Source organism: Pyrus communis, chromosome 5 (assembly GCF_963583255.1).
Source record: "Pyrus communis chromosome 5, drPyrComm1.1, whole genome shotgun sequence".
Taxonomy (NCBI): Eukaryota; Viridiplantae; Streptophyta; class Magnoliopsida; order Rosales; family Rosaceae; genus Pyrus; species Pyrus communis.
In genome coordinates this window covers 18,196,596-18,268,684 of record NC_084807.1, presented here as the reverse complement: position 1 = coordinate 18,268,684, position 72,089 = coordinate 18,196,596, and the positions used below count along the sequence as shown (strand labels likewise).

Below are 72,089 nucleotides of genomic sequence, written 5' to 3'. Positions count from 1 at the left end.
GTCCAATTGATCTAACAAAAGCCCAATAACTTAGAGTCGCATCAAATAATGGTGGCCCTAACCATAACCACCACGGGTTCTCCGATTTCAATTGTACGAATTGCAAGAAGTCTGATCCTTCACCCGCTATAATAATCCTCCTCACTCAGATAGGGTTTAAGAGATGAGAATCGAGAAGGAGATTGATTTTGATTAAGAATACGCTCCCGTATTTCATTGTATTTTTTAGTTTTGTTCTTTAATTTTTAATTACCAAATAAAAAAACTTCAGAGTTTAACTGTGGATTAAGTACTGGGACAAGTATCGAAAAATTAACAAGAAGACACAATGAAAACACAAAAATGAGGACAACAGACCCATGGTTGCTACGCAATTATTAAGTCATACTAAAGTTTTCATGTTATTCAACAGTTACATCTCACGTTGGTCGCTAGACATGAGCATGACAAACTTGTTTTCTTGTCTGCAACTAGTTAGACACGTGCTATGTTCATATCTATTCAATATTCCATAATATCACGTGATGAAAGAGATGGAGACGAGTATTTTAAAATGCGTCACAAATAAAAGCATACATTGACATTGCAGAGTCATCACATTTAACTGTTAAGTTTACATCACACACACACACGCATATAATTAGGGCTGGTTGTTCTGTTCTAAATCTCTCCACTCTTCAATGTACATCACCCTTCAGTGGCCATTCCAGCACATCTGAATTCTAGTCTTTTAACTCAAAGATTAAATCAGAAAAAAATAAGCCATTACTTCTTCCATGAGATAACTAACCACACTGTAAAAATTAGAGCCTCAGCTTTCACCGCAATTCCAAGCGGTTTAGCTGTTGCGTTCTCCGGCTAATTTTTAGCAGTAATTTTGGGCTTGTAATATGCCAAAACTACATAACTAAATAAACTGCACAAATTACCGGTCTATTGATCAGCCAGCGGCGACTGCATCTGCCCTTGGACTCGCGTCCAGGAGTTGGTGCAGCTTTGCCCCCTTGTTTTTCTCATACATGTCATTGTCGCCGTCTTTCTCAGCATCCCTAGCAACGGAACCTGCGTTATTAACTCTTGACAGTAGGTTCTCGGTACTGAAAGGCTGGACCCTCTTATCATCGATGTTCATGATGATATCTTCCATTCTTCCTGCGCGTGCATTTTTCAGTTTATCCTAGTATGTTGAGAAAAGAATGTAAGTTAGCACAAGAACAACGGCCGAATAAATTTTCATCAATCTCCAAGGAAAGAAATGATTCTGAAATAGCATGTGAACGAACCAATAATGTAGTGTTTTCTAGCTTGAGTGTAGCAGAATTCTCTGTTAATCGGTTTATTTCAGATTTAAGTGCCACATTCTTTGCAGATAAGGCGTCAACCTGTTGTGCAAGTTCTTCAGTCTCAGCCTGGACGGAATAAGCATTAGCATCATATCTTCATTATTATGAACACATTCTACAAATAGAATATTATTATATGGCTCTTTCACAATTTCCATACCTGCTTCCTCAACCTGGATCTTCTAGCAGATTCCCGATTTGATTGTTTCCTCCTTTCCCGTTTAATCTCCCGATCATTCTGCGAATCATAATCAAGCTACCATAAGTTACATTCGGTGGTGCAAAACTTGGATGAAGTATGAGAAACTAAAGCATATCTAACAACTACAAAGTGACATGCGCAAACCATACATCTATCCAGGTTTCAGGAGGCAAAACTGCACAGGATTGTGGAACACAGGTAGGACTCGTCTTTGAGTTCAAGATAGGTGGGTTATTGAGTTCCAACACCTTGGTCACACCAAGAAAAACAGCTGGTCCTACCACTTTTCCCGGGATATTAGCAGCAGCAATAGTTACACCCAACACTTTATCAGTAGCTGCATTTGCCTCCTTAGCAGAAACTGGACCAGGCTGCATATCAGTCTTCCTATCTCCAGCTGCTGGAACAAATATTGAGCAAAAATACGTGTCCAAAGCAGGTTAAAACAAACAACTTAAGATTTTGTGTACTGTAAAACACCAGTGAATCTATCACTGCATCAAAGCGGAGGATCCTGATTTTAAACCTCTAAAAATATTACCTATCAAAGTCTCAGTTAAGTGGTGGAGAGATGTTCGCATGTGAGGGAGTGTGTTTGGATGTAAAACAACAATTGACTCACATCTTATGATTTTAAGCTTTATGAAATAAGAGATATTTACTAAAAAAAGATACTGATTGCAGGCCAACTTTATTGTTCATCAAGATGTAACACTAGGTGAAGAACAAAGTAATACAAGTGGCTGGTGTTCCCTCACGACTTCTTTTTCTTCTGGTTTGATTTGCCTGGACATAAAACAGGCAGATAGTGCAATTTAACTTCACTATTAATCATCAATAAATATACATAGAATATTCAAATCAAGTGAAGAAAAGGGGACGGTATAGCAGAAACATGCTACAAGCAAATGAAGAAGTCCTCACCGCAGCAGTATTCCCATCACTTCCATCACTAGAACCTTCAGTTCTAGAACTGTTAACATGGTAACAAAGTCACAAAATTAGCCCATAAACAATATATTCACACGAAAAAGGCAGAGCCTAGTGAACTAATTTTCCGATACACGTGAGCAAAAGGAGAATTCCAGTCCACCAGAGAGTGGACCAGAGTGGTGCGCTAGAAGGGGCATATCTAAAAGGTGGACCAACAAAAGGAAGAAATAAGATAAAGTGGTTTACAAACCTCTGGGAGAGACTCTGTTCAGCTCCACCTTCAGCATTCGTAACATTACCACTGCCTATTGACATTGCAAGCCCATCAAATTCTTTCAACCTTTTCATTAACCCTCGTTCTGTATTACCAGATGACTTTGTAGGTGTTTCCATATTCAAAGGAGTCGCGGCCTGCATTATTGCACCACAATAGAGTTACATTCAAAGATAAAGATGAAACACTCTGTCTATGGCCATATGCAAATCAGAAGGTGAAACTTCACTTACAGCAGGTGAGGGTGGAACACCTTGACCATGGGATGCCTATATCAGGAAAAACAATTCGTTAATGCATAAGAAACTTCCAGTCTTGTAAATATTACAGTTATATCACACGGGAAAAAAGGGGGAGGGACGTGGAAGGCACTGGATTGTGCAACAACTTTTAACCAAATAGGGTGGACGGAGTTATAAATTATTGATTGGGAGCTATATCTAACTCTACATAAGGAAATGGCAATGCTTATTCATTTCCATTGGGGAAGCATGGGGAGATCAGTGGCAATTGGAATGTCCAGCAAGTACTAGTACAAATATGGTTACACAATAATAGTAAAGAATGTAGGGCAAATACAATCTAGCCTCCGCTTTCAAAAGGTATAGCACTAAAGTTGGGGAACTTTAAAAATCAATAAATCACTCTCCAAACTGCGAAGCAAACAGAAAGTCTGATGAAATGTAGGATCTTCAACGAAAATGATGAAAATTTAAACTTACAAGGGGAACTGCCGGATGTGCGTAAACACTTCCATGCGAGTATACTGCGTAAGGTGCACCATAGGGTGGCAACATATGCTGAAAGAATTAACAAGTCAACAACTTCTCATACAGTATATTCCAGCATGCATAGGCAATTGCTAACTTAAATTGAATGTTTGAACCACTTTGAAGAAAAAGAAAGTACCTGTGGTGGTCCCCACATATAGGGATGAGGAGGGTGCCCAGAAGCCATAGCTGAGTTATAATATGGAGGGAGAGCAACTCTGGGACCATAATAAGCCTGAAGGTACAAGGGTTTGGCCCGAATCAGTTCACATGAAACGGTAAAATATAATTCCACTGAAAGTTGTTCGGGCAAAAATGCAAAACAAAGGCGTAACCTGCATGGCTCCCCAATCAGGACAGACTTGCGTATTGGTCTGGTTTGTATGATTTGTCTGATCCTGTCAGTATAAAACGATCGTGAAATACTTAGAAACAAGCCCCTATAGTAAACCACTAAGGATATCACAAAAACAACAATGTATATGTGCATACTCCCGGCAGAGGCGAGGATGATTTTTCGGATTTAGCAGACTTTGCATCATCATCGTTTCCCATGGATAAAGACAATGGCTTATTCAATGATAACGTGAAGAAGTATCGCGATCTTCCTTGATTAGAGCATCACTCCTTTCATCTGTCCAGACTGCACACAGCATAAATTAGCACACCCACAGTGACCGAAAAGGCGAAAACAAAAACTAGCAAACCAATAGGCAAATGTATGACTCAAAGATGACAAATTTTGGTAAAGATTTTCTCATCTGAGATAAGAAATATGCTTATAAGTTTCCGCTACTTGCACACTTTTCAACAAACTATATTTTACCGATGCCTTGCATAGAAGAAGTTAGCGTACATCTATCAGCCAACCTTTCTTACGCTCTTTCAGAAATAAATTAAGACCCATGAATCGATTCGCCTCCATAAACAAACTCAATTAACGCTAAAGCAACGACAAGAAAACAACATGTTACTTGAGATTGCTTGATGCACATACGAAATGGAGTTCATATCTTCCAAATCAAAAACAAACCGGTCGAAACCAGAGGAATCGGATATCTGCGGAAAATTTGGAAAACCGATTGAAGACGGTGCTGAATACTTCACACTAGAACAACAATTGAGACTTCATTCATTTACCAAATTTTGTAGCAGCAATAGCATTAGCATTAGCTCTTTGGTGAGTGTTCATCAACTAAGTAAAACTATATTAATCGCTAATTTATCCTACTTCAAAGGAAAAAAGAAAAAAAAAAAAAAAAAGAGATTTCTTCCAGATCAATCAAACTATTCCACTCTAATCCTCTGTTTGGTTGCTAAGAAAATCTCAAGCTGACGGAAAAAAATATAAAGACGCATACTTTGAATTCCTTCATCTACCTACACCTTTTCTCACCGTAATTCCGTTCAAGTAACAAAGAAATTATGCCCTTTCCCCTTACTTTATCCATTTTCTCAGCAACCAAACAGAGCCTTAGCCACAATCCAAACGTAAAAAAATCAACCGGAACTCCAAATTCAACGTACCTTGAACTCTCAATTCCGAATCTTCCCCTCCCGACGTCCGAAATCAAAGCTAAAAAGAGCAAAAAAACTGCAGAATTTGCTTCAAATTTCTCAAAGCTTCAACTGTCTTCAATGGCGACCAGGCTTCACAACCCTTGCATTTTCCTTCTCTCTAAAAATTTGGAGAGAAAGAGCTCGTTTTATATCGCAAAGGAAAACAATAGAGAGAGGGAGTGATGGAGGAGAAGAACAAGAGGGAGGGGGAGGTGGAGGAAGAAGAAGAGCGCCAAGCCAACGGCCACGTCACGGAACACGTGTCGTATGGAGGGAGGGCGTATACGGTACACCGTATATACGAAGTCGTGTAGTGGTTGTTGAGCTGGCCCGTCGACATTCGCGCTGGCCTTTTTTATTTATTCCGGCGTCAGCTTGTCCGTACACGTGTCTAGCGGCCACTTGATCTATGCGTTCCGGGTTCTGGTCCAACTCGATCTTTGACGATAATCGAATTAAAATTTTTTACTTGCAAATGAAGAAGAATATTATTAGATCATAATACTTAGTAGTAGAAATTATCATCAAAAGAAAGGTTCCACTAAATGGGGTCTTTGAGCCACACGTTAACAAGATAGTGAGATGCTTAGATTAAGATTCTCTATGTAACAAGGATCTGATTTTTCTTTTAAAATGTGATTTGGCAGATATTTTACCTGGCGCCCGGCGGGACATGATTTTCAAAAGTCATGACGTGCGGATCCAAGCTATATGCCACATGCCATTGTTGCATAAATATGCTTTTGATTAATCTATAGATAGTTTTTCATAATTTAATTACTGATATTGTTATTAAATTTATAAACAAAATTTACAAGTTAAATATTGGATTATTAATATAAATAAGCATGTTTATTAACGCTTAAATAATACTTCAATCATCAACTTTATACCATGTAATTTATAAAGTTTTATGTATAAATTTAGTTTATTTAGCATTATCCTTTAGTTAAATTATTGCACAATTCCCCATATTTTGATTGCATTGTTGTTTCTCATTGGATAACGTTCTTTGAGATCATTCTTATTGGACAACATTGATCCTCCGATATAATTTTATGAAAAGAGTGAGGAAGATGCTGTTTTTATATCATATTTTGATAGTTAATCAGTAAAATATTATCTGAAAATATGGTTTCTTTAACATTTTTATTTTATAAAAACCAAAATCGATCTTTTATTGGTTATCCTTTTCGGCTTATTGGAAAATGCTGATGACGACAACCAATACAGGAAGTGAGTTCTTATTAGACTGAAATATTGTAAGAATTAATCACGCTTGAATATCATTTCTAGTCACACAAATGTTGCATAAAAACTTTGGTATAACTAACTAACAATAACATTTTTCACAGCAGGTTAAATTAACAAATACGACTTAAATACAAATGTATCATATTTTTTGTGAGAGATGTCTCCAATACCTGTGCAATGTAGATGATGTAAAAAAACGTTTGTTCTGACATGCAAAGCAAGCCACGCGGCGTCCACTCCTTGTTTGACGCATCCTGCCGTTTTGACTCGAATCTTACCCAATCGCCACCGCACTCCGCCCGCCTTCCACCACATCTCCATCTTCTACCTCACCATCGCGTCACGCCCAATGCCTCGCCTCAGTCGCCATCCCAGATACGTTAGAAAATGAAACTCATATATTCGGTCAAATGTCGCATGGGTCCCACCCTGACGCAAATACAATCGACGGTTTACATTGATCCCATCCGACGGCGAGGAGATCGACACGACACGTAAGAGATAGAGAGGGAGAAAGTATGGAACTGTGCAACTGCCAACGAGGCCTTTCCTTCCTTTAAACAAAAAGAGAATAAACAAATGGGCAACGCACCCATCTCAACACGTACTTCCTGCTGGGCCCTACCCGTTTCCGCACATGTCGGTGTCTGTGGTCCCGTCGGCTGACGTGTTCCACGTAGATTGACTCGGAAAGGATGTGGGGTGCAGGCGAGCACCGATTGCGTAGCCAGCTCAAATATCATGGAATGAGATTCTTGGGATCCCTTCCTTCTAAACCATCAAATTAAGGAATCTGTACTATTAAAATTTGATCAAAAAACTAAAGTTATTATAATTTTTAAAATGGATCCCTCTTTGTAGATATTCACATTTTAATGGCATAAATTTCCTGATTTGATGGATTAGGAGGAAGAGATCTAAAGAAGAACCCTTTTCAAATATCATGTTGTCGATACTTTCTAGAGATCTTGAAATGGCTAACGTGTCACCACTTACATCCACGTGGGTGCTACATTCTAGTGTACCCATCTTTGAATGAGAATTCTATTTGGATCTTCTTTGTGAAAATTCTTGGAAATCTTCAAATCGTGTTCGTTTCGTACCTCTGGTGCGGTCAGAAATTAAAAGACAGAAACTCCTTAAGAAGATATGGAAGTTAATGATACCTTCTAAGGTAAAACATTTTGTTTGGCTTCTTGTTCATGAAAGACTTCATACTAGGATGAAATTGAGTAAATTCATTCAGAATATTAACAAATTGTGTCCTATGAGTGGCAATGAGGACGAGACTCAAAATCACCTTTTTCTTAATTGCGAGCATGCTAAAGAAATGTGGAACCTTTCCTCGGTAAGTTCCTGGAAGAATAATTTGCCCCAATTTAATAATGTGTTAGATTTGATGGAATTAATTGACAATACTGAGTGCAATGATTTGAGTGATCTTAGTATAGCTCGTCTGAATTGTTGGCAAATGTGGAATGATAAAAATAATAAAGTTTTTAGAAGTATGAATCATAGTCCCGCTCGGAGTATCTCCATTACCGCAAAGTGTAGGCTTATCCTTTTTTAATGTTAATTGTAAGAAGATCTCTAGGGGTGATGATTGCCACCAACACCCCATTTGCTGGCGTCCTCCTCATCATGGTTATATGAAAATTAAACTTTGATGGGTCTGTTAGTTCGAATCATTCTGCAGCTGCTTTTGTTCTTAGAAATGAAGAGGGGCAACCTGTTGGTGCTGGAGCATTGAATCTTTATGGGGCCACCATTTCGGTTGCAGAGGTTGTTGCTTTAAAGGAAGGAGATTCTAAGCTTTTGTTCGCCAAATGCAAATGTGTGAAGAAGTTGATGATTGAAGGAGATTCTAAGCTTGTCATCCAGGTGGTGCAAGATATTGTTTGGATGCCCCCTTGGCATCTTAAACCTATCATAGAAGATATCAAATGGTTAGCTTCTGGGTTTCAACATATCAGTTGGAAGATATTTATTGGGAGACAAATTTCGTGACGGATGCATTAGCTTATACGGGCCTCATTGTTGCCAACTCTTATTTTTCGGATTATTGTCTTCCGATTTTGGCTACGGAGGTCTTTAATTTTGATTGTATTGGAAACGGTTGTATTAGAGGGTTTAAACTTTAATAAATTTCTTCTTCATAAAAAAAAAAAAAAGAAATCATTTTAAATACTTTTATTTAAAATTAAATATGAATAATACTTGACAAAAAATGACCGTACGATGTATGAAGAACATACATAATTTAAAAATCCTACAATCTTCACAAAAAGAATCCAAAGAGAACCCTCATTCCCCATCCCTACCTTCTCATTTTGCTACACACATTGGGGAATGGGTGCACCTCGTCAATTTTGGTAGCAAATCGGTCACAAAAGGCGTTAAAAATGGAAAAAACCAATTGATGTGGTGGACCAAAACTAGGGCATGCCTAATTATCAATTATTTTTAGGTTAATTGTTTGTCAATTGCATATGATACTACGTACGTTACGGTTCTACCATCGATTCTGTCGACTAATCTATTTTAAATTTAAACAATCTAAATGCTAAAAAGTTGAACACGCAAGAATAAAAAAGATAATGGGATAGAAGATAAGAAATAACAGAAATTAAATGAAAATAAAATATCGAAAGTAAAAGTAACTCAAAAGTAATTTTGTTGCTAGTGTTTAATTCATTATGTGCATTTTTGTCTCTGAGATGTCATATTTCTCACCTGAAATGTAAAGTTTGTAGAAGTAGATCTTAAGATTGTTCGCCGTCTATCATTATGATTCTTTTGTGAATTGGTGGTTACTTCAATTTAACTGAGATTTTCACAAAAAGACCAAAATGATTAACGGTGAACAATCTCAGGGATCACTTTTATTAATTTAAAATCACAGCGATCAAAGTAAGGAGTTATGTCAATCTCAAAGACCACTAGTACTACAGTCTAATGATATTTCTCTTCACTTGTAAGTGAGAGGTCTTAGGTTCGATTATTGCCAAACGTGAATTTGAACCATATTATTGTTAGCTCCTTGTGAGGCTAAGCCCACCTCTCCTTTTAATATAGATAATATCGTTTGTTAAAAAAATCACAAAAATAAAATAAAAAACAATATAATTATTAAATGAGGTTTTTTTTTTTTTTTTTTTTTTTTTTTTTTTTTTTTTTTGAAGCCAATTTATTAAATGAGTTAGTGCTAGCAGATTTTGTTTAGTTCGACTACAAAGTTTTTTTTTAATGTGTTCGACTACAAAGTTAAATCTCTCCCAAAAGGCTACCTTAACTTTGTATGTTAAGTTAATACTTTCGCTCCAAACAATTAATCGTAGATTGATATTTCCGTATATAATATTAGTAGATGAATATACGTACTATAATAAGAGTTGATTCATACAACACTTCTCAAAAATTACTCTTGCAATGGGAGTGCCCGCACCAGAGTGGCGCATGTGAGACCAAGTGGGGGTTGGTGTGGCCAAATAGTCAGAAGGAACACGTCATGCAAAACTGGGCCGTTGATCTGCTGCCCACATGAACGGCGATGCGTATATGGCGGTGGACTAGGAAAAGGACATTTCATTGGAGGTATCTGACGTGGTAGCCTCTTTTTTAGAAAGGAAAGAGTTCTTCTTCGAATCTCTTCCATTAAGGTTATCGAATTAAGTAATCAAAACTTTTGAATTTTCATCCATCGATTCACCTGTTTTAACTTCTTAAAAGTTATAATAAATTTTTATTATTAGATGAAATTTCAAATGCTTAAATCACTTGATCTGATGATCTTAATGGAAGAGATTCGAAAAGAATCTCTTTTCTTTTAAAAATTTAATGGCATGGTGAATAAGTCCAGGCAATAAAAAGCGGATTTGGATCCTCTCCTGAGCTAATGGAGAGGATCCTCATAACTAATCATCATGAATCGTTGAATTTTTATCTAACAACTACAAACAAGGGTCTCTATAATAATTGTAACCGTTGGATAAAAATCCAATCCAATGGCCCATGATGATTGGTCAGGAGGATCCTCTCCATTAGCTCAGGAGATGATCTAAATCCATAAAAAGCAACCTTACCTACAAGGTTCTTCAGACACGTGGATAGCAATGCCACGTTGGTGGGCCCCAGTTGACGTGGACCTTAAGACAAAAGATTTGAGATCCGATCTTTTTTTTTTTTTTTTTTTTTTGAATTGAAAAAAATAAATGCAAAAATATAATAAGAGTGCAAAAAAGTAAAAAAATAAGGTGTAAATAGCACTATCATTTTTTTCATATTCAAAGGCCCAATCACAAAAACAGTGAGAAAGAAAAGCAAACAAAACCATGCATGAGGAGAAATATTATCTTGTTACCAATTCACTATGTGGCAACCATTTATTGGACAAGTATTCTGTTTTTTTGAATGTGTGACGAGCTTCTAATGGACAAATGACGCTATTGGAACTATGTATTGGTTGCAAAGAAAGATTGTCTCATGCTTGAGACTTTCATCTCCAATCATGGTTCAAAGGGGTCTCAGTTCTCACGCACGTCCTGGTTTGATTTCTAGCATTGGTGAATTGCACGATGATGGTAAAAAAGAGGTTGAAATGTCTATATGAGTTACAACAGGATCACAATAATGCTACACTACTTAAAAAGGATAGCTGCAAGTAAGTACCAAGCATATCATAATATACATGAAGTAACTTCGCGCTCCCCCTTTTTATCCTCTTCCAATCCTCCCACTTTTTCTAGACGTACAATTAAGTAAATAAAAGAAAAGCAATAAATAGAAACAAACAAAATAATTAATAATAAGAAAACGACAGTCTAAAAATCACTATCTAAAAACATACGTTTCTCGTATCTATAAGAATCCAACCTTAAACCTTTTCTAAACAAGAAAAAACGACTACCATTGTAAGTCGAGAACAAAAGCTACTCTCGTGGTTCACACTTTGCCATTTATTGGAATTCTCTGATCTTCAATGCTCATCGTCCTCCATTTCAAATTAAAATGTTTACGTCAGAATAATGAAGATTTAACATTTTAACCAATCACTTTAAACACTTCACATTGGGGTTTTATCTTTCCTTGTCTCTTAAAAGTGATTAGACTTCAAAACTAAACAAAATCAATTGACATCAATATCTATAGCTGTATAAACGTATCTAGAAGAACTATGCAACAAATTATATGAAGAGTTCACGCCATTTATTTTCTTTTAATGGAGGTATGAGATTTGAAATTGACAGCATGACCGACACATGGTGGTGCTAAAGTTTCATGCGTCTGAACTCTGTAATTATATGCCTCACCTTATGTGTGTGTATATATACACTGGAGTAAGCTTGGTATTATATCAGTCATTCTATCTAGCCACTGAAAAAATGATCCTGTGAGTACCAAAAATTTGTGTCCTCCACAAGATTTTAATCGTATGGATGACAGTGGTGGCAACTTTGAGTGGTTTAGGTCATTCTAAATGTGAATTCGAGGCAATTTTCAATTTTGGAGATTCGAACTCAAATACAGGCGGGTTTTGGGCAGCTTTTCCGACGCAACCTGAACCCTATGGCATGACATACTTCAAGAGACCTGTTGGTCGGGCTACAGATGGGAGGCTCGTTGTTGATTTTCTAGGTAACTCACACAATCTTCTGTTTGGGGTTCTTCCACTGCTTTATCAGCCAAACGGGGGACTTAGTTGATTAGGAGGTCAGATTTCAGGCATGTTTAGTGCTTGTACTTGTTCAGCAATTTTGTCACTTGGCTTGATATTTTCCTAATCCTGTAGGATATGGGAGGCCCTACATTTGTCAGGTCAATTGGATTGTTTTATTAGGCCCTGTAGGATATTTGCCTATATATCACAAATTATATCACCAATGATATAGATGTTAAGGCATATAGATATAGAAAATATCTAAATCATCATAGATGAAGTTATATTTTTATACATGCGGTAGTCAAACCTATACTAATTTATGAGAAGGAGATTCAACTTAGGGGCATACAGATGATACGCTGTCCTGATTAATTGACTTAACTTACATATGTATGCCTTTAAGGTAAGCTAAACTGATTGTGTCAGATGCAAAATTACTTAACGGTGGATATGCTTCCTGATTCTTTGCTTTTGGTATTGAACTTGGCAGCTCAAGCTCTAGGGTTACCATTTATAAGTCCATATCTGAAATCAATTGGATCTGATTATAAACATGGGGCAAACTTTGCAACGCTAGCATCCACTGTGCTTTTGCCGAACACTTCCTTGTTTGTCACTGGAACCAGCTCATTCTCTCTGGCAATCCAACTCAACCAAATGAAGGCATTCAAGACCCAAGTTGAAGAGTTTCACCATTCCTCGGATCAACAAGGTAAACATATACGTGTTGGTACATTGTCTTGACTAACTGTCTTGATTAACATATGTATGCGAGTTTTTGTTAGTTCTGATGACTGTGATTGTTGCTGCTTAGAACAGAAGAGACTTCCTTCCCTGGATATTTTTGGGAAATCACTCTACACATTCCATATTGGCCAAAACGATTTCACCTCCAATTTGGCAGCCATCGTTGTTGGTGGAGTGAAGCAATATCTTCCTCTGGTCTCCCAAATTGCTGGTACCATCAAGGTGAGGCAGTACTTAATTCCATACATGGTCATGTGCTACTCGCATGATATAGTCAATGTGAGATATGTCGTTTCATGCAACAGGTGTAGAAAAGTTTTTCTACTTTAGAGAAGATGCAAAGCATGCCTTAGTGAAGATTGCATGCAAGATTTGAGAAACAAAAAAATGTTTTGAAAATGTTCTCTTATTAGATTGTTTGATAATATAAAGATCATTTTTACAAAGACTGAAATTGGATTTTCGTTACAATATATGAATCAAATTCACAATATGTCAGCGTAACTATTAGTCCGGCAAAAAAACATTACTGTATCGTTACAATAATAACTAACTTTGCTTATATTGGTTTTCAAAAATTATAGGAGCTTTATACATTAGGAGGGCGTGCATTTCTGGTTCTTAATCTGGCACCAGTGGGTTGTTATCCATCATTTTTGGCGGGGCTTCCTCCTTCAGAACTCGACGCATTTTGATGCTCAATTGCTTACAACAAAGCAGTTGTGGACAACAACTTGTTGAAGGAGGCACTTAGCCAAACTAGAGGCTCCCTCCCAAATGCTTCCCTCGTGTATGTGGACACCTCCTCTGTTTTGCTTGAGCTCTTTAGGCATCCCGCTTGTCATGGTATAGCTCCCAATAGTGGCGTAGCTAGAAAAACTTTGAAGGAGGGTCAACTTTAAATAACTATAACAGTAAATGATACAGAAAAATTAATATAAAAATTACAATCCTTAGTCTTAATAAATATTCATAAAACATGTTGTCATTCATCCACATATCTCCCATTCAGTTTCAGGAATCAATTTCCAATATATTCATAGCAGAAAAAGCTCTTTTGACACTAACTCTATGAATTACAATGTTCTTTTTTTATTTTATTAATAAATGATAATATATTACATACAACGTATTAAGTTGTTTAGTGGGCTACAAGGGGCAATATATAACAATACAACGTATCGTTAATAAACTATAATATAATACATACTATTTTAGTGAGGCTCATTACAATTTCAGAAGGGTCAAATGACCACTCTAATAACAAGGTGACTCCGCCCCTGGCTCCCGACTGAGGTTTTACCAATTAATTAGGTTTTACATCATTAGAGAAATGTTTTTTTTTTTTCTTTCGCCATACTTAAATTGATGGACATTACTTATATTGTCAGACTGTGAATTTGGATCACACATTAAAAAACAAGTCAAACTAATATGTGGTGTACAATCAATCTACTAATTGTCACACGGTCTAACAAGAGAACATTTCCTAACAACATATCATGTCAAATAATGTGCCCAACGAGAATTTTTCATATCATCAAGTATATTTTATGTTTTTATGTTGTAAGTTTAGTTTTACTTTGTTTTGAAACAGGCTTGAAGTATGCTACAAAATCATGTTGTGGCCATGATGGTGGTGCCTATAATTTTGACCCTCAAGTTTTTTGTGGAAATACAAAGGTAATCAATGGGAAATCTGTGACTGCAACTGCTTGTAGTGACCCTTACAACTATGTGAGCTGGGATGGAGTCCATGCCGCAGAAGCTGCAAACAAGCTAACGACATTGGCTATCCTCAACGGCACTTTCTCAGACCCTCCCTTTCCCTTTGAGCAGTTCTGTGACCTCCACCGTATTGCCTGAGAAATCCTTTTTCTTTCAACGGTTGCATAGGATTGGATTTTAAAACTTGCGTTCTCTACCTACAAATCTCGTTCTGCAAGAATGTAATAACTTTGTTTTCCAAAGTTTTTGGTTCATAAGCTTTTATATTATGGGAGATCCCACAGTTTGTTTTACATTATGGGTTTAAGGCGGCTTCAAAACCCGATAGTTGAACTGTAATTATAACTGTATTGATTTGATTGATAACACAAGGTACAAATATATACAAGTCAAGTGACTTGGTGTACGAGTAAACCTAAGCCTGTATGGATGTACATAACATAGCCAAATAGAATCCTAACCGGATTCTCCTATATTAACAGTCCCCCTCAAACTTGGCGGTCGTTGAGTGACAAGTTTGGACTGGAGTAGGTTGAACCCTAGAGTCAGAAGACCCTTGGTGAGAACATCCGCTGGTTGATCAGTGGATGGAATAAAATGTACCTTGTGCAAACCAAGCTTCACCGTTCACGAACGAAATGATAATCAAGCTCAATGTACTAGCAATAATATAGGGATGGGGTTGGGCTTTACCTTACAATAGGCTAGCAATAATATGATTCAAATTTTTTTTTGCCGAGAATTGAACCTAAGACCTCTCACTTACAAGTGAAGAGAAAAGGAAAAGAAAATTGTTTTTGGAAATCAAAGTTGTAAAAGAACTAGGGTTCCGCCGTCACCTTAACAATCCTATGTAGTTTTATCAATTACTTATGAATTAGACATGCAACTTTGAAGGTTATGTTTTCCTAATGCATATTCTTCTTGTGATATTCAAGCAAGAAAGTATATCTAACATGCAACCTGTCTGTGATATTTAGATCAAATAGGAACATGCGAGACTCATTAAGTTTTGTGAAAACTCTTTGAAAAACCATGCAACCCCTAAGATGTGATATTCATCATAAGTGAAATTACAATTATTAACCAAAAGAAGCAATACTCAATCCTCCGGTGATATCCGACCGAATTGCAACCAATTACTTATCTAAACATCGTAATAGTCGCGAATCACTAAGACATAAAGACAGTTTAAACACAGTGATTAATATTTCAAAGTATGCATGCATAATATCATAAGTAATTAAATAAAGACTACATATTCATACTAAGACTCATGACTTCGCCCGAGCCAAAGAAAGTTAATTACGCTAATCATAATTAAAATCAAAAGGAATTTAATAGAAATAAAAAAAATTGGAAACTGACACACCCTGATCCAGAAAGTCCACTTGGACCCTGAATCGAGCTGTGCTGGCCGACACCTGAAAGGTGACGAAGCCATAAAATGTGGTAGTGTGTAGAAAAATGTGAATAAATTTGAACCTAAAAATTTTAAATACCAGAGTGTTGTGAGCGGGAGCGAACCCATTTCACACACGACGTCAGAGCATAAGTAAGGTACAGAAGTTTGGGTAAGAATCATACCCTTAGAAGTATCTATCAATACTAAGATTCGCCACAGATCCTTGTCAATACAAATTCAGCAGCTAAAACCTAGAGGGCACCAAACAGAGACTGTGAGTGAGCAATAAAACCAAGCTTCCTAAAGTTATTACCACTCTAAAAGAAATGCCCCTCAATGTAAAACCCGTATCATTTTCCATAAGACAATACAACATATATACATATATCCAAACCATACTAAAAAATGGCCAAAACCACGATTTTCCATGTCCATTAACTCCACCATGCATTAATAAGTAGGCCAAATGAACTTAATCAATACAAAATGATATATTAGTCGGAGTCATCTAATGTGACATGTACGACTGCACCCATATCTCATCACATATCTCATTAATCATGGTTAGCATATAAGTCGGAGTCACCTCTTGTGACCTGTACGACTTATACATATCTCATCAATCATGGCTAGCATATAAGTCGGAGTCACCTATAGTGACCTGTACGACTTATCCATATCTCATCACATAGCTCATCAATTATGCTAGCCAATAACTCAATAACATGCTAGCCAATAACTCAATAAGTATACCTGCACATGAGTCCGAATCACCTAAAGTGGTCTGTACGACAAGACTGGGTGTAAATAAATACGCTCAAGTGCTACGATCACGTGAAGACTGTGCGAATAATTGCGAGTCACCTACGAGTCGGAACCACCTAAAGTGGTCTGTACGACAGGATTGTGCACTTACCTTGGATCCAACGTGAGCGTAAGGTGCGGGAGGTGAACATCACGTGAAGGACTGTGCCCTGGCCACGGACGGGAGCACTAACACCGGGGTGCATGTTTATGAGCTACAATATATCTCAAAACAATCATACTACCATCACTATCATCAACATGTACTCACTTGAAGCTTACCTGGGCATCTGTGGCGTCATTTAGCACTTCAAAGCATTCACAATAGTTAGGTTCAGGTAATATCCATATGAATATGCCATGATGCAATCTAAACCCAAACATTTCATGATATTCCCAGAATATATAATACGGCGTAACATGTACAATCAATAACACCCTACTCCCAAACTATTTACTTTTGAGAGTAATCATCAGTGATAAGCCCAATTAGACACTAGCTAAATTAACTATCATTACTTACCTTTCCTTACTTCAATTTGTTGATTCTTCACGCATTGATTTATGATCAACATTTAATCACCAAATCATAAAGCTAAAACTCACACTTCCCACCAATGTCCCTCACATTGCTCAATTCACTAAACAAGGCTATTATCTCAATTATTTAATCTCATTTATTATATGGCTGCATCTAATGTCTTGTTACACTGCCTACGTACCCTAAACAAGGATCAAGCCATTCGTAGTTCGCAATGATTAATTGTAGGTAACAAACATAGATCACTTTAGAAGTGTTTGTGGAACTATCAATTATATGCCTATGAAAGAAAAAGACCCACTCACCTGGAGTCCCGCTATGATTATCTTGCACGCACATCGAGACATCCCGATCTATCGTCGCCTATGACCAATTATCAAATCACGTCTCAAAGTTCTTACCGATAGAATACATAATTTACATAAAACATATCCTCAGGGACCTTCAAGAATAATTTGAGACCCATTGACCAAAAGTCAATTGTCGATCTTTGATCGACGGTAAGATCTACAACCCTGTATAACTCGATTCAGAAGATCCGTATATCAGATTTCCAATCCGTAGCTTCCAAAGATCCAAATTATGCTTCTAGAATAACATACTAAAATTTTATTACAATCCAACGGTTGGATCCTTGCCAATTCCCAAAACTGATTAGCGGTTAACGTTTTATTTTATGAACTTACAAATTCAATTCAGAAATATCTGTACGTAGGATTCCTAATCCGTAAGTTCCTACATTCTTTAAATATTATGTACTACAATATAACAAAGTTTGGTGACGATCCAACGGTTGGATCGTCGATTCACATAAATACCTATTAACGTATTGTGGAGAATTTAGGTTCCAACGATCAACCTACGTCAATCAAATGTCAAGACTAAATTCAAGACATTTAACATAGCCTAAAAATAGCATTGGCAGCCCATTGGCCACGCGCTGCCGCACGCGCCACCGTAGGTGGCGGTCAGCCTTCTCGACTTGACGGAAAATCCAACTATTTCCAAAAATTACCAAAATTTACAAGAATTAAGATCTCAAGGAGAGGAACAACTTTCATACCTGCCACAAAGTCCAAAAGTGGACGGAAGATGGTCAATTTTGCCCACGAAGCCGACAAGTGCCTAAAGCTTCCCGATGTCTATTCGTTGTCTACGGTGGTCCAACGAGGTCAAGGTTGGTTGAGTTTTGCTCCTGGAAGGATGGGCTACAAAGACCAAGTGGTGGCATCGGCCATCGCTTTGCCAATTTGACGAAAAATCAAAAAGGGTGGGCGGAGCACCGTGAGAACCTTCAACTTTCGTGGCCTCAAACTGCCACATACCGTGGTTAATCAAGGTGGTTCTTGGGTGGGTTTTGTAGAGGGTAATGAGAGCTTCAAGATGGTTATGGTGGTGTCGAAAAATTCCACCGGAGTTGGCCGGAATCGGCCTTGGAAAATGGGTGGTCACGAGTGGAAAAACCCACGGGAATGTTGTGAGCTTTTTTTTTTTTTTTTTTTTTTTTTTTGCTTTCTTTTCTTCTTTCTTTCTGATTTCTCATTGGTCCTCCATCCCTTTTAATTTGATTGGTCCCTTTTTCTTTTTACTTAAGGCTGATTAGTTAGTCTTCCCACAAAGTGGGAGTTCAAATAATTTAACTACCTTTAAATAACCAATTTCAAACGTCCGTAATTATACCGTTATAATTCGGACTCGCAAACGGCTTTCGCCTATGCGTTCGTAGTGGCAAGTACTACGAGGATATGCTAAAAGAATAAGTCATACGTCACTCGAACCGATGATCAACGGAAGTCAAAGTCCTTACCTCTAGGGCATTTTCATAAATTCACGCTTCTAAAATTAATAAAAACGTAAAATTTGGGACGGGTTGTCACAATCTACCCACCTTAAAAATTTCATCCTTGAAATTTAAAATCAACTAGAGATGTTGTATAAAAGAGAATGTCATTCCGTCGCGATCATAGTGCAGTGATTCCTCTTTCATGCCTCAAAACTCAAACTTTCATTCTCTTTCAAAACAATTCTACAGTATAAAATCTCTTACGAAAGCATCAAGTCAAAATAGATATATTTAAATTGAAATTGAACACTGAAAGTTTTCGCCCACACACTCATAGTTTTACCCATTCTAAAGGTAAGTGTATAATAACATTGGGTTAATCCTAACAATAAGTAAACGACTAACTGTAATCGAACGAGGGTGCAACATTACCATCTTGTCCCTCATTGGAGAAATACCCATACATTATCGGAACAAGCCTCAAATGTGCTCACAAACTACTTTCCCAAGCAACATCATCAATACTATATAATTTCCGTGTCACAATTTCCATCATTCTAATACCTACCCACAACTCTCTGCTGCAACTCACATATTGCTACCATATCTCAATTGATGCCGTACTTATAACCAGGAATGTAACCTCAGTTACACATAACTCTAACAAAGCTAAGTGTCTAACAATCATGTACCGAGCATGAAATCTTCGTTTGTCGATTCCAATGGTATTTTAACTAACTATGGATACAAACAACTAAAACAGAGATAGTGATATATTACAACCACAGTAGTCATGGGACGAACAAAATGCAACATGTCCACTAAAGTCTGCGTAATTCGCTTCAGTCAAATCTTTAGTTTATGGGTGGAAATATGATACTAAACAAAATCTCATACTTACAACATTTTAAAAGACTTCCAAAGACTTGGAAGTGAAACACTTAACACGATGAAATATAATTACACCAAGATGATAATCTTGTTGGGTTTCTGATTTCCTGAACTTGTATAAAAATCTAGAAGCAACTTTCTCATAATGCCATTATCCTCCGAAAGTAAACAGAGAAGAAACTGTGGTCATCTAGTTTGTTTGGACTTTATTTCCTCAACCTCCTTCTACTATAACCGAAGGCGAGACACCTAGACTGAAAATTTTCTTCAATCACCTCAAGTGGAGCCTCAATTTTAATTTCTGTTTTATTTCCACATTTGACCATATCACAAACGAGGACTTTTAGATCACGTCCCATAGATAAATTAACAACATCTCACTTCTATCTTAGTTGTCTTCACACGTGTCTTGTTGTTGAAATTTCAACACCCATTTTAAAGAAAGAAATCATCACCAATACCTTAAACTTTGAGGCTAAAAAAATACTACTTTCTACTTAAGAAAAACTACCACCAATTGGAACATCACATAAGCGTATCATTGGTTTAGCATCACGATTAATGAATTTCACATTCTCTACACGTACAACATATCTCGAACTGAGCATATAAAAGGATACTTCATAACTCCATTCATATAACAAAATGATTAAAATCATTCGAACCATTTCTTGATAGATTAAAGGTAACTCCATATCGATACTCATATTTCCCAACTAAATAGAATAGGACAGGCTAAAAGTGTGCGAGAGTAGATACACAATAGTGCACTCACAGATGCTAATTTAATTATGCTATTGCCTTTGACAGAACTTAGCTTGTTCCAAAAAGTAAATGTAGTAAAAAGTTCTAGGGTCAATGAAGATTTGGACACACTTTTCTACATAAGAGTACCAATCGGTTTTCCAATGAAAACAAAAATTGTTAATTCTAGGTCAAAAATATGATGGTTCATCTTTAGCGGTTCTACCACTAAGAAACATAAGTGTTAACATACTAAGAAAGTTTGAATCTGAATTGACTTGTCACAACAATCGACAATCATTATACATCATCAAAATCTCTACTGAGAAGTGTCATCTAGCTTTCGAAATAAGGTGATGACTGTTGACTTTAGGTCATGAATAAGATGGTTCGTTTCAAACGGTTTTAACCGTTGGAAAATAAAAGCAATACTCCGTCATGTTGCCATACCAACTTAACAATGTGGTGGTATTTGAGGTAAGATTTTTGGGATATGACGCCAAAAATATACGTCCTCGAAATGAACAATACTACTAACCAACTCTACGACACGAACTAAAAGGTCTTCACAATTTCCTCGACACTCAAAACAATCTAACAGTGAGATATCATCTCGCATTTCGATTATAATGTCTACCTATGGAAGTGATCGAGAGGTTGTTAGTCAAAGAGGTTTCATTTACCTAGATAAGTGATAAGGTAAAAACAACAATCATGAGTTTACTGTCCTATTACAAAGCTTATTCCTAAGCTTCCACGATCCTAGTTTATTCGGCTCAAGCGAAGTAGTTCATTGATCCTAGGAGGACTTGATGACTGCTTTTCGGATTTCTACAACTTCCAGGATATGACAACTTACATTCGCAAGCCTATTCTCACCCATTTAATAAGTATTACTATGAAAGAAAAAATTTGGGAATAACGTTGATTGAAAAATCCCAAGGCTAGAAAAAGACCTTGCTAAAGATTTACTTTCAAAAAGACTTTATCGAGAGTCGATCTTCCTCCTGAAGATCTAGCATGAACATAAGTACGCTTGAAGATATTAGTGCTAACAGGGACCAAAAGTAATTATCCTCAGATGATCTTCTGCGAAATGCTACTAAGAAATCAAGACTAGCTAAGATTTCCAATCTCTAAAGGATCAATACTAACGGCGGTAGAACAATGATAGAATTATTTGGTAATATCTCTGGTGATACATGATTATCAATACATTAACTTAGGCCATCAACTTGCCTCAATCTTATACATTTCCTCCACAAGGAAAATCTTCGTTTTAATTCTAAGGACGAACGCCAAAATGATTTTAAAAAATGTCGTCAAGACCACAAAACTGCCCAAAACTAAAGAAAAGTTAACATATTTTTCCGTAATCTACGAGGCGGCAAAGTTCGAGCATTAGACACAAAACTAAGAATGCTTACATCACGCATATGATGAACACAATACTGCCCAACTTATGCTCTGATACCAAACTGACACATCCCGACCCAGAAAGTCCACTTGGACCCTGAATCGAGCTATGCTGGCCGACACCTGAAAGGTGACGAAGCCATATAATGTGATAGAGTGTAGAAAAATGTGAATAAATTTGAACCTAAAAATTTTAAATACCAGAGTGCGTTGTGAACGGGAGCGAAGCCATTTCACACACGATGTCAGAGCATAAGTAAGGTACAGAAATGTGGGTAAGAATCATACCCTCATAAGTATCCATCAATACTAAGATTCGCCACAGATCCATGTCGATACAAACTCAGCAGCTAAAATCTAGAGGGCACCAAACAGAGAGTGTGAGTGAGCAATAAAACCAAGCTTCCCAAAGTTATTACCTCTCTAAAAGCAATGCCCCTTAATGTAAAACCCGTATCATTTTCCATAAGACAATACAACATATATACATATATCCAAACCATACTAAAAAAAGGCCAAAACCACGATTTGCCATGTCCATTAACTTCACCATGCGTTAATAAGTAGGCCAAATGAACTTAATCAATACAAAATGATATATTAGTCGAAGTCATCTAATGTGACCTGTACGACTGCACCCATATCTCATCACATATCTCATCAATCATGGTTAGATATAAGTCGGAGTCACCTTTTGTGACTTGTACGACTTATCCATATCTCATCAATCATGGCTAGCATATAAGTCGGAGTCACCTATAGTGACCTGTATGACTTATCCATGTCTCATCACATATCTTATCAATCATGCTAGCCAATAACTCAATAACATGCTAGCCAATAGCTCAATAAGTATACTTGCACACGAGTCGGAACCACCTAAAGTGGTCTGTACGACAAGACTGGGTGTAAATAAATACGCTTAAGTGATACGATCACGTGGAGACTGTGCGAATAATCGCGGGTCACCTATGAGTCGGAACCACCTAAAGTGGTCTGTACAATAGGACTGCGCACCTACCTTAGATCTAAGGTGAGCGTAAGGTGCGGGAGGTGAACATCACATGAAGGACTGTGCCCTGGCCACGGGCGGGAGCACTAACATCGGGGTGCAGGTTTATGAGCTACAATATATCTCAACACAATCATACTCACTGCCATCACTATCATCAACATGTATTCACCTGAAGCTTACCTGGGTGTCCGTGGTGTCATTTAGCACTTCAAAGCATTCACAATAGTTACGTTCAAGTAATATTCATATGAATATGCCACGATGCAATCTAAACCCAAACATTTCATGATATTCCCAGAATATATAGTACGGCGTAACATGGACAATCAATAACACTCTACTCCCAAACTATTTACTTTTGAGAGTAATCATCAGTTATAAGCCCAATTAGACACTAGTTAAATTAACTATCATTACTCATCTTTCCTTACTTCAATTTGTTGATTCTTCATGCATTGATTTATGATCAACATTTAGTCACCAAATCATAAAGCTAAAACTCACACTTCCCACCAATGTCCCTCACATTGCTCAATTCACTAAACAAGGCTATTGTCTCAATTATTTAATCTCATTTATTATATGGCTACATCTAACGTCTTGTTAGACTGCCTACGTACCCTAAACAAGGATCAAGCCATTCGTAGTTCGCAATGATTAATTGTAGGTAACAAGCATAGATCACTTTAGAAGTGTTTGTGGAACTATCAATTATATGCCTATGAAAGAAAAAGACCCACTCACCTGGAGTCCACGCTATGATTATCTTGCACGCACATCGAGACATCACGATCTATTGTCGCCTGTGACCAATTATCAAATCACGTCTCAAACTTCTTACTGATAGAATACATAATTTACATAAAACATATCCTCAAGGGCCTTCAAGAATAATTTGAGACCCATTGACCGAAAGTCAACCGTCGATCTTTGATCGACGGTAGGACCTACAACCCTGTATAACTCGATTCGGAATATCCGCATACCAGATTTCCAATCTATAACTTCCAAAGATCCAAATTATGCTTCTAAAATAACATACTAAAATTTTATTACGATCCAACGGTTGGATCCTCGCCAATTCCCAAAACTAATTAGCGGTTAACGTTTTATTTTATGAACTTACAAATCCAATTCGGAAAGATTTGTATGTCAGATTCCCAATCTGTAAGTTCCTACATTCTTCAAATATTATGTACTACAATGTAACAAATTTTGGTGACAATCCAACGGTTGGATCGTCGATTCATATAAATACCTATTAACGTATCGTAGAGAATTTAGGTTCCAACGATCAACCTACGTGTCACATCCCGGCCCGGGGCAGATCACTTCCCCGGCCCGCTCCACCATCGTAGCACGATATTGTTCGTTTTGGGCCCCGACCACGCCCTCACGGTTTTGTTTTTGGGAATTCACAAGAGAACTTCCCGATGGGTCACCCATCCTGGGAATGCTCTCGCGCGATTCTCGCTTAACTTCAGAGTTCTTACGGAACGCGAAGCCAATGAGCTCCCAAAAGGTCTCGTGCTAGGTAGGGATGGGAATATACATATAAGGATCACTCCCCTGGGCGATGTGGGATGTCACAATCCACCCCCCTTAGGGGCCCGACGTCCTCGTCGGCACACACGCGGCCAGGGTTAGGCTATAATACCAAATTGTCACATCCCGGCCCGACGGATCACTTCCCGAGCCCGCTCCACCACCGTAGCACGATATTGTCCGCTTTGGGCCCCAACCACGCCCTCACGGTTTTGTTTTTGGGAACTCACACGAGAACTTCCCGATGGGTCACCTATCCTGGGAATGCTCTCGCGCGCTACTCGCTTAACTTCGGAGTTCCTACGGAACCCGAAGCCAGTGAGCTCCCAAAAGGCCTCGTGCTAGGTAGGGATAAGAATATACATATAAGGATCACTCCCCTAGGCGATGTGGGATGTCACAATAACTGACACACCCCGATCGAGACCAGGGCATGCTGGCCGTCACGTGGAAGTGGCGGCCAGCATGCCCTGGTCTCGATCGGAGTGTGTCGTACGTCAATCAAATATCAAGACTAAATTCAAGACATTTAACATAGCCCAAAAATAGCATTGGCGGTCCATTGGCCACGCGCCGCCGTGGGTGGCGGTCGGCCACCCCGACTCGCCGGAAAATCCAACTATTTCCAAAAATTACCAAAATTTACAAGAATGAAGATCTCAAAGAGAGGAACATCTTTCATACCTGCCACAAAGTCCAAAAGTGGACGAAAGATGGTCAATTTTTCCCACGAAGCTGACGGGTGCCTAAAGCTTCCCGGTGTCGATTCGTCGTCTACGGTGGTCCAACAGGGTCAAGGTTGGTTGGGTTTTGCTCCTGGGAGGATGGGCTACAAAGCCTAAGTAGTGGCATCAGCCATCACTTTGCCGATTTTCCAGAAAATGAAAAAGGGTGGCCGGAGCATCGTGAGAACCGTCAACTTTCGTGGCCTCAAACCGCCACATATCGTGGTTAATCATGGTGGTTCTTGGGTGGGTTTTGTAGAGGGTAATGAGAGCTTCAAGATGGTGATGGTGGCGTCGAAAAACTTCACCGGAGTTGGCCGGAATCGGCCTTGGAAAATGGGTGGTCGTGAGTGGAAAAACCCACGGGAAAGTTGTGAGCTTTTTTTTTTTTTTTTTTTTTTTTTTTTTTTTTTTTCTCTCTTTCTTTTCTTCTTTCTTTCTGATTTCTCATTGGTCCTCCATCCCTTTTAATTTGATTGGTCCCCTTTTCTCTTTACTTAAGGCTGATTAGTTAGTCTTCCCACAAAGTGGGGTTCAAATAACTTAATTACCTTTAAATAACCAACTTCAAACGTCCGTAATTATACCGTTATAATTCGGATTTGCAAACGGCTTTAGCCTATGCGTTCGTAGTGGCAAGTACTATGAGGATATGCTAAAAGAATAAGTCATACGTCACTCTAACCGATGATCAACGGAAGTCAAAGTCCATGCCTCTAGGGCATTTTCGTAAATTCACGCTTCTAAAATTAATAAAAACGTAAAATTTGGGACGGGTTGTCACAGAAACACCTTGATTGTAAAAGTTTGAAATCTCTAAGCTTTGGCCAAATTCCTCTATCAAAAATTGCATAGAGAAGAAGAATAGAGCCGACCACGATGGCTTATTTATACTACATAGAATATCAAATCCTTCCTAGAAAATATGTTAGAATAAACTAGGAAACATAATTCTAAAGTGATGAGGAAATTTGTCAAAAAAAAAAAAAAAAAAAAAAGGTGATGAGGAAAATCTACCCATAATCTGATAACCCACGTTTTGGACCCAAATATTTTCCAAAAACCAGCCCAAGATAGCTAGATTTAAAGCTTGAAACATTTTAAACACTTCTCCAAAACGGCCTGAACCCAAAAGAGGGCATCTTGGACTCCAAAAAACGTAATTAACGAATAAAAAAGTCACAGCACCACGCACTGCTCCTTTATTTACTCGCTAGAAAATAACTGTTTGGTAGAAAAATTTGAAACTTCAACATGATCAAACTAATGGACTCACGAATGTCCTCTAATTTGAATCATTCCAAAATTTGTTCGCTTGATCAGGTTTTGCTCTAGAGGAAGTCAAATGTCCTATATAATGCAAAGTATCAAAATCTACCAAAATCATAACCAAAATTTACTAAGATTAGAGTAAAATATGTAATATAAAATCGACTCATCAGTCATTACGAGCGTTTATATATATATATATATTTATATATTTTCACACTTGTACATTAATTAAAAAAAAAAACCTAATCTTCGTAAATCCTTACCATTGGATTCTATCTATTATTATAACATTTTTTTTGCATATCGTTGAATATTTGATATTTTGTAGTAAGGTACTAATGTTTTTTTCGTTACGCTCTTATTTAAGATATGTAATACTTGAAAGACAAATGTATTTTTATGTATTGGAGTAATATTTATGTGACAATGTGATATGTATATACCAAACTAGTATTATATTTTCATTTGATTATTTATTGGTTTAAAATATATTTACTTTAATGGGTAACGGGTTGGTTATATTACCCGTTAATATTAACGGATAGAGTTTGGGTCGGGTCATATTACCTGTTCATTTTAATGAGTGTTATATGATACGACCCATTAAGATATCAGGTATGACACGAAAATGATACGAACACGAAAAACACAACACAAATATCATGTTTAATTGATGGTGATAAAGAGTGCCAACTGCTGTGCATTGAGGATGTCATGAAGTTTGAACCAACTATTTTCGAAGTAAAAAAGAGAAAGAAAAGCAAATGAAATCATTCATAAGGAGAAATATTATCTTGTTACCAATTCACCACATAGAAAGCGTTTATTGGACAAGTAATCCAGTTTTTGAATGTGTGGCAAGCATATAGTGGACGAATGATGCCACTATGACTCTGTATTGGTTGCAAAGAAAGAAAGTCTTTCATCGCCAATCATGGTTCAAGGGAGTCTCATTTAGCGGGAAAGTGCTCAAAACCCATCTCCAACAAGAGTGGGAAATCATAATCAGTAGGCTAAACAACTATGAAGCTTAGCCATTTCTTCGAATTCTCTGATATGGGTGTTTGCTACATCTTCAATGCTCATCGTCCTCCATTTCAGATCAAATGTTTACATCAGAGTAATGAAAGTTTAACATTTTAACCAATCACTTTAAACACTCCATTGACATTGGGGGGGCTATTATTCCTTGTCTCTTAAAAGTGATTAGACTTCAAAACTAAACAAAAATAATTGACATCAAAATATACAGGGTAATGTTAAGGAGATTAAACTTTTAAATTAAATTTACAAACTAAATGATGTGTCACCAATAGGAAATAAGCACGTTAATCAATATTTAAGTAATAATCTAATCGTCAACAACCACATCATTTACTTTACAAAATTTAGTCTCCCTAGCATTACCCATATATATATGTAGCTGTATAAACATCAAACTATTACGAAAGGGGTTTTTGAACTTTAATCCTTGAAGAAGATTAAAATTCAATAAAAACCTGTTGTTAGCTTGTATATTGATTTTAGACCTCTAATCTGTACTTAATTCATATTATATTATATTTTGGTTTTAATATTTAATAGATATCTTATTTAATGTCATTACATTAAAATTATTTATTATTATACACATTTTAATTCATTATATTTATTTTACTTCCTCTGATTAGTGTACTTAGACGTCTGTATGATAATATATTTTACTAAATTATTGTACCAAAATGTCTGTACCTAAATATATTATAGTGAATTAGTGACACATAAGAAAATATGCAAAAACATAAGTGTACCGAACAATTCGGTACCTAAATATATGATACTAAACTAGTGTACCAAAATGTCGGTACCTATGTCACATCCCGGCCCGGGGGGGACAACTTCCCAGGCCCGCTCCACCATCGTAGCATGATATTGTCCGCTTTGGGCTTACCATTCCCTCACGGTTTTGTTTTTGGGAACTCACGAGCAACTTCCCAGTGGGTCACCCTTCATAGGATTGCTCTAACCCCCTTCTCGCTTAACTTCGAAGTTCCTACGGAACCCGAAGCCAATGAGCTCCCAAAAAGCCTTGTGTTAGGTAGGGATGGGAATATACATTTAAGGATCACTCTCCTGAGCGATGTGGGATGTCACAATCCACCCCTCTTAGGGGCCCGACGTCCTCGTCGGCACACACACGACTAGGGTAAGGCTCTGATACCAAATTGTCACATTCCGGCCCGGGGGGACCATTTTCCAGGCCCGCTCCACCACCGTAGCACGATATTGTCCGTTTTGGGCTTACCATTCCCTCACGGTTTTGTTTTTGGGAACTCACGAGCAACTTCCCAGTGGGTCACCCATCATGGGATTGCTCTAGCCCTCTTCTCGCTTAACTTCGGAGTTCCTACGGCAGAGTTGGGCACAGTCCTTCACGTGATGTTCACCTCACGCACCACACGCTCATCTTGGATCCAAGTTAGGTGCACAATCCTGTCGTACAGACCACTTTGGGTGGTTCTGACTCGTAGGTGACCCTCGATTATTCGCCCAGCCTTCACGTGATCGTAGCACTTGAGCGTACTTATATTACACCCAGTCCTGTCGTACAGACCACTTTAGGTGGTTCCGACTCGTGTGCAGGTATAGTTAGTGAGTTGGAGATTTGAGCTCTAGATTCAGCCATACAGGTCACGTTAGGTGACTCCAGCTGACAGATTACATGGCATTGATTTGACATTTCCTAAGCACTTGCATTCTACTTAGAAGCTTTTGACATGGCATATTTCCGAGCATAATTTATATATATATATATATATATATATATATGTGTGTGTGTGTGTGTGTATTATAGTTTCTGGGAAGTATACAGGTTTTACGGCGAGGGGTTAGAATTTTGTGTATAGCTGGTTTTTATTTATTCGTACTTTTATTATTATTTATTAGCTTCCGCACTGTGCACATTACGTCACTTCCGCGTGACGGCCAGCATGTCCTGATCTCGATCGGGGTGTGTCAACCTAAATATATTATAATAAACTAGTGTACCAAAATGTCCGTACCTAAACATATTATATTAACCTAGTATACCTAAATGGTCATACCTAAATATATTGTAATGAATTAGTGGCACATAAGAAAATATGAAAAAACATGTGTACCAAAAAATCTTTACGAAAATATTTTCTTATATAAGATACTTACCATAATGAGAATATAAATTTATAATATTTTCATAAAATTTAATTTATGAACACCATAAAATTATAAATAAAAAAGTGAGACATTTAATATGCTGGCGTTAAATAGAGTCTAGGAACTAAAATCAATTTTTAATCTTGTATAAGACATTTTTCTAAACTTTATCTTATTTAAGGATTAAAATCTAGTTTTGAGTAAATTGTAGCTATGGTGTCTTAACTTTAACTCAATTGAAGTAATGGTCCCTCAACTAAAAATACATTACCATGAGTCCCTCAACTCATCAAAATGTGCAGCTATGGTCCACCAACTAAAAATCCATTACCATTGGTCCTTCAATTTTAATTCAACTGGAGAAATGATCCATTAACTTTAACCCAATTGTAGCAATGGTCATTCCAACATAACTCGTTTTGATAAAATTTTGACGTAGTTGACGAAAATGACCCTAATTACACACTTTGATGAGTTGAGAGACCCTTATTATATAAATGGTTATCCTAACATAACTTATTTTGACAAAATTGATGAAAAGGACTATAGGTACACATTTTGATAAGTTGAGGAACCAATGGTAATGTATTTTTAGTTGAGGGACCATTGCTACAATTTACTTTCTAGTTTTCTATACAAAAAATTCTCAATCCAACAAGTCAATCTTCAAGATTTGAAATATATCTAGAACAACTATGCCACAAATTATAGGAAGAATTCACGGCATGTATTTTCTTTTGACAGAGGTAGGATATTCGAACTTGAAAGTTGTGGATGCAAATTTCTTCCTCCTTGATCTTGGACAAAATTGCACCTACAAAACAATTAACACCTTTGGTCAAGGCCAAGAGCCTCACGCGCCCATGATGAATTTTGAGGGGGGGGGGGGCGCTTTGGCCGAAGAACCTCCGATGCCAAAGTTAGAATTTAGAGAGAAAGTGTTTGAGAATTTTAGAGAGTTTTTGCAAGAGAATTGGAAATGTGTTTTGGAGAAAATATGAGCCTTTTTATAAGAGAATGGCTGGCCTCTTTGGGTGAGAGAGGACCAGCCACCTAGCTCATTTTGTGGGCTAGATTCTTGATTTAGGTTGAATTTAGCAGTTATGGGAATAATTGACTAGTTAATTTAGCAAATAGAATTATTGCCAAATTAACTAGCTAATTAGTATGATAAAATAGGTAAATATGATGAGATCAACCAGGGTGCCCGGCCTTTTGGGAATTTGGGGTATATTTTGTGGTTAATTGGGTGACTTAATTGACATTTCATGGATTAATTAGGCAATTAACCCATTAATTAGTCAATTATTATGTTTTTAGAAGGAATGTTTTAGGAATTATGAAATGAATAAATTATTTAACTAATTGATTAGCTAAATAATGAAGTAGAAAATATATAGAATGAGATAGGTTTTGGGAATTACCTTGTAAATGGGATTTGATAAAATAGGTTTCAAATTGTTATCTATTTTGGGCACTTTCGACTTTGTTGAGGGATGAAGCTGCTAGCGTGTAGGAATCTCGTTATGTCTCAAGGGTAATTTTGTCCTATTTTGTTCAAAAATCCACATGTTGCCTTGTGATTATTTTTGGCTCCACAAAAGTATTTTAGGAATTGAAAATAATTGTCAATCAACGTATACATCAATTGTGGGCAACAACCTATGTGGGACAATTCATAGCACGACCGACACATGGTGGAGCTAAAGTTTCACGCGTCTGAAAAAATGAGCCTGCGTGTAATTATGTGCCTCACCTTATATATATGTGTATATATATATATATACTGGAGTAAGCTTGGTATTATATACCAGTCAATTCTATCTGCTACTGAGAAAATGAGCCCGTGTGTACCAAAAATTTGTGTCCTCCACAAGATTTTAATCGTATGGATGACAGTGGTGGCAACTTTGAGTTGTTTAGGTCACTCTAAATGTGAATTCGAGGGAATTTTCAATTTTGGAGATTCGAACTCAGATACAGGGGGATTTTGGGCAGCTTTTCCGGCGCAATCTGGACCCAATGGCATGACATACTTCAAGAGACCTGTTGGTCGGGCTACAGATGGGAGGCTCATTGTTGATTTTCTAGGTAACTCACACAACCCTCGGTCTGGTGTTCTTGCACTACTTTATCAGCCAAACGGGGACTTAGTTGATTAGGAGGTCATAGTTCATGCCTGTTTAGTGCTTGTATTCGTTCAGCAATTTTGTCATTTGGCTTGATATTTTCCTAATCCTGTAGGATATAGGAGGCCCTACATTTGACAGGTCAGTTGGATTGTTTTATTAGGCCCTTTTATACCACAAGACAAAGACTCCACAGCTAGGCAAAGTTTTGACTAATCAGTAGCCATTTATTGTTCTTTTCCTTTACATCACTAATTATATCACTAATGATATAGAAAATATCTAAGTCATCATAGGTGAAGTTATACCTATCTTTTTGTATGATAGAAGGAGATTTTAATTGAGAGCATACAGATCACATAGTACCCTAATCAATTGACTTAACTTACATATGCATGTCTTCGAGCTAAGCTAAACCAATTGTACATTGTGTGGAAGTTTTAGAGCAATGCAATATTTGTTAGAGCACACTGTGTTTGTTGCTAATAAAATTATGTCATGTGATATCGATAGCACGAAGATGTGTATTAGTGTCGACGCAAAAGTACATAACAGCAGATATGTGTCCTGAATTTATGCTTTTTGGTATTGAACTTGGCAGCTCAAGCTCTAGGGTTACCATTTATAAGTCCATACCTGAAATCAATTGGATCTGATTATAAACACGGGGCAAACTATGCAACACTAGCATCCACTGTGCTTTTGCCAAACACTTCCTTGTTTGTCACTGGAATCAGCCCATTCTCTCTGGCCATCCAGCTCAACCAAATGAAGGCATTCAAGACCCAAGTTGAAGAGTTTCACCACTCCTCGAATCAACAAGGTAAGCATATACGAATTGGTACACTATCTTGACTAACTGTCTTGATTTACGTATGTATGCGAGTTTTTGTTAGTTCTGATGACTGCGATTGTTGTTGCTTAGAACTGAAGAGACTTCCCTCCCTGGATATTTTTGGAAAATCACTCTACACATTCTACATTGGCCAAAACGATTTCACCTCCAATTTGGCAGCCATTGGTGTAGGTGGAGTGAAGCAATATCTTCCTCAAGTCGTCTCTCTAATTGCTGGTACCATCAAGGTGAGTCAGTACTTAATTCCATATATACCTAATGTTGAGCAGATGAGTTTTAGGCTTGATCATCAAAGGAGAAAAGGTATACTTTTGCATAAAACGGTCTCTCACATTTATGGTCATGTGTTACTCACATGATATAATAAATGTGAGATACGTCGTTTCATGCAACGGCTGTAGAAAAGTTTTTCTACTTTGGAGAATATGTGAAGCACGCCTCAGTAAATATTTCTTGAATCTTTTATTAGATTGTCTAATAATATAACAATAATTTTTATAAAGACTGAAATTGAATTTTCGTTAAAATATATAAATCAAATTCACAATTTTGTCAGCATAAATATTTGTCTGGCAAGAAAACAGTACTTTACCATTACAATAATAGCAAACTATACGACATTTACACTTCGCTTATATTGGTTTTCAAAACTTATAGGAGCTATATGCATTAGGAGGGCGTGCATTTCTGGTACTTAATCTGGCACCTGTGGGTTGTTATCCATCATTTTTGGCGGGGCTTCCTCCTTCTGAACTCGACGCATTTGGATGCTCAATTGCTTACAACAACGCAGTCGTGGACTACAACAAGTTGTTGAAGAAGGCACTTAGCCAAACTAGAGGCTCCCTCCCAAATGGTTCCCTCATATATGTGGATACCTCCTCTGTTTTGCTTGAGCTCTTTAGGCATCCCACATCTCATGGTATAGCTCTCGACACCAAGGTTTTACCATTTAATTAGGTTTTATATCATTAGAGAAATGTCTTTTTTTTTTTTTTTTTTTTCGCCATACTTAAATTGAGGGACAAATACTTATACTGTCAGATTGTGAATCTAGATCACACACTAAAAAACAAGTCAATTTACTAATTGTCACACAGTCCAACAAGAGAACATTTCTTGGTAACATATTATGTCAAATAATGTGCCCGACAAGAAATTTTCATGTCATCAAGTAAATTTTTATGTTGTAAGTTTAATTTTATTTTGTTTTGAAACAGGCTTGAAGTATGGTACAAAATCATGTTGTGGGCATGGTGGTGGTGCCCATAATTTTGACCCCCAAGTTTTTTGTGGAAATACAAAGGTGATCAATGGGAGACCTGTGACTGCAACTGCTTGTAGTGACCCTTACAACTATGTGAGCTGGGATGGAGTCCATGCCACAGAAGCTGCAAACAAGCTAACAACATTGGCTATCCTCAACGGCACTTTCTCAGACCCTCCCTTTCCCTTTGAGCAGTTCTGTGACCTCCACAGTATCGCCTGAGAAATCCTTTTTCTTTCAAAGATTGGATTGGATTGGATTTTAAAGGTTGTGTTCTCTACCTACAAATCTCATTCTGCAAGAATGTAATAACTTTGTTTTCAATGTATTTGGTTCATAAGCTTTTGCCAATTTAGTCCCTAAATTATCAACTGAGTGAAAATTAGGTCCCTAAACTATTTTTTTTTCTTCAGAAAAATCGGTCATTGAATTATAAAAAACTACCAATTACATCCCTAATATTATTTTTGAAGCTATGATATTCAATTTTCTGTCAATTTAAGTCACGTTACTTGCATATGATACACATTGGAGGGTAGATTGGTAATTTTACATAAAGAAATAGTGTATGGAGTTAACTTTGGAGAGTAAATGAAACGTTAGATTCGCAACCTATATGAAATGTTAAGGGCTTATAGGTGAGAAAGAACGATATTACACTCTAACGTGTGTCAAGTGACTTAAGTTGACGAAAAATTGGATAAAATAGCTTTGGATATAATAGTAGGGATGAATTTAGCAATTTTTAATGAATTTAAGGACTTATTTTACCAAAAAAATAATTCATGGACCTAATTTTCACTGAAGTGATAGTTCAAGGACTAAATCGGCACTTCACCCTATATTATGGGATCCCATAGTGTGTTTTATTCATTTTAGGTTTAAGGCGACTTCAGAACCCAAGAGTTAAACTGTAGAACTATAACTGTATTGATTTGATTGATAACATAAGGTACAAATATATACAAGTCAAATGACTTGGTGTACAAGTAAACCTAAGCCTACAAGGATGTACATAACCTAGCCTAATAGAATCCTAACTTGATTCTCCTATATTAACAGCCCCCCTCAAGCTTGGCGGTCGTTGAGCGACAAGTTTGACTGGAGTAGGTTGAACTTCGGAGTCGAAATTGGTGAGAACATCCGCTGGTTGATTAGTGGATGGAATAAACTATACCTTGTATGAACCAAGCTTCACCTGTTCACAAACAAAATGATAATCAAGCTCAATGTGCTTAGTCCGGGCATGAAAAATATGATTAGCCACCATATAAGTAGTACTCAAGTTATCACAAAATAGTAAAGTGGGAGAGACAACTGGATTACCAAAGTTCGAGGAGAACACAGGAAAGCCAAATGGATTTGGCACAAGCATGAGCCAAGGCCCTGTATCCGGATTCTGCACTGGAGTGAGAAACAGTCGGTTGCTTGGTGGAGCTCCAAGATATCAAATTAGGGCCATGAAAAATCAAGAATCCCGATCTGGTGCAGGTTGTGTTCGGACAACCAGCCCAACCAAAATTGGAATAACCATGAAGGAGAGGAGAGATAGACGACCGCTGAAAGGAAATCCCATGTTCAATGGAGCCATTGACATACTTCAGAATACGCTTAGCAAAAATAAGATGGTATGAGCAGGACGAGACATGAACTGAGAAATACGATTCATTGCATAGGCAATGTCCGGTCGAGTTAAAGTGAGATATTGTAGGGAGCTTGATAAGTGACGAAAGTCAGATGGACCAGATAACAGGGTATCATCTTGATTGGACAACTAAGCATGAAAGGTTACGAGGGTGTTACATAGCTTTCAATCACCCATATTTTTCATTTTAAGTAAATCAAGAGTATATTTAGTCTGAGAAAGATGAAGGCCATCTGAAGCAGGACCAACCTCAAGACCCAGAAAATAGCGAAGATGACTGAGGTCTTCCAAAGGGCCACATAATTATTCCCAATTAATACAATATCATCCACGTATAGTAATAAGATAAGATGAGTTTCACCATGATGGAATGTGAACAATGAGGGATCGGCTAGGCTTTGCACAAAGCCATGACGGAGAAGAAAAGTGTTGAACTGTTGAAACCAAGCTCGGGGAGCTTGTTTGAGACCATATAATGCCTTATGTAACTTACATACATGGTAAGGGCTCTGAGGATTGACAAAGTCAGGTGGTTGGAGTATAAAGACATCTTCCTGTAAATACCCACGGAGGAAGCCATTTTTTACATCAAGTTGATGAAAGGACCATCCATGAGTGATTGCTAAACTGAGAACAAGGTGAATAGTGGCAGGCTTAACAACCGGATTGAGTGTCTCATCATAATCAAACCCATATTGTTGATGAAAACCTTTAGCAACCAAGCAAGCCTTATAATGCTCAATAGAACCATCTGTATTATGCTTAATCTTAAAAACTCATTTGCAACCAACTAAATTTTGAGTGGGATGAGATGGAACAAGAAACAATGTACCATTTTTAAGAAAAGCAGTGAGGGCATGAGGAAGATGATAATGAACTGTGCCATCGGTGTATTGTTTGGGTGCGGATTGACTAGTACGGGATCGATCTGCATGGGATGAAGAGACTGAGGTAAGGCCGGATGAGACTGCACAGACACGGACCACAATTGTTGAATCGGTGAAGACGACCCATTAGAAGAAGCAGGACAAGCAGGTTGTATGGCAGGGGCTTGAGAGACATTAGAGATAACAGACCCAGATGGAGGCACGTTAGCTAGGAACTAGCTGGGTTATAAGAGCACGTGAGGGTGGTTTTCATGATGGGCTACAAAACCTAGAGCGGTGGACTGCAGTGTGGGTCCAAGAGCAAAAGACGTGGCAGAATGGGTTGGGCCCAGGTGAGTAAGAGCTGCAGGAAGAGAATGAGACAATATGGGCTGTCGTGCAAGGGCCTGCTGAGATAAGGCCTGACTTGGTTCCAGAAGAAGAGGCATGGTAGATGGTGCTGCAAGGGCAGCAGTGCGACCAAGAGGAAAATCAATTTCGTCATAGGTAAGATAATGAGATATATGAATCTGATTGGTCTGTGGATCGAGACACCTATAACCTTTAAACTGCAAGTTGTAACCTACAAAAACATATTGTTTGGCACAAGATTCCAATTTGTTAGTAGTATAAGCCCTTAGGTGTGGGTAACATGGACAACCAAATGTACGGAGAGAGGACATATTCGGGTGACGACCAAAAAGACCGACATAAGGACTAGACTAACCAATGACAACAGACAGGAGAAGATTAATGATAAATGTGGCAATGAAGGTAGTTTCCACCCAAAGGGAGGACAAGGCATGATCAATATTTAAGAATGGGTGAGTGACGGTGGAAATATGACACTGTTTTCACTCAACTAGACCATTTTGTTCGAGGGTGAGGGAAAGACACGATTCATAAGTCCTGTTTTATGATAAAAGGCTTTGAAGGAATGATTTATGTATTCCTAGCATCAAATTATTTTTCTAAATATCCTGCCACTCAGTACTATGGTCTGGTGGTATTCCTTTTCACTTGGAAGTGAGAGGTCTTGGATTCGAATCTCGTGGATGGCGAATTTGATACCAAATTAGATTGCCCATTGTGTGGCTTAGCCGAACTCCCCTCCCCTTAGTGTAAAAATATCGATGTACTAAAAAAAAAAAAAAAAAGCCTAATGGTGGCCAATCATCAAGACAATTAGATAGTTTAAACCGGTGATTAATAATTCAAAACTTGCATGCATAATATCATAAGCAAATTGAAAAGAAACTACATATTCTTGCTAAGAAACATAATTAGTTACTAACAATCATAGAATAAAATGTTATTAAAAACATGAATAGAAAATATCTTGAAAATAAACTTGAGTCATCAAAAGGTCTCCAAGCCTAGCAAAGTATTGATGCTTTCTCCCCTCTCAACCCTAATGGCTAATACGCCTTATTGATACTATTGCAAAATAAAATCCTTACTAGAAAAAATCTTCTAAAAACTGGGAAACATAATAGAATAAGATAATTAGGAAATAAAAGGTTTTCTATTTAAATTGAAATTTGAACTTCTCGAAAAATCAGACTTTTGACTGATCAAATCAACTCCAATTTGGTCCCAAAATGTCTCTTTTTAAAGCTTGAGGCGTCCCCTACAAATCCTCAAAAGAATCTTCCTCCAAATATGCCATCTTCATCTTCAAAATGTCCAAAACGTTTAGAAATGTCAATCTGGGAAAGCTGCACGTTGGGCCTTTATTTCATCGCCACAGTCAAACGACTTGGTAGAAAAATCTGAAACTTTGATAAAATTATCTTGAAAGACTCACGAACATCCTCCAATTGAAATCACTCTAAAATTCATCTGTTTGATTATTTTTTTCTCCAGAGGAAATCGAATGTCCTACATTGAAAATGCATAACAAAGTATCAAAATTCTACCAAAATAACCCATAAATTAATACTAAAATTAGGGTAAAGTATATGGTATAATATGGACTCATCAGCTCACTTCCCCACCCATATAGTGTAGACAATATCATTTCTTAAAAAAACAAAAAACAACTATAAAACCAAAATTGTCTTTTTCTTCTATAATTTTTATATTATTATTATATATTTTTCCAAGCTACTATAATTAATGAGAAAGAAAATGCAAACTTGCGCGCAAAAGGACGGACATATTGCCATACACAACTAAACCTAACCCACATCTGCATCGTTTCTCCTACATACCTAAACAATGAACATGTGCCTATTCACTGGCACATGCATGGAAATCTAATGTAAAGAAAGTATAATTAAGGTGCCGACCCAGCGTTTTGTGGGTTGACAATGAGGTCATTCTTGAAAACGCCGTCTGGAATCTTGGTTTTTTTATTCACTATTCACTGATCATGAATACAATAGGCCATAAAGCTATATGCTAAACCAGGTCATTTTCTCATTAAACAACGAAAATTATTCGATGGTGGTTGATTGGGTTGGTGGTTTATATAGAATGTAGCTCTTTTACAATTTCAAAGACTGCAAACTACAAATTATTTTCTGCCTTTAAATTTGGCTTCTACATTTTATCTGATGAATGTTATAGGTACAAAAGCCAGGTGCCGTCCCTTCTCTAAAACCTAGCCAAGTAATTAAGCATACATACGTGAAATTTTTGGATTGAACTTAAAAAAGTACTTACCAAATTTTGCAGAAGCCCATATATATTTGAGAGCGAAGTAAACCATGGCGCCTCTCACTTGTTAGTCATGTGATAAGAGAAATAAGAATAGAGATGCAACAGCCACATTGGTACGACCTTACAAACTTGGAAATAATGTTTCTGTCATCGTTCTAAAGTTCATAAATTAATTTAACTTCGCTATTACAAATTTGTATGGAAAGGAAAGAAGCACACAAAGGAAAAGAAGTAAAAATAAAACTTGGGTCAAGGAACATATTCATGTTCAAGGTAGGGTTGAGTTCTAGTCATGGATGCAGAAGGCATTTTACTTCTCCCAACCCAAAATGTATCAAACGCCACATCTTTTTCGGACTGCTTCTCCATAGATTTAAGTTTCCTCCTCGTCAATAACTTGAATGTGACTATCATTACCAACCCTAAAAATGCTAACCCAAACACAATTCCAACCACAAACCATTTCCGGTTCCTCTTTTTCTTCCCTGGCGCCGGTGCTGGTGTTGGCGGGGATGCAACAACAATGCTAAAATGCCCTATACCACGTGTAATGCACTCATTTTCACTAGTCATGTTCGTGATCTCAAAGGTCCCCCAATCACCAAATTGGACACATTTTCGTGTCATATTTTCCCCTTGCGCAGCATCAATGTGAGGAAACCGGATTGTGATGGGGTCACCGTCGGCAGTGAACGTGAGCTTCTGGTTGCCAATTACAGTTCCACTTGGAGAATCATAAGCCATGAATCCAACAACAGGAGCAACCAATGTGTAATTTGATACTTTGTAGTAAAGTGAAGACCAATTGCCTAAATTTTCAAACACTATAGCTAGCCTTCTGCCAGAAGGTATTGGTATAACCTTTGGTGGGATATAAAATGAACTGAAATTTGCACCTCTACTCCAAAACTTTGCACTAAGGATCCTAACAAATGAAGCTTCCATGCCAGAAAAATTAGCCGGGAGAGAAATATTGTACAGCGTGCCAGTGTGCAGGTTCCTTAGGCTTGCATTTGCATAATCATGGAGAAAATTTGTCAAGGACAAAGGATCATAGCCATTGGAGGCTTGCATGAATGACGGTGATGGCGATGACAGAGAAAATAAGATCATCAGCCAGATTATGTACCAGTTGAAGAACTCCATCAATCAATGCAACCCTGGAAGTCTCCTTGTGATTTTGTTGTTAAATTCTTCTTGGATTGAAATCGCATATATCCATCTGTATTCCACATCCATGAAAGCTCCTATTATACAAAGCTTCCACAATTCATAAACAAATAAAGAATCTATAAAAACTCCACAATTTAAAAGCCAATAAACAATTTGCACGGTGAAATGAAAGAGGTGTTAGGTGTCTGCAGAATATGCCCAAGAAATGAAGAGATGTGTAATCTTGACTTAGGTTTTGAGAAGGTAAACCAAAATCACATCACCAAATGAATATTCTGCAAAATGACAGCCTGCTGTATGAGTCTGAATTCTCCAAAAACATACTCGTTTCGTCGCGATGTTTTTGGAGTTTTTCCTAGGAAATAGAGGGCAGGCGTTGGGGATGTATTGGAGAGGTTGATGGAGGAGAAATGGGGGAGAGGAACATATGGGATTTGGAAGAGTTCTGGTTGTTGTTTGTGGAATGTATTCTATGCATATGGAAAGTCCATGCTAGTTGGGCACCAAATAAGAAGGTGTCCAATGGATGAGTTGTTTAAGATGTTATTTTAATTGTTGATCATAAAAAAAGATGTTATGTTACTATTACAATTGTCAATTTTTGTTTTTAGTTTTTGTTTCTTTTAAATTCCTAGTGGGTTGAATTAGTTGATGAAGGAAAGAGAGGGAGTGGCTTGGTTGCTTGTGCTAGCAAATGCTTTGGAGGGTTATAGTTCCACAATACAAGACAGAAACTCTGGACCTTCTAAAGTCTACAGTTGAGCATTATTTTAGGCAACTGATTTGTGACCCTCTTGGCACAAAGAAACTCAAAAAAGAAAAAATTAAGATAAAAAAGGGAAAAGAATAAAAGGAAGGGCAAGCAAAGCAGAAGAATTTACTTATTACAGGGTTACATATATCACTTTTTATGTGAGAAATGAGACAAAGACACAAAAATATACAATAAATCACTTGTGACATATAAGTCCTCGTACAAAAATATACATTTTAGTTATGCATTGAGAAACAAAAATGTAGTCCCTTGATTTCATGTTTCATAGTGCATACAGCTGCATATTTCTTTCTTTTTTCTCTCTCTCTTTTTCTCCTCAAGACTTATTATAATTTTATGTAAAGAGATTTAGCATAGTTTAATACAACTATAGAAGGGAAGCTGCCCATGATTTGAGTTGGCCTTTGTAGTGGTTTGTTTCAAATGTCATATCCCATACTTAAAATTAAGAAATAGGTAAAGGTTCCAATATCCAACCACAACAATGAATAAATAAATAGGGCAATAATAAAGATTTAATCTGTGGAAAATTTACTAAATTGCAATTTTTTTATAGAATAAAGTTGTCACTCCATTTCATATTTAATCAAGCATGTTGGTCAGTGGTCAAAAAGTCCTTTTCCATTTCCAATTTTATCGCCAAAAGAATTGGCTTAGTCAACTGTTTAATAACAACATCAAAGGGAGGGAAGGTCAATAGGTAATTGTTAAAAGTGTTTTAAAAATGGGCCTAGTCGGCACTTAGGTATTTGATAGTGAGAGTCTATGATGATTTTGTACAAATTATTTTTATACTAAAATTTAAACTCGGGTGTATTGTTTACGGACAATAAAGTTGTAAAAATAGTTACTAAAATCGGAAGGACTAGGCGGCAACTTAGACGATCCAGGAGGTCTAGACGACCGCTAGGCAGTCTAGTTGACACACTAGGCGGTTTCAAGTTTTTTTTCATTAACTAATTAAGTTTTTTTCTAATTAAATAATTAATGCTTACTAAATCAAAATAAGGAGGCTTTTGAACTAGAATAAGTAGTTGTGGAAACTCTTCCTTATATTTGTAATTTGTTAATTTGCTAACTTAGCTTATTGGCTTTTGGCTTTTAAATTCTATATTTACTAAGCTCATTGGCTTTTATTCCTTTTTTTTATCTTTGTTTATTCCCAATACAAGTATTTTTGTTTTGAAGTATAATAGGCATTGTCACTCAGTATCTCTCTAGTGTAAAATATATCATTGTACTAAAAAAAAGTATAAATAGACACTTATTTATATTATATATTCATGTAAATTGGCCGAGATGCTAGACCTCAACATACATCCCGACTAGTGCCTAGTGTCTTTTAGAATCACGCTTGTTAATTAGAAATCATCGGTGCATTAAAATTAGTTTTGAGCAATTGTTGGACCACCTTCCTAATTTCTGTCATAACTAAGTACCATTTGAGTTAAGAGTTCTAGGCTAACCAATGATCCAAATTTGTGTTTTTCATTTATATTAACAAACCTCAACACATGAAATTAGCTTGTAGTCTTGCAGAAAAACTGCTCACTGCCAGCATGACAGTCTTTTTCATTATATTTCTTTAATAAGGTCACTAATCATAACTGGGGCGTCCTTGATTACGATTTAAAATTGTTGCTTCTGTTGTTAAGAAATATTTTTGAGGTGTGTCAATGCTCAATTGGGGTTCGACAAACCAAAAAAAACAAAAAAAAACAAAAAAAAAACAAACAGACTCAATTGGGCCTATGTAGTGGTTCATTAACAGCCCAAGCCTCTCAAAGAAGCCCATATACTTTCTTGAATTGGGTTGGTTTTATAGAAACAATAACCTAAACAATCATTTGGAACAAATAGTTGACACTTCAAACCTTGCGCGTTACTCTTTTTTCTCACACATGTATTCAACGTTCACCTCCGTTGTGTACATGGTTTGTGCAAGACCAGGCAGATAGTATATTGACAACGTTAACCTAACTATATTCATAATATATAAATAATGTCTCGTCATTATACTGTCATATGGTGGACGCACAACCTAGGTGCCTAAGTGAGGATTTCCAAATTCTCTAATACTCAGTATTTGATTCGAACACAATAGGGAACTAGATTATTATAGCTAGATTGAATACTAGTTAAATTTTTTAGGGGTGAACTATTATGATTAAATTGAATAATATCATGATAATCTTGCGTAGAAACATAGGACAAGTTAACTATACTTACCGATTAGTTATTAGTTTAGTAATATTTTTTAACGTTTTATTGTTAGAGAGAGTTCAAGTATGAACTCACTGCCCTTCAACTTAAAAAAGATTATATAAAATAATTAAACATGACCTAGCATTTTTAGTTTTGGGATTCTCTTTTAAGTGTGTGTCTTGGGAAATCCGAAGTACCTTTTATCTAAATTACAGTTTACACCTTCAAGTTTGGGTACTTCAAATTTAAAACATTACAATGTTATACATAAACTTACGAATTTATTGTAATGTCATACATTATAGTTCAAATGTATGATCTAATGGGTTCATGAGTACTCATGGTCGAGGTAGCCGAAATCCAGATGGCTCACATGTCAAGCTCCTTTAAATTTGACTTACATATTATCTCGGTCTTAGAGTTGTTAGCTCAACAACATATCTAATTGCGTAATAAGAGAGAAACATATAGCTGCACACAACTTCTGTGGCATCCAAGAATCTCAAAATTTAGGATCTTTGCTCTTTCATAACATTAACCAGAAAAAGAGGCATTTCAAGCAAAAGAGAGTATTTTGTTTTGAGCTTTGACAAAAGGAGACCTCAAACGTGGATTTCAGATAGGGAACCGCCCAATCAAAAAGGTTTATTATGCCACGTGTCAAGCTCTCCAATGAGACTTAGGTACCCTACGAGGATAACGAACGAACCTACACCCAACACTTCGAGGGAAAATAAACAAATCGTTGCAAGCAACCGAAGCAATCAACAAAGTCAAGCAGCTGACGATACGACTCGATACTCATGGCAGCGACAGCCTCAACCATGGCGGCCACCGCCGTCTTCATCCCACGTTTCCCCACCAAACCCAACTGCTACTCCGCCTTACCTTACCTCCCTCCTCGCCTCTCCTCCTCCCCTTCTTCCTTCCCTCTTAAATCCTTCTCAGGTGAGCTACTTCTCAAGCTTGTATTTTTTAAGTTTATTTCTTAACCAACATGGTTTTTTTTCACTTGCTCTTTTGGGTTGCTGAGGAAATGTGGGTGGGAGGGAAATTTGTTTGTGATTTTTATTTATTTTGAAATTTGTTATGTGGGTCTCAATGGAATTATCTGCTAGTATGTTCCCTGCTTTTAGTTGTTAATGTTTGGGAAATTGTAGTAATTCATGAAGGAAGAATTTTTATTCTGTTGTTTTTCTATATTTCTCCAGCTAATAGATGTAGAGGAAAGGTAAAATCTTGGTTCTGGTTGTTAAAGCAGAGGTTTTGAACCTTGCTGTTTCGATTTTTTCAAAGTAGGGTGTTGATTGAGACTAAGATAACTGTCCTGCATTCCTGTGCTGGTGCTTAAAGTTTTATTTGAGAGGCATTGATTAGGAGGAATCTGGTGGATATACTAGGTATGCAGAAGTTACGAGAAGGAATGGATGTATCTTAGCTGGTTAAGTTGGATTATTGCGATAGTAACTTACTTTAGAATGGGGCTCCAAGATTCCGTCTTTAGTTTCATACGGAACTAGTCTCAATAGAATTTAAGGGTGGGAATGAGTGTCAGATGTTTTTGGTTTTTAACACGTATTTAGGTATCCAAGCATTTAGGCTTATAGCTGATTTGGTTCATTGACTGCATTCCAAGTAAATGAACTTAAAACCGCTATCTTTTGCTTCCAGGCTCCAATTCCACTTCAATACCTTTCATAGCTTTGATCAAATGGTAGGAGAAGGGAACCTTGGTGCTCAAACTGTGAAGTGGAAATAACGCCTTCGCAGCCAAGTTGACGCATGTCATGTTTATTTGATAGTTGTTGATATAGGTTGTGGGACTCATGTATGCCGTTCTGTGAAAAGGCAACAGTCATATAGTAGAGTAGGAATTGACCGATCTCATATATTGCTCCAAACTTGCTGAAACTCTAGAGCACTTATGCGCAATCCAACACACGCAAACAAAGATGATATTTTTAAAAACCTTTGGAGTGAATTTTTGTCTTTTCGGTTTGGCAGAACATTTGAAAGATAAAAATAATTGATTAAGCTTAGAGCAAGTCATTGATATACTTAGTTTTTCTATCACTTTTTCACTCTTTATATAAACTGTTAAGAATGTGTTAATTATAAGCTTAAGCAATGATTGTTTTTCTTTCAAAGGGTCCCGGAGGCTTTCTCTTCCGGTCAGAGCTTCATCTTCAGACGAGACATCCCCATCCGTGGACACTGATGAACTTTTATCAGACTTGAAGGAGAAGGTAAGAAGAGCTTTTTGTTCTCCTTTGTATTGAATCTTATGACAATCATTTTCTAAGTTTCTGCTACTTACAGCTATTTTGTTATGACTTTCCTTGATGAAGTGAATCCAATAGTTGGTTTAAAAATGATTGCCTTTATGTTCTCCTTACCAGTGGGATGCAGTTGAAAATAAGTCTACACTACTTCTATATGGAGGTGGGGCGATAGTCGCTGTGTGGTTGTCCTCAACAGTTGTTGGCGCCGTCAATTCAGTGCCACTTGTAAGTGATTTCTCTGGAAACCACATACCCCTAGCTTTTTCAAGTTTGAGTCCATTTGATTATGGGAAATGATGAATCTATTTTTCAACTTACAACTTTGTGCGTGTCATTGAATTAATTGAACTACTCTGAATTGGCCTTCAGCTTCCAAAGGTCCTGGAGTTGGTAGGGCTAGGATACACTGGATGGTTTGTCTACCGTTACCTACTCTTCAAGGTTAGTTTAAAACTCCCAACGGAAAGTTAACCTATTTCTGTTTTCTAAAAACAGGATGCATTCCTTTACAGGAAATAAGATCTGTTTTTCTTTTCATATTTGCCCCGTTATAGGATCTTGTACCCTGTTTTCTCTTGGTCATGTCATTCACGCAATTCCCCCGTCCATCCATCAATGATTTTAATGGTTATAACATGTTTTCTTTCTGCATCTAAGCACTCGATAATTCTAACAAGTGCATTTTGTATTTGGTATCACCCTCAGTCAAGCAGAAAAGAACTAGCTACAGACATTGAAGCGCTGAAGAAGAAGATTGCTGGAACTGAATAGATCCACATGACGCGGTGTCAAAAGTACATTTATCGTCGCCATCCTTTCGTTCTGATTCATGTATGTCCACTGTGAGAGGCATTTGTGTCCTGTAATCAAAAATAGGTTTTTATTTGATTTATTGTTGTAGTCATGTTAATGTGCTCCCAGACTTCACCTTTGAAATGAGATTTGGCAATTTTATGTCAGTGGGTCTGTTGGAATTGGCTCTAGCACTTCTAGTTAGATTTTTACTTCTTTCAAAATTGTTGGTCATTACTTAAAAATTGTGAGCTTGTTTAAATTGAAAATCGATGTCATAAGAGGCTTCAGTAAGAATGACTTGTTTGGAAGTGTTTTTGAAACAATTAAAAGCGCTTTTGATGAAAGTGCTTTCGGAACCAATCTTTGATAATGTTGCAAGTGAATTTTGGAAAAACACTTTTGCCAAAAGCGCTTTTAATCATTTTAAAATAACTTCCAAACGAGATAACTGAAACACATCTCAACGAAACCGAGCATCTCATTCTGGTCAAAGAAATGGGTTGTTTTTCTCGAAATTTTTATTTGTATTTTTTTTTTCAAATAAATGGGTTTTGTTAAACTGCCATGAATGAACCTTTTGTTTAACTGTGGATGTCTCCATATAATGATATTGGATTCATGCATGAAAAACATCAAAGCCTGGGATGGTGGTGAGCCATACTAGCTCATCTATTTGCTTATACAACCATCTCAAGTAAATGTTCCAGAGATAACACAACCCAACAGAGAAATTCATGTAAGCTGTATCAAGGCCAGAGAGAATAGAGAAAAATAGTTAGAGTTATCTTTGTGCTCCTATTATTTTAGATAATTTAAAGAAATTACTGTTGATATCATGAGGACGTAGGCACACTTGTTTGAACCTTGTAAGTGCCTTATTTACTTTATATGCCACTATATATATATATATATATATATATATATATATATATATATATATATATATATATATCATTTGTTTTGCAATACGTTATCAGTACAGTAAGCTCTCGTGTAATTGGAAGCACAACGTCATGAATCCAATGAAGCACTCTCTACCTCTCACAACTCTCGTCTGAAATCTCACATATAAGAAAATCTTTATCTTCATATCTCAATATGACTAATTTTCTTAATTTTAAAAATAGCACAAACATCACTACAAGAATAGTGATTATTAGGAGCGGTGGATTAGAGGCAGATATAAAGATTTGTCCCTATTAATCTTTATTAGAGGCAGAAATATAGATTTGTCTCTATTTATTGTAATAGAGGCGAAACAATAAATGTCCCTATTAGTGTTGCTATTAGGGGCGGAAGTAAGTGCTTATTTGCCCCTATTTATTAATAGTAACACTATTTTTAGGTGCAATTTCAATATTCGCCACCTAACCATTAGGTGCAAAAATCCTCAATTTTTACCGTTATTTTTAATTAATAGATACAAATGTATTAACCTCTACTTGTTCATAGTTTTGTAGTGCAAAAAGAATGACGAATAGTGATGCAACGCCAACTTAAAAAGATAATGCAACATTCAATGATAAAGAAGAAAAGAAAGAATACAAGACTCTGAATCAAAGTGTCGGCAAAAGGCGGAAAAGGGAGAGTTGGTGCTTGTTTGACCAACTAGAAAGGAAGAGACAAAACTTGGGTAGTGATTTAGAGATTTGGATTCCATCCGGATTTTTTGGTGAGGATCTTAGGGCTCTTCATATTTTATATGTTCATCGTATATCGTACGGTCAGAAATTATTTAAAATTTTGTATTTAAAATTAAACACAAAATTGTAACTAATGAAAGTTGGTCACACGATGTACAATAAACGGATAGGATGTGAGAATCCCTAGGATCCTTACAAGGAGAATTTGGAGAGGATCCTCAATCGTTGGTTAAGGAGAAGAAAAAAGAGGAGACAATTTCCTACTCTTTGCCTTTGTTTTATTATATATATATTAATTTTGTTATTAACGTGATCTATGCGGTATTATCGTTCATCCTATATTATATATATTATAAGGTGAAAGGTGTGATTTATCGCCCTTCCTATATTATAGATATATGGTGCAGCATTGTCGCCCTTCTCATCATCATAGTCATTATTTTTAAGTTTTGATGATTATGTGAATGGTGCTGGATTAAATTCCTTGTCACAAATTTTATTATTTAAAGCAATTTATTTACAATGGGTGAAATTATATGTCGCCATTTGCAATGATTTATTTAGTGTACTACATTTTGTTATGATGGGTATATAATAGAACTTGGAGTTAGGTTTGTGCATGGTGCGTTCGGAGCGGTTACACCCTCAAATCGGAATCGGAACCGGATTCGAGAAATATCAATGGTTCGCTTCGGTACGGTTCTGCTTAATTTATCACCAGAATTGTACGGTTCGGTTTACACCGGCTCTGGTTCGGTTTTTTCCGGTTTACAGTTCCAAATACGAAATTATTTGAATACCAAATCAAATGGTATTTCCAAGTTTACTTGTTTCTTTTTTCTTGTTTTTTGCATGCTTGCATTCAAATATGTTTTCTAAAATGGTTATACAAAGTTACAAACAAAACAGATCCCTTGCAAATACTAAATCAAAATGCAAATGTCCTTTGCACCAAGCAAACAAAATGTCCTTTGCAAATAATAAATTAAAAATCTGTAGTCCTTTGTTTTGATGTAGAATTATGAGTTACCTACCTACTCTATTTGTTCCTTTCCCTTGTTTATCTTTTTAGGTACCGAGCTTTTAAGTAAAATACATTAACCGTTCAAGTTCAAGCAAACAAAAATTACTCAAATCCTATGATCACTGAGTCTCTGCAACAAGAAGAGAGAACCCAAATCTTCCTAAACACACAAAGTAAACCAAAATTCAACAAATCTGAGCTAACTTAAACTACGTGAAACAATAAACACCCAATTCAACTATTTAATTTAAGTGATTATTATATTCAAGGTTCAGTCCAGTTCTGAGTTGTTCCGTCAACATGAAAACCAGAACTGGGAACTAGTATAAACAGTTTAGTTCGGTTCTTGAACCTAAGTTGACATTTTTTTTTTATAAACACTGATTTTTACGATTTATTTTGTCGAGGTTCGATTCGGTTTAGTGGTTCCACGATTTTTATCCCCACCCCTACTTGAAGTTCCTTGATCCTCATTATATAAAAAGATCGAACCTGAAGTTCCTTGATCAATAAAGCATGATTTTTTTTTTTTTATCAATTGAGAGAGCAACAGTTTCTCAACTTAATTAAATGAAAGCTATACCTTAATCCATATATTCTATTAAATGAAGGACATAAGTTTCTTGATTCATGTAAATGAGGACTATGAGTTCCTTAATCCATGTACAATTAAATATGGGAAAGAATTTCAAAAATATGAACTTAAAGCTTCTAATGATGTAGATCTCAGGAATAAAGTTCATGTACATATGTATAATATTTTGACGCGAAGTTCAAAATATAAATAATGTTACAAACTTGAAGTTCTAACACTTTGAGTAGACATATTTATATGGAATGAATTGATTATCAGAAGTTCCCTCATACCCCTACTTTTTTTTTTTTTGAATAAGAAAATGATGAACATATCAAAACTCGATTTGGTTACTATTGAGATCTTGGGCATGAAATGCTTTTCATGGATTCCAAATGCCAAAGAATTCATATAATTAAGCGGATGATATTAGGAGAGACCTCGTAGGATGACTTGAGGCTCTCAATCATTGATTGTGTACTTTGATTTTGACTTAAAAGCTCATTTGTACATTTTAGTCAAAATTAGAAGTTTTCAGGATCCATATATCTATCAAGTCGAACTAGAAATTTCAAGCATATATAAATAAATGATAATAAGTTCAATAAAGGAGAGGAAATTTTTTATACATGTGCATATACATGAGTTATAGCTACAATAATGGAGCTTTCACAAAGGTTGGTTTGTGAAAGACCCGAATATTTGACAAAACTCCTGGAGAGAGAGAGGCACCGGGTGCCATCGGATTCTACCCACGAACCTTTGGTGGTCATTTTGAATCGACTTTGGGATTCTTGCAATTGGTCAAGCTTTCTTCTCATGTTAGCCAAGTAATTAGTTGCAAGTCTTTATTCTTGTGCTTGTGTCCTCTAATCTCTTGTCTAAGACTCACCACCTCAACTGTTAATGATTCAACTTGGCAAGTTCGAGCAAGTAGACTTTGCCCCATGTTGGATACATAACTCGCACATTGAACCAAAGAGTCTTGAACAACCAACTCATTAGACCTTTTTGACAATAACCTGTGCTCAAAGCATATGTCCATAAGTAATTCTTTGAAGTACACATAGAATCAGCTCTGTATAAATTCCTAAAGTGTCTAAAGTATAGAAAATCCCTAAAGGATTCAAAAGCAAGCCCTGGAAGGTTTATGGTAGAAGATCATTAGTTGATATTAGATTGAGTCTCTTCCACGTCAAGTGGTGAGGAGTTTAGAGAGATTATAAAGTATTGAAAGACAAATATTGTCTCGAGCTGCATATCGAGCAATACGCCAACATGATTCTTATCCATCAATAGGATTTTGGATGAAGATCATTGGTTGAGCACACAAATGATTAACCAATATTTAGATACTAAGATCATTCATCATCATAAGGTAAATGATGATCGATACTTGGTCTAGAAGTACCTATCTTAGTGAAGTATGTGCCTTATTGTATTTAACACAATACAATGTATCAAATATCACATTTTTTTGAGAAATTATGGACACATACTTGTTCTATTTTGATGAACTCACTAATAACCGTGGTCTTATTGGGCAAGCAAAATCTGATTCTCTATCTAACGTGCATAAAGATCGCTCACATAAAGAATTAGTAATGGAAGCTAGAGAAACATGTTTAATGCTAATATGACACACAACCTTACCAACTATTTATCAAAGCTTTCATTTCAGAAGTTCAAGAATTGCATCAACACATAGGCTTGATGACAAGCTAGTTAATCCAAGTTCATTGTAATCAGGGGAGGTGTCGATCAAGGAATCGATTAACGTACAGATTGATTAACGTTGAGTTCAATTTGAAAGAATGTTACTTACAACCTCATGAGCGGAAAATATAAAATTAATATGTAAATGAAAAGAGGGGTTAATTTCATCTTTGTTCGTCAATTCATTCAAGGACCAAGGTGGATACAACAATCGGATTCATAAGTGACTTGGACTTCTACAGCCATGTAAAATTTGTGTTGCAAAGTTAATGGATGAGATTACCACATTATTATGACGAGTCGTGTAAAGCTTAGTTCACTCTTTCATCCTCTTAGTAATATCATTTCTTCAAAAAAATAAAAAAGTTAAAAGGGATGAGATTGTGCTCGTGTTGCTAACGCCCAAGATCAATGGAGCAAAATTGAGTAAGGAATTTGACAAATCACTGGTTTATTTACTTTAATCTAAAACGATATGATTCCGTCATGTTTCTATCAAATTTGATCTTTGTGGTTTTCTTTAATCTAAAAGTTCAAGTCACAACCACTCAAACACCACCAAAACCACAAGCACCCACACCTGAAGAAAATGGAGTCAGCCACGGCCAATACCATACGAAATGAAACAACCATGGCCAATAAAAACTGAGCTATTAGACCTTTCCCAGTATGGTACAGCTATTAGACCTTTCATGTTTAAGCTCCCAAACAGAGAGCGCTACATCGTGTCTAGTTATTACAATGCCTTCTCCAAGTTTGGACAAGGATGGTAAAACGCAAACACATACAAACAAAATGAAAATGGTCGTGGGGGTAGATAATCGAACTTCCGCTTCGACAATCACCTTAACAGAGAAGTCAGTGTTTGATGGTAAGCTCCGCTCGAAGATGAAGGACGCCATTTATGAAGAAAGGACTATCCTCGGCCATGAATGAAGTCCATGGTATGGCAAATAAGTTACGGTACCCTACTGCCTTGCCCCCTGTAAATGTGTAGTTGCCTTTGTATTTGCTAATGAATTCCTCAGTCGGCTTTGATCTCGCTGCAAATTCGTAGTCCACTGCAAAACTCACTGACCCTTTTTCCTGCATCCCCAAAAACAGCCCAAAACAATGGAAAGAACTCTGCTGGTCCATGTTGCAATGCGCAGAGAGGAAGAACCCTTGCCCACCCAAGTGGAATGCCTGAGAATATACCCGTCCGGATGGGAATAAATTTGCACACTCCTCTCGCTTCAAGTCCAGGTACACCACACACTGCTGTCTGGGAAGATCAAATTCCACCACCTTAACAGGGCGATACTTGTATGCCCGCTCCACAAACCGACGATTCAAGGTAGCAGACTCTTCTGCTGCCAGAATTCGCTGCCTGTGCGGAGCCTCAGCCTTGAAGAAAAGAGACTCAAGGACAAGCTTGGACGCAGCTTCGTGGTCAAAATCATTACAGGTTAAGACCTTTTTCAGCTTTCGACAAGTCATGTATGGGAAGCGAATGTAGCGTGCAAGTCGAGCACCCAAGATTTCTCGCCTTTCCTCCAACTTAGGGTAGTGAGTCCTAGACCATTTCAACACAAAGTCATATACAGCATCCTCTGATGCAACCTGGAGTTCATCACTGGATATAATTGCCTCTATTCCAGCTAGGGGTAAGGCCATCACCTCTTCGAAAAACCTGGTTGAAAGAACAGACTGTAAGAAATATATCTCTTAAAATTTGAAACAACTTTAACGAACAAGAATTTAGTCAGATCAAGTCCAACTACAAGTCACACGGAAATTTTACTTGCTTATGTCCTTGTAACGGACAGCAAGGTACTGCTTTGCAGCATCAGTCAATGCCTGGACTGCGTCAGCCATTAAGACACTAGAAGGAAGCTCTAGATAAAGCAACGCAGATTCAGGTGTCATGGTCATATTCCTCAGTAGCCGGCTGCAATACCTCATGCATGAAGCTACCTCAAATTTGTCAGCAGCCATCAACACATCCAGTAGAGCAGGAGCTGTGGTGGTGGATAAGGTATTGCTGTACATAAAATTTAGGAGCTCCATGAGGGCAGCTTCTTCTGCACTCGGGAAAACAAAACGAGACTTGTCAGGTAACTTCTTCATGATCAACTTGTAAACTAATAGTTTCCATGGAAGCAAACATTTCAGGAACAGTAAGCTTCTAATATTTTTTCTTACCGGACGCACTGATTCGCAAGGTTACATGTCGCTGTTCAGACTCCCTCATCCCATTTGAAAAGAGCTGCATAATAATACATAAGGACAAAAAATGAGAAAAACTATCCTCTGATGTTAACAAGCAAATAAACAGGAATATATAAAACCAGAGGACAATTACCTTATAGAAAAAAGGACTCTTGGCTGCCAAAATTGGAGAGCTAATGTGCAATGTTTTAACTCTCACAACTGTAGAGCAATCCATTCCCCAGTCTGAGTCATTGCTGTTTGCAGCTTCATCCCCTATAAGAATATCCATTCAAGCTTAAGAGCGCTTAAAACACGACACCACTAGAAAATTAGGAATTACAAAGCAGATCACTTAATACAACCATAAACATGACTCATGGCAAGACAAGGACATGGCGTAATGAAGTTGTAAGGACTCATACTGATAGTATCAGGGTTTCACTCAGATAATATTATTCTCACAAATTTACGCATTCTAACTCAGAACCCTCACAGACACAATGGATAAAAAGAATTATGTTTAAGCAGTAATTATTTTATTTAGACGACTTCCTTTAGAGCTCAAGGACACAGAGGAATACGCATATGGGACAGATCCAAATCAAGTAAAGCCATGCTCTTATGTGCTTTTGCTAACTTCACTTAAGACACATTCAGATACCTGAAGGTGACTCTTCAACCATTGCAACTGGTTCCTCATCTTGATTTTCACAGCCCTCGCAATCATCCATATCAGGCTGGTTGTCATTCAAGATTTGCTCCTCGGGGCATTCAGCGAGATCCAGAACTGAACAAAATTTAAAACATTAGCCAACATTGCCATAACACTACCTCATGTGCATGAACAAAATGTACGGGAAATGAGAACCATGCATGTGACTGATGAACACCCAGATAACAGAAATCACAATCCCAAACAATCAAGGGAAAAACAAATCAACTGAGAAGCGGAATTATTACATTTGAAACAATCAAGGGAGGGGAAAAACACCACAGAAATACCAATCAAAAGTTGCCCAAATGGTTACATTTGAATTTTAAGCACAATTATTAGGGGATAATCAATATCAAAATACGAATCTCACTTCTATGATAAATAAACACCAAATTTCTAAGCTTTTCAGCTGAACAAGCAACAAACTGTTTCAAAGTAACCCCCAATTCGAAACCCTAAAACCCCAAATGTTCAAACTTTCCCTAATTTCTCGGAAACCAAACAAAGCCCATAAAAATTCAAAATTCAAAACTCAAATTGAAAAATCAAAAGAGAACGTACTGTTTTCCTTCTTGATGTCTTCTCTCCGCCGCTTCCTGTGGAGGGCCCAATCAGCGATACTGGTGCAGGCCTCGGAATCGGGTCTGGACTCGGGTGTGTCACCCATGATCTCGATCCGAAGCTGTCGGTCGGAGAAGTTACTGTCGTTAAAGGCGAAGGCGAAATCGTCGCCGTCAGCGTCGGCCAACGGCGTCACGGCCCGCGAGAAGTCGGGTTCCATCAGCGTAGTTCTCGGGTCGAATAGATCCGTATTCAATTCCTTCATGATCCAACCCCCAAAAGCTAAAACCCCACCGAAGAAGACGACCGGAAGAGGGTGTGAGAAGGCAGAATCTGGGAGGAGATAGGACGGACTTTGGGTGGTGGCAGTGGGCGACGGAAAGAGGGTGAGCAGAGAAATGGAATCAATGAGAAACGATGAGGATCGATGAGGAGGAGATGAGGAGGGAGAGGGTCATAAAAGTCGTGATAATAAAACTGAAGCGGCAGGCGACCCTTCTCTCTCTCTCTCTAAACTTTCTGTGTGTGTGTGTGTGTGTCTCTCTCTCTCTCTCTCCCCACCTTCTTTTGTGTGCTTCTTTGGTTTTGTTAGTTGGCGTTCACTGAAATTTCTCTCATTTGGGTAGGAGTTGTGTCCGACTTGGTTTTTATTGTGGAGTTTTTGTTTTTAAGTTTTCTTTTTGTTATTGAAAGCAATTAGCAAGGTAAACATATGTAAGTAGGGGTTGTGACAGGTCAATTAAGGTGGCCATAAATACAAACTCTTCAAAAACTTGTCCCAATGTTTGGGAACTTTCATAACCTTTACTACCTTATGTTGAGTACCAATTTCACTTCAATAACAAATTGGGTTTCTTCGGGTTCATTTCAGACGGTTAAAATTTTGTTATGACCAAACTTGACGAGTGAAAATGCGAAAACCAAATTACATTCAGTGAATTAAGATGTTTAAATTCTTTAGCATGTTGTAAAAGGGGTTGGTACAATTTGCACATGTTTGTACCGTGACAATGAGTGATGCAAGATTTTGTCCAAGTATAATGTGTATCATTTTTTTTATTTTAAAATTGGGATGAATTATAGGGATGGTAATATTATTATTACTCTCTTCAAAAAACAAAAAAAAAAAAAATTATTGCCATATGAAGGTGATGGCATTAATTAGGTTGTGGTGTGTAACTTTTTTTTTTTTTTTTTTTTTTTTTTTTTTACTAACGATATTATGGGGAGGGATGGGTTTAGTCTTACAATGAGCTAATAATAATATGGTTCAAATTCGTCTTTGGAAAGAATCGAACCTAATACCTCTCACTTACAAATAAAGAGGAATATCACTAGACCGCAGTACTAAGTGGTGGTTGTGGTGTGTAACTTTGATGTTTGAGATTTTCGGCCGGTAATTTTATCTTAAGGCATTTAGATCTAGGTCCAAAAAATCAACATGTACTAGGTTAAGATGAGTAATATTTTTTATACTTTATACTCATTTTATATTTTTGAAAAATATTACAGATACTTCTAGTTTCATGCACCTTCTAATTCCAATAAATCAATTTAATATCTTCTAACAAAAAACTACTATGCTAACATAAATCCTACAAAATGTATGATCCTAACTCAAGTAACAAATATATGAATGTATATTATCCTCATAAATAAGATATGAAACCTAACTAAAAGGTACAAAAACATAATATACTTACAATTAAGACACAATAATTTGTGATATAAGCTGATTATAAATTTTTTTTTTTAAAAAAAACCTATAAATGAGGTTCAAATTAGGAAGAAAAACAAAAAATAACAAAATGAAGAAGAAATAATTAAAGAGATAATTAAGAAAAAATTTAGTTTTATAGTAAATTTTATCATTAAAGAGATTATCGACAATAAAATAATCCTAAATTAAAGGAATTGGCTCATAAAATTAGACTTATATCAAGTTTTCGTTTCATCTTTTAATGTTGAGGCTTTTCCTAGAAAGAAATTTGATATTATAGACAGCTGACAGTAATGGTATAGGGGTTATCTTCTTCCGTTAAACTTAGTTTTTTGTTCGCTAATGAATTGTAATTACCATATTAAGGGGTTCTCTTTTGTAGAGGATAAAAGAGAATATTAGTTAAGTGACCAAAATCCAAAAAGGAAGAGTAATATATTCTAAAGGATGGGTAGTACATCGGCTATAGTAGTTTAATATTTTTTTTTATTGAGTACAACGATCTATTTTACACTAAAAAGAGGAGGAGTTCGGTCAAGCCACTAATGAATAATCAAATTTGGTATCGAATTTTCCATCTACAAGATTCGAACCTAAGACCTCTCACTTACAAATGAAGAGAAATACCATACACCGTAGTACTGAGTGGCAAAGATTTTGGATCAGGATCCTCTCTTGAGCAATGGGTGAGGATCCTCCTGATCAAGCCCATCGGGCTGTTGAAATTTTATTCAACAGCTACAATTATTATAACTTTAGAAGGCTCCCTATTTATAGCTGTTGGATAAAGTTTCAACGACCCGATGAGTTTAGTTAGGAAGATCCTCATCTTTTGCTCAGGAGAGGATCCTGAATCCTGTAAGAAATCCAGACCATTTATGTGGTCCAATAATATTATTACAAACGTCAAGTAAAATACTATTGCTATCTCCATAACCCAACAGTACTCCAGCTAAATATTGTATATGTAGATTCATTTTCACCCAATCCCCAAAATGAAATATAAACACAACGAGTACTAAAATTGGTGCTACGTGCGTAGTTTCCATTTACATCCTGAAATGCTTTTGGGACTCGTTTACGTGACTGTAATCAAAATAGGAAGAATTGAATTGATGATAAATTGAATTTATGAGGAGTTGAATTGAGGAAGAGTTAGAATGAGAAGGAATTAGAATCAGATTCATGTTGAATCTGTTTACTTGAATGTTCTGAAATCGGAATAAAAATAATATTGATTTCATTTGCGTGGTTTACTAATTCACAGAAATCGGAATGAATACCAATGTGATTACTAAAATACCCTTATTTATATAATAATTAATTGGATTTTTTTAAAGTAAATTAATTGTATTATTATGACCAGGAACATGACAATATTGATTTTTAATAGACTTGATTTTGTTGGAACATTTATAAAATTTGCATTCTTTTGTTTATGGGCTGGTTAAAGAGAGAAGAAATTCGAAGATAACATAACCAGCACAAGAGGTTCTATCATCCGTCAATTTGGAGTGACTTGCGTTGCAAGGGTTTTGTGGTTTGGGCATGGTATTAGTGATGCAGGGAGAAAAGAGATGGAGACGGAATGGTGCTGGGTAGCGGGAAGCGGTGGGCGGGGACACTGTAACTTCAGAAATTATTTAAGGGCATAATGAGCTAGAAAAGTTGATTCCCTATCCTGGCTTCACGTGGAATTGAAATACTACCTCCATCAAAAGAGTCCAATTTCTCTACTTTGAAGGAATTGAATTCCTAAATTTGTGTGGACTCCATATATTTTTGATTCCCTAATATTTAGTAAATGCAAGAGTAACTCGTAATCGAAATCCAACTCTACCATAAAACACGCTATTAGAATTAAAAGTAGGTATGCTTTGTGCATGCTAGGGTTTGGACTTGTGACTTACGAGAGGCCATACATATTTTGTGGAATTAGTCACAACATCGTGCAAGTGTTCAAGGGTCGAATTAAGCCGTTCTCATTTCCGAGTTCTGGTGATATGTAGATAAAGTCTAAAGTTGTACACGATTTAAACGATAAAAATATGGTCTGCATGCAATAGTTATAGAATAATTATGCACTTCAAATTTTTTTCGTTTAGATAATAAAATACTTTAATGAAGAGTGCATAATTAAATTTAAAGTGTCGATAATAATTTTTATATTTTACTGTAATCTTTTTTATATTTTATTATCTTTATCATAGTGGTAGAAAGATATTTAGTTCTTGCATAACAACGTGGGTTCAAACTGCGTTAATAACTAGTCTAACATTTAATCTAACAAAATTTATTGTTTCACAAAAAAATAAAAATAAAAATCTTCAACTGCTTAATTACCGTTGTTTATTGGGCGACCAACAATCAATTTAGTTAGATGGCTAAAAGGACGCCACGAAACAGTGAATTGTTCTTTATTTCCATACAAGTAATATTCTATATTAATTTAAGAGGAGAGGAAATGATTTGAATCTACGACGCAACGAGCTGAATATAAATTTTATAATACATTTACAATGAGAAAATTAAAAAAAAAAGTGACTTTCACATATTTTTTTTAACTTCTACCTCTTTTTATTTATGATTGTTGAATTGAATAAATAAATGATATCAATGATCAAAATTAAACATGAGTGCGTAAAAAATTAGGGTAATGCCAGGGAGACTAAATTTACAAACTAAATAATGTAGTCACCAATAGAAATGAACACGTTTATCAACGCTTAAATAATAAATTAATCATTAACTTCTATGTTCTTTAATTTTTAAAATTGAATCTACAAATTTAATCTTTCTAGCATTACACAAAAAATTAAAAATAATTTGTGGTAATCATTTATCAAGAATAAATTAATTTCAAACTCAAGATTAAAGAAATAAATTAATTCAATAAAATGAGCCTTTTATTAAAAATTAGGAAAAAGTACATTGACCACCTCACCTCAAAGGTTGCAAAAGGACACACATTTAAAGATGGACGGCCAGCGTTCATAAGCATGGACCAAGGTACTCAAAATCTAGATAAAGATGATATATTTCTTCACCAAAAATGGTAATGTTAAGACAACTAAATTTGAAGATAAAATTAAAAAAAACTAAAGAATATAAAAGTTGATTGACTTATTACTTAAACATTGATAAATATAAGAGCATCCCCAATGGGGGGCTCTATCCTCCATGAGGTTACTACATTTCAAGCCTTAATGAGAAATTTCATCCCTAATTAGCCGGAAAATGGGGTTAGATCCACCACTGGGGCTTGCAACTTCCTTTTTTGGGTAGCATAAAATCGGGCTACATCTAGCCCCAAAAAACAGTGGATCCCACAAAAAAAGTAACAACCCATATGAGCAAAATTCTATCACTCTCCCTCCACTTGCAAATACACTTATACTCTCCTTTTTTTATTATTTTTTAATTCTTATTTTTTACTTATTTTCTTGCGACTTGGCTAATTAATGATTGTTTTAAATTTCATGAGAATTTAAATTTCAAATTGATTTAATGTTCATGGGCATTGGTGGATGAAATTGTCGAATAATTTTTTTTCAAAATTGTATGATACTAATTTACCAATTGGCGCTAAGTAAATTGTTATATTATACCTGAAAATCAAATTATTTCAGAGGAAGAAGTGGGGGTTTGTTTATTTCAACAAATGATATTAAGATAAGAGAATCTAATCCAATGAACAATTCATAAGTGATTAAATCTAACTTTGTCACATTTTGAATTTTTTAGATTGAAAGGTCTATAAAAAAATTAATTAAAAAAAAGGATAGTACGTCCAAAAATCAACTTAAGAAAAGATAACACAAAAAAAAAAATCATCGCTTAATCAAATTACTACATAAATAAATATATACAGCCCATATAGAGTCTGAAATATATAGCCCCTCATTGAGAGAGATTCTTTTATAAAGCCTCCAAGATTCCTCAGAGCTTTAAGATGGGCTATATCCACCATTTTTTCAGCCATATATAGAGTCCCTCACTGGGGATGCTCTAAGGGTGGGCACGGTCCGGTTCGGCCCGGTTCCACCCTCAAAATGGAACCAAAACAAAAAAAATTCAACGGTTCGATTCGGTGCGGTTCCACTTAAATTTCTTACTAAAACCGTACGGTTCGGCTCATGATTGTTCTGGTTCAATTCTTTCCGGTTTACGGTTCTAACCAAAATTATATATATGTTTTTTTTTCTTCTAATTTTATATTTCTAATACAAAACTCATATTTCAACCACAATTCAAGTAAATTTGAGTTTCCACTACTAGATCTACAAGATTTGTGACCGGATAATAGAAAGTGTGCTTATAAATATAAATCAAAAGATAGAAAGGCTCATATCAAGACCAAAATGTAAATCTTAAACTAAAATGTATATAATGCATAATATACTGGAAAAGAATGGAGAAAAATAATGTAGGGGGAGAAAAATGATAAAACAGCAAATGAGGGGGAGAGAAGTGAAGAAAAATATTGGGCTTATGCACATGGTCTTCTTGGAAAAATGTCTTATTTATATAAAAATTGTTGCAGCCCTATTGGAATAGGAATGTGATTGTGTATATCTTAATAGATATGAGAATATATCTTATATTCCTATTAGGAGTAGATTACTTATTAAGTGTTGTAATCCTAAAGGGTAAGAAATTAACATTCCCTACTACTATAAATAAAGGCACAAAGGCGTGAAATAACACACACCCACAATTACACATCTCTCTCCTCCTCTCTCTATGCCGCACCCTCTCACTCTTTTTGGCCTCTATAACTGTTCAGTAAATTATGCCTACAACACGTTAGCAGCACGCTCTTGACGCTGAGCTAACAAAAGTTTGATCTTCAATCAATGGAGTATTACGTTTTAATCATTCTTCTTATGATTAATTTATTGTTTCATTGAATTGATCTACATGCTATCGATTCAATTTAATTCTTCTATGTTGAACATGATATAACGCATTGGAGATGCAATTCCGGCTTTCTGAGAAGGAACTTCTACAAATTCAAAGGCTTTTTATTGTTTTTTGCCAATTAGGTACGCTTAAAATAAAGGAAGATATTTGAAACGACCTTGAAGCATGAAAACATTCCCCATGATGCATGAACCCCCTATGTTTATATTTTCCTTACAATATATATATATATATATATATATATATATATATATATATTGTATATGTTTCATATATTTGTTAATATATATATATATATATATTTGTATCATGCATTACGCAATTTTTGCTATGTGGAATATGTGAGTCAAAGAATTAAAATAAATCAGAAGTAATTAGGGTTTTTCAAACCCTAGGAATGTTGAAAAGAAAAAAGTTTATTGGGATTTTTTTTATGGCATTTTGACATCCGAACAAAGGCAGCAGCCCTTTGGGCTTGCTGCGTGCGAGACTAAATAGGCCTGTGGCCTGGGAAGGTTTTTCAGTTGGGCATGAACCCTTGCTCGGCCTCCAGCAACATGCTGGGCCCTGCCTTAGCGCCCCTGGCCCAAACAAGCAGCCTTTATGCTGCTAGGCTTGTCCCGTGTCCCATCCCACCTACAACAAGGCCCACATTTGCACTGCAAGCATGTAGCTTGCACACGTTGATTGGGCTGCCCTGTGTGGCCTGCCCAAGCCTAATTGGCTCGTTTCTACTTCTAACTGCACCCAACCATAGGGTGACCACGACTAAGCTCAAAGTAGGGCTATATTTTTTTCAACCCTATGCTAATTTTTGACATTTTTAAATAATTCTAACTCGAACGTTATTATTATTTTTTGCTTCTACGATCGACCCCGAATGGTCCCGATCTATTGAATTAATTAAAAGTAACCAGCAGTCTATTTATCTGATAATTAATCCAAAATTATTGACCTGAAGCCCACTTTTGGACATTAACGATTCAATAATTTATTTTTATACTTTGAACCGTTGACATACTTTCGTAGTAACGAAACTCTCACACTTGAGTTCCTGAAGAACCTCAAATCCATTACACTTAGTTGTATATCGTATTTTGTGTTCTTACAGGTACCTCCTTTTATGAACCGGCGGTTCATAACTAAATTGAACCTGTAGTTTCAAATTTAGCGCCTTTGAAACTCAAAGTTTTCAAAAAATAATACACCCATGAAAACCAGACGTTTTTCATGAAAACCATGTCTTAGAACTCAAATGTTCTAACTTTGATGCTTATGGATCATTCCTTCCCATAGCATCAATCACAATCTTATTCCCTCCATTCAGTGGATTGTCGTACAGTAACAAATTCGATTTTCCTGATTTGGACGTTTCTAATAGAAACCACTTTATGTGGGGTACATGACATGAATCTCCACTTGACTATTAAGAAGCTGAGAAACCATTGAAGCCAACAATGGCATGGAAGAGCTGAATTCATTCGAAGACTTATGCTCCAAGCATTACAAATAGAAATACCTCCCGAACGAGGATTCCATGGCTCTTTGGCTCGCTTGTATGGACCATTTTATTATGAAAGACATTACCTGAAGCAAACCATGATTACGTCTATGAATAAGTACAATTTTAAAGTTATAAATCCAATCGAATTTTAACCAGAGAATACTTTTCTCGTCCTTCCATGTTTCTAACTCGCCCCTGAAGCAACATTGTAGAAAGCGAAAGTTTACCAAATTCTCGGATCTGATTACTACCACAAACATATGGTAAAATGAAGGCTTGCCAAGGTGTTGCATCATGCCCGAAGCATGATCTTTAGCACCTAAGACCTAAAACTTCAAGAATAAGGAATAGTATTCCCAAACCTCAACCCTGCAGAATCTAATTCTATCTTGGTGGAATAGATCATTGGTTATGCACCTGTTCGTGCCCCTACCAATGTTGTTGAGAAGTACCATTCTAGTAGTCAATATGTGAGACTAATTTTGCTCTACCGAACATCGTTGGAAGAGCAGAATTTTGACATGGATGACCTTGTTGGCCGAATCCCCTTAGTAAACCATTTACTTTGTGAACATTTTTCCATGTTCCTGGATTCAAGTTTGGTGTATGTTTTACTTATGGATAATCTTATTGATATTGTTCTTGATTATGAGTTAATTGAATCATGTTTCTTAATATATATGACCGATTCAATTAAACATGTGATTAGGTAATAATGTGGGAAAGTTAGTTGTCTAGATGAATGCATACTACGCAGCACACTAACTTTACACCTAAATCACATCTCTAACAACGACTTTAGGTCTATCCAACCTGATTAAGAGCATTGGCACGCTTCTCGTTGTATGAATGGTACTGAATCACCATTTAAATGACCTTAAATTCTCCATATCATTGAGTTTTTAAGGATATTCGAGATGACAATGATCATAAATGAAATCACTGAAGAAAATAAAGTGAAATATCTTTGCACCACCTCTAAAAATGAGCTTGAAGCTTTGATTTAGGGCCAATGGGTTGTTTCCCAACTGGGAATACACCACATGAGGCCTACCTGGAGTCTAGTGATTGAGTAGTTTATTTGCTTTGGCATGACCTTTTGGGACACTTAGGTCGAACAATGATGCTACAACGCATCTTCTTATCTGAAGTAAGGATATTATGCCTACAAACACACTTTGCCAAGCATGCTCATTAGGGAAATTGATTTTCTATATCATCCTCGCAAAGATACGACACGACTCTCTTTTCACAGTGGATTCAAAGGAATATATGTGGACTAGTCCAACCAAAATGCTGACTATATAAATACTTATGGTTTTTGTTGATGTATCGACAAATTGGTCACATGTTTGTCCACAAACATTGCTGCTAAACCTCATGGTTGATTAAGGGTTCACCACCCTACTTATCCCTTAAGGTTCGGGAGACTGGATAATGCCAGAGAGTTTATATCGACAGTTTTTGATAAAGTATTGCATGTATTTTGGGTTTATAATTGAACTTTGAATTCCCATGTTCACCCTAAATAGCCACGCCTAGCGATCATAAAGCGCAATTTAAATGATCGTCCAGATTTTGGTATACGTACCAAGTTTTCGATTTCTGCCTAGGGCTATGCTATCCTTCTACGCAGTTATGTTGGTTCGCCTTGAGGCTCATTGCCGCCCAACCTATATGATGTTACAGTTGGTTACTGGGTACGAACTTGACGATTTTCATATTTACGCATTTGGGTGTGCATTATATGTGCCAAGTTGTGCCGCCACAACGTACCACCATGGGTTTCAAAGAAGGATGTGTATCTTTTGTTAATCATGATTCTCCTCCACACTAACTCTCTTAAAACCCTTGCATGCGATCTCTTTACCGCTCATTTGCGGGTTGTCAATTTAATGAGACAGTCTTCCCGCTGTTAGGGGGAGATAAAAACGTCAACATTCTTGTAGAATGGCGCGAAGTTGCGTAGACGTTACCCACTATGTCTCATCTCAATCCCCATACCACACAAGTGTGATAAGCAAGTGCGATGAATTCTAGATTTCAGAATGTTGCTCCGTACGTATTCCTCTGATCTAGCTAAAATGACGAGATTATGTACCAGCTGCAAACATGTCTGCAAGGATAGACGTACTTAACGGACGTTGAGTCAACATCGATGGAGGGTGTGCTGCCCCTGTTGAATGGTTTGGATGCCCTTGTTGGACGGTCTGGTACACCGACGGATAGCCAATCAATCTGTCTTGGGCTGGAGCATGACAAATCACTCAGTTCGTAGGATTCACTTCCGTGGAAGAGGAAGACACGACACAACAATGAATCTAAACTTGATTACTATCTCAAATCATTTCCATTTCATGAGATTAATCTGGATTACTCCCGAGAATTGAAGCTAACTGGAATTGAAATAAGATTATCATCGATGATGTTTTCACTTATCGAATCGTGTTTCGTTGATTAACTGACAATGTAGAATTGATTGAATAACTGAAATTACAATTTAGGTCAAACTTCGTACCAAAGTGTGTATTGGACCTATCGTTCATACATTGTCCAATGTAACCCCGTTGTGTTACAAGCGAGAAAGGAAACATTATGAGATGAATGAAATAGTGCGATATAATGCACGCTTTACGACGCAAGGTTTCCCTCAAAATGTCATGTGATTGATAGCAGCATCATGAAATGTGGTTAGTGTTTTCTCCATGGAGATATAGATATAGAGAGTTACATGTAAGTTCCCGAAGAATTACATGGGCTGGTTCAAATAGTTCCAAAACCACGGAATACCTTTTTAACTCGTTTTGAGGCATTCACTTACAATCCAACGAATATGGTATACCCGTCTAAGTGATTATTTGATCAGTCATGGATATGAATTATGTCCTTGCGTGTTAAAGTATGAAGTTTTATTCTGAATTGCTAGAGTTACAATTTATGTCATTAACACGAATCTCACTAAGACTTCGGAAGAGCTTGAGAAAACTGTCTCGCACTTGAAGATGGAATTTGAGATGAAGGATTTTAGTAAAACTCGTTTATACTTTGACTTGAAGTTTAAGCGTTGTCTGATGGTATTTTGGTCTACCAGTCGAACTACACCCCAAATGTGTTACCTTTGAGTATACCTATGGTTGTCCATACATTATATACAAATGAGACCCTTGAAGAGGTTATGGAATCCGAAATTCCATATCTGAGTTAAACTTTGCGCTTCGTTGAACTTAGCTCGTTGTATTTAGACATGATATCTCCTTCACTGTTGATTTTGATAAAGATGCAGCACTGCACCTACACACAACCACTGAATTTATATTAAAGACATACCCTAAGGGTACTACGAGGGCAAATCCCAATGCATCTCGAGTGGATCCAACCCCTTGATCCTCGAAATGATGCTTGCCTTGTTGTTATGCTAATGTAGGTTGCTTATCGAACCCGCACAAGGAAAAATCCCCAAATGGTTATATCTTTACCTTTAGGGATATCGCAATATCTTAGAGGTCCACGATATGACCTTAGTTGTGAAATCTTTGAATCGGTCCAAGACTCACCTCACTTCACTATGCCACAAGTGAGACATGGTTAAGAGTTCTTGTTGAGCATATTCGAAGTACTTGTTGTGTTTTCATCCATCGTTGAGTTCTGACGACGATCCATGAAGACTATGCCACATGTATCCACCTGATCAAGTTATGATACATCAACGAAGTCAATACTAAGATATGTTGCGTCCACATCTACATCAGTAAAGCATCAGGAGATTGAAGTGCAAGCCAATCCCAGACAACCTTGCCAACCTTTACACAACGTCACTGCCGAAGTCAACCTTCCAGAAGCTTGTCCGAGGAATTGATATGCCTAACTATCATATGCAATGCTTATAGTTCTCATTTGGAATTTACGTCAAATTTAAGGGGAGTATCCAGAAATATACTCACTTGATCTTAATGTACTATTTTTCCCTACGATTAGGAGCATTTTTCCCACTGGGTTTTTGCTACCTAACTAACTTTTAACGAGGCACCCATCATGGGCTGATCATACCCTTGTGAGCTCTTCTACTTGCGTCCAAAAGACGTATGGTTTTTAATTTCATGTAACTTCTCACTTTTCTCCTTAGACTATAGCTTTTTCTCCACCTTGGGTTTTACCATAGTAAGATTTTGTGAGTTTTACCTTTTTGTGCATTCTTCTGTTGATTTGAGATTCGCATTCGCTCATTGTGTCGACGACTTCATCAACTGTACTTATTTCAACACTGAAGACCTGATGTGCCCTCTATTTGAGTATTTACACACTTAAGGAGGAGTGTTGCAGTTCTATTGAAATATGAATGTGATTGTAAATTATAGTAGATATAGGCCTGGCAATTTCTGACACGACCCGATAACCCGACACGACACGACACGAAATTAACAGGTGTTTGGGTCGACACGATAACGAATCGGGTCTTATCGGGTAACCCGATAAGCACCTGTTAAGATAACGGGTTGGGTCGGGTATACACGTGGGTAAACACGATACACGATAAGCAGAATATTATTTTTATAATTTTATAACCCTAAAAAAATACTGTAATAATTATATACATTAATTTTACAATTTTATACCCCTAAAAATTATAATAAATATATATATATATATATATATATTAAATTAACTATAAAATTTATAATAATTATAATAATTATATATACTATAATAATTATACCCCCAAAATATTAAGTCTATCTATACTAATTATATATATATATATATATATATATATTAAATTTTATAAAAACTATAATGCATATTAATTAATAATTTAATATGCATGATCAATGCATTTGCCAACTTGCCGCCCTTTTTGAAAAAAAAAATGGAGGGAAAATGAAAATGTTAAGAAAAGTTGAAAATAAAACAAAAAAGTGAGGGAATTAGGGAAAGATGTTGGAGGGAAAAGTGAAAATGATAAGAAAAAGTTGAAAAGGAAACAAAAAAGAGAGGGAAAAATGAAAATTAATAGAAGTGGTGAGAAATTTTTTTTTTTTTTTAAGTTATTAACTTTTTATCACACACATGACTGTCATGACATATCTCACTATTTTTATAATGAACACGTGATACGTGATGTATGTACTATTCCATGTACCAGTCAATTATAATTTATACGTACAAAATAAATAGATTTAAATCTACTTAATAAATATATATATATATATACACACACACACGGAACTTGATTGATGGCATACGAATTCTCCAAAACTAATTTCAACGATCCAAACCGTCAAAATTGTTTGTATATGCTTGGAGATCACATCAGCAAAAAATCACAAAAAAAAACATTCAAAGATCAAGTAACGGGACAAAGCTTTTCAACGGTTATAAACGAAAAATCACGATTTAACGGTTATTTTAACTCCGATTTTGATAATTTTTTATAACTACACTCCTTGACCCTATATGAATACAATGAATGAATTCGATCTTCAATTTAAAATATTTACACAAGTGGATACCACAAAATCTTATGTTATACTTAATAAAAGTATAAATAAACTCTAAGTGTTAGTCAATCTATCGTTTTACGAATTCTCCGAAACTAATTTCAAAGATCCAAACCGTCAAAATTGTTTGTATATGCTTGGAGATCACATCAGCAAAAAATCACAAAAAAAAAACATTCAAAGATCAAGTAACGGGACAAAGCTTTTCAACGGTTATAAACGAAAAATCAAGATTTAACGGTTATTTTAACTCCGATTTTGATGATTTTTTATAACTACACTCCTTGACCCTATATGAATACAATGAATGAATTCGATCTTCAATTTAAAATATTTACACAAGTGGATACCACAAAATCTTATGTTATACTTAATAAAAGTATAAATAAACTCTAAGTGTTAGTCAATCTATCGTTTTACGAATTCTCCAAAACTAATTTCAACGATCTAAACCGTCAAAATTGTTTGTATATGCTTGGAGATCACATCAGCAAAAAATCACAAAAAAAAACATTCAAAGATCAAGTAACGGGACAAAGCTTTTCAACGGTTATAAACGAAAAATCACGATTTAACGGTTATTTTAACTCCGATTTTAATGATTTTTTATAACTACGCTCCTTGACCCTATATGAATACAATGAATGAATTCGATCTTCAATTTAAAATATTTACACAAGTGGATACCACAAAATCTTATGTTATACTTAATAAAAGTATAAATAAACTCTAAGTGTTAGTCAATCTATCGTTTTACGAATTCTCCAAAACTAATTTCAACGATCCAAACCGTCAAAATTGTTTGTATATGCTTGGAGATCACATCAGCAAAAAATCACAAAAAAAAACATTCAAAGATCAAGTAACGGGACAAAGCTTTTCAACGGTTATAAACGAAAAATCATGATTTAACGGTTATTTTAACTCCGATTTTGATGATTTTTTATAACTACACTCCTTGACCCTATATGAATACAATGAATGAATTCGATCTTCAATTTAAAATATTTACACAAGTGGATACCACAAAATCTTATGTTATACTTAATAAAAGTATAAATAAACTCTAAGTGTTAGTCAATCTATCGTTTTACGAATTCTCCAAAACTAATTTCAACGATCTAAACCGTCAAAATTTTTTGTATATGCTTGGAGATCACATCAGCAAAAAATCACAAAAAAAAAAACATTCAGAGATCAAGTAACGGGACGGGACAAAGCTTTTCGACGGTTATGAACGAAAAATCAAGATTTAACGGTTATTTTAACTCCGATTTTGATGATTTTTTATAACTACACTCCTTGACCCTATATGAATACAATGAATGAATTCGATCTTCAATTTAAAATATTTACACAAGTGGATACCACAAAATCTTATGTTATACTTAATAAAAGTATAAATAAACTCTAAGTGTTAGTCAATCTATCGTTTTACGAATTCTCCAAAACTAATTTCAACGATCCAAACCGTCAAAATTGTTTGTATATACTTGGAGATCACATCAGCAAAAAATCACAAAAAAAAAACATTCAAAGATCAAGTAACGGGACAAAGCTTTTCAACGGTTATAAACGAAAAATCACGATTTAACGGTTATTTTAACTCCGATTTTGATGATTTTTTATAACTACGCTCCTTGACCCTATATGAATACAATGAATGAATTCGATCATCAATTTAAAATATTTACACAAGTGGATACCACAAAATCTTATGTTATACTTAATAAAAGTATAAATAAACTCTAAGTGTTAGTCAATCTATCGTTTTACGAATTCTCCAAAACTAATTTCAACGATCCAAACCGTCAAAATTGTTTGTATATGCTTGGAGATCACATCAGAAAAAAAACATTCAAAGATCAAGTAACGGGTCAAAGCTTTTCAACGGTTATAAACGAAAAATCACGATTTAACGGTTATTTTAACTTCGATTTTGATGATTTTTTATAACTACACTCCTTGACCCTATATGAATACAATGAATGAATTCGATCTTCAATTTAAAATATTTACACAAGTGGATACCACAAAATCTTATGTTATACTTAATAAAAGTATAAATAAACTCTAAGTGTTAGTCAATCTATCGTTTTACGAATTCTCCAAAACTAATTTCAACGATCCAAACCGTCAAAATTGTTTGTATATGCTTGGAGATCACATCAGCAAAAAATCACAAAAAAAAAACATTCAGAGATCAAGTAACGGGACAAAGCTTTTCGACGGTTATAAACGAAAAATAAAGATTTAACAGTTATTTTAACTCCGATTTTGATGATTTTTTTATAACTACACTCCTTGACCCTATATGAATACAATGAATGAATTCGATCTTCAATTTAAATTTAAATTTAAAATATTTGTAATAGATTAGTAGTGTATGTATTATTTTTTTTATTAGGCTTTCATTTTCGAGTGTAGATATAGTACTTGAACGAGAAATGTTTTAATGTTTTCAAGTAATTTTTATGTCGCAATGTGTGGTATGTGCAAATTGTAAAAAAATATATTTTTTTCTTAACGGGTTATAACGGGTCGGGTCACTTTACCCGTTGGGTAAAGTGACACGACCTGTTAAGGACCCGTTAAGATAACGGGTGTGACACGACACGACCCGTTAAGATAACAGGTGTTACACGAACACGACAGACACGACCCGTTTGCCAGGCCTAAGTAGATATGAAAATATATCTTCTATTCATATTAGGAGTAGATTACATATTAAATGTTGTAATTCTAAAGGATAAGGAATTAACATTCTCTACTACTATAAATAAAAACAGAAAAGAGTGGAATATCACATCCATAATTACACATTTCTCTCCTTCTCTCTATGCCGCACCTTCTTTTTCTGACCTCTATAATTATTCAGTAAATTCTGCTTACAGTAAAAATAATAATAAAACAATAATTTATAGTAAAAACAATTCGATCCGGTTCGAATCGTTTGAAACAGTTTGATTTTTGTTTTGGTTTTGACTTCTTCGGCCAGCACAATTTTTTACAATTTTTTGTCATCGATTTTATTTTCCAATTTGATGATTTTTATGCCCATCCCTATACTAACATGCTTAGTCCGATGACACTTGTAAATTTAACTTTTAAATTTAATCTCGAGCATTATTACTCGACCAAAAATGTGTTAAGATGGAATAGTCCGATGAAAAAATGTGTATGAACGGTTCACATGAACTGTATACCCCTGATTACTTAAACATGAAGGGGCTTTTTTTTTTTTTTTAATCGAGTTAGGTAGGCAAATGGCGATTGACCAAATTATCCAAGCAGCTGTGACTATCTTGTGTATATATTTAGCTACGCATTCAAATATTGCAACTGCAGCGAAATCCAATATTCATTTATAAAAAGGAAAAAAGGAGCCAGAGAAAGTATTTTTATACGTTCTTCTGGGATCAGATCCAAAACCTGAACGATGGATAATATATGTGTTTAGTTAAAACATGATAAATATTTATCTAAATTAATGTACAGAGTTAGAGAACCTGGAAAAACGCCATAAATATTCCCCTGGCATATCTTGACAACAGAAAAATCTGGATTTCGTAGATTTAC

General features: G+C 36.2%; 5 protein-coding genes and 1 pseudogene across 5 annotated transcripts; 3 read left to right on the top strand and 3 right to left on the bottom strand.

Moving 5' to 3' along the window:
• Positions 1–557: 557 nt before the first annotated feature.
• LOC137734821 (common plant regulatory factor 1-like) lies at positions 558–5,256 on the bottom strand. The gene is made up of 13 exons (XM_068474113.1): positions 5,050–5,256; positions 4,015–4,165; positions 3,858–3,920; positions 3,662–3,757; positions 3,475–3,552; positions 2,986–3,021; positions 2,729–2,889; positions 2,470–2,518; positions 2,283–2,331; positions 1,695–1,945; positions 1,504–1,581; positions 1,284–1,409; positions 558–1,177 (listed from the first exon to the last, which is right to left on the bottom strand). Exons 2-13 carry the CDS (start codon positions 4,075–4,077, stop codon positions 941–943), a joined length of 1,287 nt encoding a protein of 428 aa, XP_068330214.1. The 5' UTR covers positions 4,078–4,165; positions 5,050–5,256; the 3' UTR covers positions 558–940.
• Positions 5,257–5,264: 8 nt separating this feature from the next.
• Positions 5,265–14,829, top strand: LOC137734338 (GDSL esterase/lipase At4g01130-like; annotated as a pseudogene).
• Positions 14,830–31,599: 16,770 nt separating this feature from the next.
• On the top strand, positions 31,600–34,382 carry LOC137735556 (GDSL esterase/lipase At4g01130-like). The gene is made up of 5 exons (XM_068474980.1): positions 31,600–31,876; positions 32,516–32,737; positions 32,840–32,997; positions 33,428–33,692; positions 33,991–34,382. Exons 1-5 carry the CDS (start codon positions 31,624–31,626, stop codon positions 34,257–34,259), a joined length of 1,167 nt encoding a protein of 388 aa, XP_068331081.1. The 5' UTR covers positions 31,600–31,623; the 3' UTR covers positions 34,260–34,382.
• Positions 34,383–39,461: 5,079 nt separating this feature from the next.
• Positions 39,462–40,358, bottom strand: LOC137734337 (uncharacterized). The gene has a single exon (XM_068473620.1). The coding sequence runs from the start codon at positions 40,356–40,358 to the stop codon at positions 39,462–39,464; it is 897 nt and encodes a 298-aa protein (XP_068329721.1).
• Positions 40,359–44,090: 3,732 nt separating this feature from the next.
• Positions 44,091–46,622, top strand: LOC137734010 (protein CURVATURE THYLAKOID 1A, chloroplastic-like). The gene is made up of 5 exons (XM_068473249.1): positions 44,091–44,313; positions 45,514–45,611; positions 45,765–45,872; positions 46,017–46,088; positions 46,353–46,622. The coding sequence occupies exons 1-5, from the start codon at positions 44,169–44,171 to the stop codon at positions 46,416–46,418; spliced, it is 489 nt and encodes a 162-aa protein (XP_068329350.1). The 5' UTR covers positions 44,091–44,168; the 3' UTR covers positions 46,419–46,622.
• Positions 46,623–52,033: 5,411 nt separating this feature from the next.
• Positions 52,034–55,416, bottom strand: LOC137734048 (BTB/POZ domain-containing protein POB1-like). The gene is made up of 6 exons (XM_068473305.1): positions 54,869–55,416; positions 54,254–54,379; positions 53,744–53,865; positions 53,584–53,647; positions 53,183–53,462; positions 52,034–53,071 (listed from the first exon to the last, which is right to left on the bottom strand). Exons 1-6 carry the CDS (start codon positions 55,131–55,133, stop codon positions 52,258–52,260), a joined length of 1,671 nt encoding a protein of 556 aa, XP_068329406.1. The 5' UTR covers positions 55,134–55,416; the 3' UTR covers positions 52,034–52,257.
• Between the last annotated feature and the right edge of the window lie 16,673 nt (positions 55,417–72,089).

Coding starts and splice junctions, on each gene's coding strand:
- LOC137734821 (XM_068474113.1), bottom strand. CDS start 4,077: ATGGGAAACGATGATGATGCAAAGTCTGCTAAATCCGAAAAATCATCC. Junction 1,410..1,503: donor GATCCAGGTTGAGGAAGCAG/GTATGGAAATTG, acceptor TATTCCGTCCAG/GCTGAGACTGAAGAACTTGC. Junction 1,178..1,283: donor TAGAAAACACTACATTATTG/GTTCGTTCACAT, acceptor TCAACATACTAG/GATAAACTGAAAAATGCACG.
- LOC137735556 (XM_068474980.1), top strand. CDS start 31,624: ATGAGCCCGTGTGTACCAAAAATTTGTGTCCTCCACAAGATTTTAATC. Junction 32,738..32,839: donor CCACTCCTCGAATCAACAAG/GTAAGCATATAC, acceptor GTTGTTGCTTAG/AACTGAAGAGACTTCCCTCC. Junction 33,693..33,990: donor TAGGCATCCCACATCTCATG/GTATAGCTCTCG, acceptor GTTTTGAAACAG/GCTTGAAGTATGGTACAAAA.
- LOC137734337 (XM_068473620.1), bottom strand. CDS start 40,358: ATGGAGTTCTTCAACTGGTACATAATCTGGCTGATGATCTTATTTTCT.
- LOC137734010 (XM_068473249.1), top strand. CDS start 44,169: ATGGCAGCGACAGCCTCAACCATGGCGGCCACCGCCGTCTTCATCCCA. Junction 45,873..46,016: donor CCGTCAATTCAGTGCCACTT/GTAAGTGATTTC, acceptor ATTGGCCTTCAG/CTTCCAAAGGTCCTGGAGTT. Junction 46,089..46,352: donor ACCGTTACCTACTCTTCAAG/GTTAGTTTAAAA, acceptor TATCACCCTCAG/TCAAGCAGAAAAGAACTAGC.
- LOC137734048 (XM_068473305.1), bottom strand. CDS start 55,133: ATGAAGGAATTGAATACGGATCTATTCGACCCGAGAACTACGCTGATG. Junction 53,648..53,743: donor AGAGTCCTTTTTTCTATAAG/GTAATTGTCCTC, acceptor ATTATTATGCAG/CTCTTTTCAAATGGGATGAG. Junction 53,463..53,583: donor CTTGCGAATCAGTGCGTCCG/GTAAGAAAAAAT, acceptor TCCCGAGTGCAG/AAGAAGCTGCCCTCATGGAG.